This window comes from Medicago sativa, chromosome 2, assembly GCF_051527215.1.
Source record: "Medicago sativa cultivar Bolivia chromosome 2, Bolivia_mono, whole genome shotgun sequence".
Lineage (NCBI taxonomy): Eukaryota > Viridiplantae > Streptophyta > Magnoliopsida > Fabales > Fabaceae > Medicago > Medicago sativa.
This window is the reverse complement of record NC_140750.1, coordinates 78,547,269-78,609,062: the sequence shown is the minus strand read 5'-3', so window position 1 is coordinate 78,609,062 and position 61,794 is coordinate 78,547,269. Positions and strand designations below refer to the sequence as shown.

Sequence of the window (61,794 nt, the reverse complement as noted above, 5' to 3'; positions counted from 1 at the left end):
AACTGGTTGTTCAGGAACAGAATGTTCAGGAACGGTCTTTTGAGGAGTTGGTTGTTCAGGAACAGATGGTTCAGGAACAATTGGGGGTGATGAAGTTGTAGGGGGTGAGGAGGCTTTTTCTGGGGAAGGTGTTTGTTATGGGGGGTCTTCTGAAACAACTTTATCAGAAGCAGCTGCTTCTGGAGTTGTCTCATATGCTTTCTCTGAGGTTGTGGTAAAGCCAGATTGGGGTAGTTCACCTAGATAATGACTTTCTAGGTGATCTAAAAGGGATGTGTCTTCAGAAGGAATATAGGATGTGCTATAAGATGTGTGAGAAACTTGAGATACCTTAGATAACTTTGCAGAGTTATCTACTGCTTCTGACGTTCCAAGATTCTGAACTTGCTCCACATTTTCAGCAACAGCTTCATCCACTATTAGAGTCCTTTCTCCTTCCTGTTCTTTTTCAAGTTCTTTCATGGCTTTCCGTTCTTGCCTATTTGCCAAATAGTCATCAGAAAGTTCCTTAGCCATTGATGAATGTCATAAAAGTGTTAAATTCATGTTATATTTCATACACTTTTTGTTACTTGTTTTACAAGTTATTGAAGGAAAAGTCGAGAAATAAGCGTTAAATGCCTTATTACGCTTTACTTATCATTACTCTATCCATTTGTGCAGAAATAAGCCTCAAGACAGAGCTTAAAGACCAAAACCATGGAAAAACACTATTTGGGCAGAAGCTGATCCAGGAAGCAAGCAGCTCGCACCCAAACTCGCATCTGCGAGTGCCAATGCGAGCAACTCGCAACTGCGAGCTCCCTTACTCGCAACTGCGAGTTAGGGCGGTTTGATCCCCTCAGTTATGACGTGGCAGCGCATCATTGGTCCAGGCAAGCAACTCGCATCTGCGAGTGATGTAGCTCGCATCTGCGAGTTCAGGCAGGGCAGAAGTCTTTATATAGCCACTTGCTACTCTTTGGAGAGGATCTTATCATATCTTAGCTTGATATTTTCTTAGCTTCTCTTAGGTTTTAGTTTAGATATTTTCATAGAGAGAAGTAAGGTAGTTCTTCATTGAGTGAGATTGGTTTTGGAAGTTGGATCTTAATACTTTGTTGAGACATCACAAGTGTAATGAATCCTTCCTTTTCAATCCATCCTTGCATGGCTTCCATGATGATGAGTAGCTAAATACCCTTTGTTGGGATGAGAGGTACTTGATCTTTGCTAAACATGTAACCTTTTTATCTTGCAATATATGATTCTAGCAATTTATATTCAATATTGTTGTTATTCTTGTGTTAATGCTTTCAATAAGATTCAAGATGATTTGGACACAAACTCTTGAATCTAGAGCTAGGGTAGCAACATATCTTAGGTTAACTTCTTTGACAACTTTGTTAATCTTGTGATAATCACCTTAATCAAGAGTTTAATGCTTCCAGACGCTTAATCAGGCTGGACACGGTCGATTAAGTTATCCGATCGACTTTGTTATCGTTTAAGGGATTTGGACACGAATGTTTAAACAATAACTTAGAAATAATTATATCACTTTGGACACGAAGGATAGTTTAGAATTGATTGTGATAATGTTGTTTACAAAGCTAGAATTCGTATGGATCATTAGGTTACGTGTGACGCTTGGTTAAGGAACGCTACTCCTAACAAGTTTCAATCCTTATTTATCTCAACTTTTACTTTTTGCAATTAGTTTAGCTAGATACATTTCAATTCAAACAAACAAGTACTCTTAATACTTGGAATGATAGTCGATGTTAAACTGTCATTGATAACGCACTATTCCCTGTGGAGACGATACAAAAATACTTATCTTGTTTGATGCAAATATACAATCATCAAAATGGCGCCGTTGCCGGGGAATGGTGTTTAGTTATCATAGATAGAACGATTGATTTATCGTTTTAAGTATTTGTATATAATCCGTAAATAGTTTTCTTTATTTGATAGTTGTTTGTACTAACCCCTTGTTGATAAACAAAGAAAAGTTTCTTGTTCGATGTTTCCGTTTTAGGATCACCATCTAGCCAAAATCATGGCTGATCATGGTTACTTCAACTTCTATACTCCATCCGAGTATGAATCCTATCCTCAGTATCAGCAACATTCTTATGAAGATGAGAGATACAAGGTGATTGAAAATACTTTGAATATCTTCATGCAACAATCCGTGATAAACATGCAAGATACCAACCAAAGATTGAAGACTTTATCACTTCAAATTGGGTTGATTCAAGCACAAATCATGGATAGCCAAGCCAACAACCAATCCACTCTTAGAGAACAAGAAAATAATCCAAACATGTTTGAGAGAGTCGGAGAGATTGTTGAAGAAGTTGTTGTTCAAAATGAGGTAGTTACAATTGTTGATATTGAAGAAGCAACGGTGGTTGAGAAAAAGGAACAGTTACTAATCAAGGAAGTTTTTATGGTAACAAGAGGGAAGAAGATGAACAAGGTAGAAATCGATCGAGTCATTGATGAAATTAACGCCTTGTTCAAACCAAAGCTAGGGAGGTCATGGACTCCAAGTTTGTTGTTCCTAAAGTTCATGGAATTCCTACCAAAACGTAGGGTTTCAAAAGATGATGTGCTTTCCGTTTCATTTTGGCCGCCCTAACGAAAAAGGCGTCGAGCTAACGACGTTAAACAAGCGCTTGTTGGGAGGCAACCCAATTTTGTAAGTCCATTTAGTGTTTTAATGCATAATTAGATATTAGAGTCATGTGCATGCATTACACCATCCAAAAACAGAATCCAAACAGAGAGCAAAAGTTTGAACCATAGTACTCGCAACTGCGAGTAACACAGCTCGCAACTGCGAGCAGATGGGTTTTGACCATGTTGACCACCAAAACACTCGCATCTGCGAGTAAAGCTGCTCGCATCTGCGAGTAGCAGCAGTTCTGACAGTTACGAAATCCTATCCATTAACTTGCTTTTACCACCCATTATCACCAATTATCATTTTATTTTCGTTTTGCTTTTCTCTCTCATCATACAAATCAAAAAAAAAAAAAAAGTTTCTTCTCTCTCAACCTTGGTGTGCCTCACGTATAACAACAAACCCCAAGCTTCAAAAATTCATTCAAGTCAATCCAAGTCAGGATTCATTGCATTTCATTTTCATTTCTGCACTTAGATTGCTCATTAATCAGGTTTGTTTGCTATCATTCTCTGCATATTTCAAACCTTAGGGTAGTTGACTGTTCTGTTGATTTCTAATGCTGTAAAACAAAGCCCATTTGTTTGAGATGAGTCAAAATCATGCACATTTTTGTATTCCTTTCCAATTGAATCCACAAATTTGTTCTTTTTTTGGTTAACCCTTTTGTAAATAATTTTCAAATAAAATTAGGGTTTGTGGACCAATTCGAATTTCAAGTTTAAAACATGATTTTGCTCATCTCATTATTAATACAGGGGTCGCAAAGGCTTTGTTAATGGTTAGGACACAATGGTACTGAACAAATTTTGAAAAAAAATGCGTTGTGCCAATTTCTGGGCAACTCGCATCTGCGAGTAAATCAGCTCGCATCTGCGAGTTTCATCATTAGCTCGCAACTGCGAGTGCTTCTGCTCGCAACTGCGAGTTGCAGCAGAACTTGCTGCATGTTTCTGTGATTCAACCTGCAGTTGTGTTATTTTGTTCCATACTGATTTTAATTGTATATTCCATTGTGGTGTGGTATTTTTATGGTTGTTTTGCAGGAATGGCACCTAAAAGAGTTAACACCGGTAAGAGAAAGCAAGGCGAGTCATCCGTACCTCAACCTCCAACCCAAAACCAGTCCTATGATCAAGAGAGATTTAGGACTAGGTACCACCAAAATAGGTACAACGCCTTGCTGAAACAGACCTTGTGGACTGAGAGAGTTGTTCAAATCAAACCCGATGGACCTTATGGCAATTATCATAAACTTTTCCTTGACCAAGGGTGGGCTAGACTCCTTAACCCCATAACCAAAATCAACGAAGAGTTGGTGCGTGAGTTCTATGCCAATGCCCTTCCTCAAAACCCCCAAACCGATCCTTTCACCTTTGAAACTTTTGTGAGGGGTAGGACAATCAAGTTTGATCGGGATGCCATAAACACATACCTAGGAAACCCTTTCGACCTAGATGTTGAGGCTGAGGATGGGATTGATGACTTCCATAAAAAGCAAAACTTAGGTCACTTTCTCCTTGATGATGTCCACAATGAGATTAAAAGATACATAATGCTAGAGGGGGAAACTTATGACAAAAGTGATACGGGGAGAGAGCACATTGCCCAATATAAACTCATGAAACCACCGGCCAAACTAATCTTTCGGTTCATCCTACATAATGTGAAACCTAATAGTCATATGCTCGATTGCACCGTTGATGTTTGCCCATTAATTTTTTACATTCTTAAAGGCATCAAGGTAGATATTGCCCGGACCATTGCTTGACAATTAAGAAAGGTTGTGCTTCAAGGCCATGGTGAGCCAAAAACCCGTCTTTCCTTTCCTGGTTTAATCATGGGTTTAATCAAAGACACCCACATGAGGATGCCCGCTGATTATCATGAAATCATCAAAAACCCCATTGATGATGCCTTCATTACCCGTTACATCATGGGTCAATCTAAAAAAGGTAAGGGTAAGCAAGCTTCATCTTCTAGGGCACCTCCCTCACAATCCGAGCCCCAAGATGCACCTCTTCCATTCCCACCAGCAGCTGGTTTTGATTTTGCTAGCTATGTTCAATGGCAACATGAGAATAATGTGCTTAATTATAATATGATGTCAGCCATTCATCGGGAAAACATGTACTTTCAGCAATCTCAATACATTATGCAGCAGCAGCATGGATACCCTCCAGAGATTATGGCACAATTCATGGCACCTCCAGCTTTTCAAGAATATGCAAATTGGCCTGAGGACACGCCAAAGCCTTTTGGAGGGGGTGGAGACTTTAGAGGTCATGAGGATTTGAACATGGAGGAAGATATTGGTGGTTTAGGTGATGATGATGATCCGGCAAATGTGCCAAGTGCTACTTCAACCCCTCATGGGTCAGATGATGATGACATGCAGTCTTGAGGAAGAGGAAAAGAATTGAAAGCTAGTTCTTCAAAGAGTGATTTTATCAAAGCTTTCATTCATTTCTTGCTGTCTTCCTTAGCTGTTATTTCTTTTCTCTTTTGTTTCTTTGTGAACAATATTCTGTTGGTTTTTATTTTAGCACATGAACTCATATTTTATTTTATGTTATCAGCACTTTGTTAAGTATTTTGGATATTGATGTATGGTAACTGTTATTTCATTTTAATTAGTATTATTATGTTCGTATTTATATTAGTATGGTTTAATTTTATTTTGTAGCATAATAATGTGTTAAGCATTTTTCAAGTACTTTATTTGGTTTTAATTTAAAAATTGTGGAAGTTTCTTGCGTATCACTCTTGCTTAATTTCAAATCTCAGATGATTGATAACAATTCATAGTTGTGATTAAAGCGCAAAGCCAAGGTACAAGTTTCCAGTTTTTCTAGGTTTTTACTCGAATATGGAACGAGTACTTTGCGTAAATTTCATTTCATTTAGTTCTTTACAATAATTTATTTGTTTGTGAACCACGTAGTACTAGCCTAAAGTGAGGAAACCTCAAATGTTTGTACATATGCAAGGAGACCGGCTTTCATTGTTTAACTCGGTTGTTTTATGTTAAATCCAATAATTGTTTTAAATTGTGTGAAGGCATGGAAGTGATCAAGGCACATTTTTTGTTATTGAGTGAAACTTACTTGACCACAAATAGCCTACCTTGTGAGAAGAGCGAGTATTTGCTAACCCACTTGAGCCAAATGAATCGGAGTCATCAATTATGAACTGTCAATTCATAAGCACAATGCTTAATGAAGTTGCCTTTAAATTTTTCAAAATTCAGTTCATTCTTGACGCACTTTAGGACTCTGATATGTTTTTAATTGTTGAACCCTAAAATTTCAATGTTATTTGTCCCTTTTGCCTTAGAGTAGAGGAACATTTAATTAGGGTATTTGTTGATTCAAGTTGGGGAGAGAAGGTAGATGTAAATCTTATGTCAAGTACTATGGTGTAAATTTATCTTTGATCAAGACAACATGTTGTTGTAAATACAAAAGAAAATAAAAACAATGTGTACATGAAAAGAAAAAGAAAAAGAGAAAAAAGAAAGAAAAATCCAAAAAGAAAATAAGTTGTCAAGATCAAAGTGCTTCATGTTTAAGCACCAAGGGTTTGTAATGATTGGTAGGAAAGATTGTGAATTTTAATGGTTGATACAAGGAATGTTCCTCTTTGATAGGCTTTTTGATTTCAATTGCCCACATATATGACATTTCTTTTGTAGCCAAGCCAAGTTATAACCCTCAAAGGCCTTTTGATCCATGTTTTTATGCCTTTTGAAACGATATTTGGATGGACACATAACTTGATTGGAATGTTAACTTGATTGCCGGATGTGTATTCATAACCCTCATTCATTTGATTTCAATTGTTTATCTACTTTCATAGAAGTGTGTTAGGTGTGGTTCGTAAATAAATATATTATTGTTTTGAAATGTTTGACATGAACTTTGTACTTAGGACTCATCTCATGTTAGTAGTGGAATTTTAGATTAGTTGGAAACTTAGACTTGCCCGCGCATTCACTTTTAAATCATTCATCTGAAGATGTTTTCAAAGCCTTGTGTACTTGTGTCTTGTCATTTACTTGTTTGATTTTCAATCTTTTGTTTGAGGACAAACAAAGAGTTAAGTTGGGGAGAGTGATGAATGTCATAAAAGTGTTAAATTCATGTTATATTTCATACACTTTTTGTTACTTGTTTTACAAGTTATTGAAGGAAAAGCCGAGAAATAAGCGTTAAATGCCTTATTACGCTTTACTTATCATTACTCTATCCATTTGTGCAGAAATAAGCCTCAAGACAGAGCTTAAAGACCAAAACCATGGAAAAACACTATTTGGGCAGAAGCTGATCCAGGAAGCAAGCAGCTCGCACCCAAACTCGCATCTGCGAGTGCCAATGCGAGCAACTCGCAACTGCGAGCTCCCTTACTCGCAACTGCGAGTTAGGGCGGTTTGATCCCCTCAGTTATGACGTGGCAGCGCATCATTGGTCCAGGCAAGCAACTCGCATCTGCGAGTGATGTAGCTCGCATCTGCGAGTTCAGGCAGGGCAGAAGTCTTTATATAGCCACTTGCTACTCTTTGGAGAGGATCTTATCATATCTTAGCTTGATATTTTCTTAGCTTCTCTTAGGTTTTAGTTTAGATATTTTCATAGAGAGAAGTAAGGTAGTTCTTCATTGAGTGAGATTGGTTTTGGAAGTTGGATCTTAATACTTTGTTGAGACATCACAAGTGTAATGAATCCTTCCTTTTCAATCCATCCTTGCATGGCTTCCATGATGATGAGTAGCTAAATACCCTTTGTTGGGATGAGAGGTACTTGATCTTTGCTAAACATGTAACCTTTTTATCTTGCAATATATGATTCTAGCAATTTATATTCAATATTGTTGTTATTCTTGTGTTAATGCTTTCAATAAGATTCAAGATGATTTGGACACAAACTCTTGAATCTAGAGCTAGGGTAGCAACATATCTTAGGTTAACTTCTTTGACAACTTTGTTAATCTTGTGATAATCACCTTAATCAAGAGTTTAATGCTTCCGGACGCTTAATCAGGCTGGACACGGTCGATTAAGTTATCCGATCGACTTTGTTATCGTTTAAGGGATTTGGACACGAATGTTTAAACGATAACTTAGAAATAATTATATCACTTTGGACACGAAGGATAGTTTAGAATTGATTGTGATAATGTTGTTTACAAAGCTAGAATTCGTATGGATCATTAGGTTACGTGTGACGCTTGGTTAAGGAACGCTACTCCTAACAAGTTTCAATCCTTATTTATCTCAACTTTTACTTTTTGCAATTAGTTTAGCTAGATACATTTCAATTCAAACAAACAAGTACTCTTAATACTTGGAATGATAGTCGATGTTAAACTGTCATTGATAACGCACTATTCCCTGTGGAGACGATACAAAAATACTTATCTTGTTTGATGCAAATATACAATCATCAGCCATTCTCTTCATGGCTGGAGTCATTTCAACCATGGAACTTTTCTTGTCAACAGGAGCCTTCTTCATTTTCAGCTTTGGCTCAGCCTCTTCTTGTTCTATTTCTTCGAGAGCTTCCTCTAGCTGCTCTTCGGTGATTACCAAATCTGCCTTACCTTTTCTTCTTTTCTTAGGAATAGAAGCAGCACCAACCTTCTGTATCTTTCCTTTATCATTGGCAGAAACAGATTCACCTTCAGACTTAGCAACTTTTTGCTTTTTGGTTTTAGCAACAGCAGCTTCTGACTCAGTGCTAGTTCTGGCCCTCTTTCCTTTGGGTGCATCAGAAACAGCTTCTGACACAGCAACTGCCTTGGCCTTCTTGCCTTTCCCTTTAGCAACAGCTGCTTCCTCCTGAGAGCTCGCATTTTCTTCCAAGACGTACTCAGCTACTAATTTAGCTAAGTGTTCAGGATTACTTTCCTTAAAGATGGAAGAAAAGTCCCTGATAATCTCAGTTTCTTATGTGGTCATCTCCAACCACTTTTCATCTTTAGGGGCTGTCTTGAAAACATGCATAGAATGCAATGTCTTGCTACTGATAGTCTTCTCAGCAGTAGAAACTTCGAAGCATTTATCAGAAGCATCTCTTGTCTTTTTCAAGAAATCCAGCACTCTTCCTTGATAAAGGATTTCTGATAAGAATCTTCCACAGGGCACTTGTTTCCTTCCTTTGACAGTGCCTTCATTAATAGCCCAGCATAGATAATCCATGACATATCTGGGGAAATTAATCTTCTCAAGCATGGCCATGAAGTAGATTGCCAGTTTCTGTTAATGATTTGGTTGGTCAGACCCTCCTGCTCTTAGAAAGAAGCAATCAGTACAGAATTTCACCAACATCTTGTGATGAATCTCCATTTCAGAAGGCTTAGCATCTTTGTTACCACCCAGAAGAGTGTTGTAGTAGCTTTGCAGCAGGACATCATCCTTCTTAACTATTTCTTGAAACCTTCCTTCTGCATTCATTCTACAAGCTTTAGCTATTATCTCCTCTGTGATGGTTACGGGAATACCCATCACTTCAGACCTTATCTCAAGGCTACTGAAGGAAGTGGGATTCAACTCTATCTCCATCTTTCCTTTCTTCGACCCAGCTTGTTTACCTGCTACCTTCACAGGCTTTTCATTGTACACTTCAGCTTTTAACCAAAAGTCCTTGACCAAGTTCACATAAGTTGGCCCATTTAGCATCTTGAAATACTCAGACAGCTTCTGAGTTTCTATCAATCCTTCCATGTTTACTTTGTACTTCTTAAGTGAAGTGAAATCCACCGGTGATTCTATTTGAACTATTAAAGATTTCCATGGAATATCCATAGTCTTCTCTTTGTAGACTGGCCCAGATCCTGATGCGCCTTGCTTGCTTGATGTAGATTCTGAAACTTTTGAGCTTGAAGATGCCATTTGATGATGATTGAAGAAGATTTAGAGAATTTAGGGTTCTAAGGTTTTTGCGCTTACTTCGCAAGAGGTTTGAGAGCAAAATGTGTTTGTTGTGAGTGAGTAGTGTGTGAATTGACAAAGCGTTAAAAGTAAAACGATTGCAATTCAAAAGAGACAAACAAACATAACATTAATGACAAAATTGGGGGCGCGTGAAAAGTACTTTCAAAGCTATTAAATCATCATTGCCCTTTTAGTTATACACCAACACATACAGGCCACGTAAGAAGTTCACAGAGTAACTACCAAGTTAGTGGGCCAGAAGTTACTTTTAAAAAGTAACTCCCAACGTTTCCACTAATTCAACTATTCAGAAGCAATAAATCCAACTTCTGGACTTCAGATGCTGACGTCATCATCAGAAGCGAGTTTTCCTCAGAACCTCAATAAAGAGCTTCTGATGGACTACTGCTTCTGAACTAACTTCAGAACCTAAAATCCTATTCAGGAGAAAGCAAACATCTAATCAGACACGTAGTGCATGTTCAAATTTTTCTTTATAAAATCAAATCTTTCAACAGTTAAAGGCTTAGTAAATATATCAGCCCATTGATTTTCAGTATCAATGAATTGTATATCTAAAATTCCTTTTTGAACATAATCTCTGATAAAATGGTGTTTGATTTCAATGTGCTTAGCTCTTGAATGCAAAATTGGATTTTTAGACAAACAAATAGCAGCAGTATTATCACAATAAATGGGAATACTGTTAGCAGTTATCTGATAATCTTCCAACTGATGTTTCATCCAAAGTAGTTGTGTACAACAACTTGCAGCTGAAATGTATTCTGCTTCTGCTGTAGACATAGCAATAGTTGTTTGTCTTTTGCTAGCCCAGGATATCAGATTATCACCCAGAAATTGACAATTGCCACTGGTTGACTTTCTTTCAATCCTATCACCAGCATAATCAGCATCACAGAATCCAATTAGCTTATAATCTAAGGATTTCCTATAAAGGAGTCCAAGATTAGTTGTTCCTTTCAAATACCTGAAGATTCTCTTGACAGCAGTCATATGAGATTCTCTAGGATCTGATTGGAATCTTGCACACAAGCATACACTGAATAAAATATCTGGCCTAGATGCAGTGAGGTATAACAAAGAACCAATCATACCTCTATACAGCTTCTGATCTACTTTAGCTCCTTCATCTTCTTTGCTTAAGGTGCACGTAGGGTGCATTGGAGTGTTCATCACTTTACAATGTTCAAGTTTGAACTTCTTCAGAAGCTCCTTTGTGTACTTTGATTGATGAACATAGACTCCATCTTTGCATTGATTGATTTGAATGCCAAGGAAGAACTTCAGCTCTCCCATCATGCTCATTTCAAATTCATCCTGCATTAACTCAGAAAATTCCTTGCAAAGAGATGCATTAGTAGAACCAAATATTATATCATCAACATATATTTGCACAACAAGAATATCTTTCCCAAGGGTCCTTCTGAAGAGTGTAGTATCAACCTGTCCTCTTTTAAAATCATTCTTGATTAAGAAATTACTTAGTCTATCATACCAAGCTCTGGGAGCTTGTTTCAAGCCATATAGTGATTTCTTCAGTTTAAAAACATGGTCAGGATATTTAATATCCTCAAATCCAGGAGGTTGCTTGACATACACTTCTTCTTCTATGACACCATTTAGAAATGCACTCTTGACATCCATTTGATATAATATTATGCCATGATTAACTGCATAGGAAAGAAGTAACCTGATTGCTTCCAATCTTGCAACTGGAGCAAAAGTTTCAGTGTAATCAATGCCTTCTTGTTGACTATACCCTTGTGCAACAAGCCTGGCTTTGTTTCTTGTTACTTCACCTTGCTCATTCAGCTTGTTTCTGAATACCCATTTTGTTCCAATAATGTTCTTGTGCTGAGGTTTGGGTACCAGATCCCACACATCATTTCTTTGAAATTGATTCAACTCTTCTTGCATAGCTAGGATCCATCCATCATCTGAAAGTGCTTCATCAACTGTTGTAGGTTCAATCATTGAGATTAGTCCAATCATTGACTCTACTTGTCTGAAATGTGATCTTGTTCTTCTTGGACTATCTTTGTTTCCAATGATTAGCTCCTCAGGATGTGAAGACTTGTGCTTGAATGTGTTTCTGGGAGGATCTTCTTGATGTGAGACATCTTGTGCTTCATCAGAAGCAGTTTCATCCTGCGCTTCTAATGTGGGTTCAGCTTCTGGACTATCTTCAGACTCAGCTATCTGATCAGGTTCTGGAGTATCTTCAGGAACCTGTATCTCTGCAAAACTTTCATCTAGCTTTGAAGTTTTATCTTCAAGCTCCTTGTCATCAAATTTAACGTGCATAGATTCTTCAACACAGAGTGTTTCTGAATTATACACTCTGTATGCCTTTGACCTTTCAGAGTAACCTAAAAAGATTCCTCTTTGGGCCTTGGCATCAAATTTCTTTAGGTAGAGCTTGTTGTTCAGAATGTAACATGTACATCTAAATTGATGAAAGTAAGAGATATTGGGTTTTCTTCCTTTAAAGAGTTCATATGCTGTTTTCTCCAAAATAGGTCTGATATAGATCCTGTTTTGAACATAGCATGCTGTATTTACTGCTTCTGCCCAAAAATGTTTTGGTAAATTGTTTTCATGAATCATGGTTCTGGCCATTTCTTGTAAAGTTCTATTCTTTCTCTCAACAACCCCATTTTGTTGTGGTGTTCTAGGAGAAGAGAATTCATGGAAAATTCCATGTTTTTCACAAAAAGCTTCAAATGGCTCATTTTCAAATTCTCCACCATGATCACTTCTGACTTTCAAAATTTTTGATTCTTTTTCAGATTGAATTTGAGTGCAGAAGCTACTGAATACATCACACGCAACATCTTTACTCTTTATGAATTTCACCCAAGTCCATCTGCTGTAATCATCAACAATGACTAATCCATATTTACTTCCATATAAGGATGCAGTACTCACTGGTCCAAATAAATCAATATGGAGTAATTCTAAAGGTCTTGAGGTTGAAACAATGTCTTTGGTTTTAAAAGATGATTTCACAATTTTCCCTCTCTGACATGCACCACAGAGTGCATCTGAATGATAGTCAATGTCTGGTAGCCCTTTCACAAGTTGTAACTTACTAAGCTTAGAGATTAACCTCCAGTTAGCATGTCCCAACCTTCTGTGCCACATCCATTTCTTATTATTCACTGATAGCAGGCAAACCACCTTCTGATCAGCCAGTTCAGAAAAATTGATTTTATAGACATTGTCAACTCTCTTTCCTTTGAACACAATGGATTTGTCTTCCTTGTTGATTACTGTACAGTTGGGTTTTTCAAAAAGCACATCATAACCATTATCACAAAATTGACTAATGCTCAAAAGGTTATGTTCAAGACCATCTACCAACCATACATTATTAATTGAGGTAGAGGAATTACCAATAGTTCCTGTACCTATGATCTTGCCTGACTGGTTGCCTCCAAATTTCACATTCCCTCCCTCTTTCATTGTTAGGCTGAGGAACATGGACTTGTCTCCTGTCATGTGTCTTGAGCAACCGCTGTCTAGGTACCATGATCTTTGCTTTGGCACTGCTCTTAGACATACCTGCATCATTGACATTTTTAGATTTAGGTACCCATTGTTCTATGGGTCCTGGAAGGTTAGTACTTAAGGCTTTACTCTTCACTTCTTGTACCTTGTGTTGTGAGTTGGGTTGCTTCTGATTAACCATCACCTTAGGTTTTGGTACTTCAGAAGCAGTAACTGTCTTCTTCTGAAACTTAGGCTTCAGAACCCCAGATTTTGGTTTCACCAGACTCTGAGGAATAGGTTCTGATCTTTTCAGGATCCTAACCTTTGAAGTCTTGGAATCAGATTTGATCATAGCCTTTGACTTAGAGTTCTTTGGCTTTGAAGTAATCTTAGCCTTAGGACTAGAAGCTTCAGGCTCTGATTGAACAACAGTTTCCAACTCAGCCCCTTCTAGTACAAAGAATGTTTTCAGACCTTCCTTGATGCATTCACAACAAGATTTTAGATTGGTTTTCTGAAGTTTCACTTCTGGAAAACCAATTCCTCTGCCATTGTTCTTGTAAATGCTATAAATCATAGAAGCTACTCTGCTTCTGTCAATGCCAGATATAATAAAATCTTCAAGAGCAATTTCATGATTACTTAAAGATTTTTCATTACACTTTTCTTGTAGCTTCTGACATAAGAACCTGAGCTGATCTTCATATGTTTTACACATGAAGTCAAAGCCCCTAAGTCCTTGTTCAGAAGCTTTCAGATCCAATAGAGTTGATTTTTGCTGTTGTACCAAATCAGCATATTTTTCTTTTAAATCCTTCAACTCATTGGTTCTTACTTCAAAATGTGTAAGAAGTTCTTTAAGTGACTCAACAAGTTCATCTCTGGGAATTTTGGAATATACCTCGTTTTCATCTTCTGAGTCTGAATCTGATCCAGCTTCTGAAGTTGCTGTTGCTACCAACCCAACAGCTACTTTTGCATCTTCATCAGCTTCCTCTTTATCAGATCCAGATTCACTACCCAAATCATCCCAGGTTGCCATTAAACTCTGCTTAATCTGCTTCTTGAATTTGCTTGGTTTGAATGTAGACATCTTTGACTTGTCCTTTGACTTTTCTCTTTGAAGATCAGGGCATTCAGCAATGAAGTGTCCCGGCTTCTTACAGTTGAAGCATCCCTTCTGATCTTCTTTCTTTGAGCTTCTGGAGTTACCCCTTCTGGAGAGAAACTTTCTGTTCTTCTTGGCCAGATATTGAAGTCTGTTTGAGAGCATGGCCATTTTAGCAGCATCTGGTTCAGAATCTGAACTTGACTGTTCTTCCTCTTCAGATTCAACCACTTTGAGAGCTTTTGATGACTTGCCTTTGGATGGAAGAGCTATTGATTTACTCTTCTTAGTAGACTCATGTTCATTAAGACTTAACTCATGAACTTTGAGAGAACTAACAAGATCTTCGACACTTAAAGTGTTTAAATCTTTAGCTTCCTCAATGGCAGTCACTTTTGGTCTCCATCTGGCCGGTAAGCTTCTGAGTATCTTGCTTACATGATCAGAAGCAACATAGCTCTTCTTTAGAATTTGTAGCCCAGAAACTAAGGTTTGAAACCTTGAGTACATCTCCTCAATAGTTTCATCATCCTTCATCTTGAATAACTCGTACTGATGTACAAGCAGGAGAGCCTTTGCTTCTTTGACCTTTTTGCTCCCTTCATAATTTGAACAGAGAGAAGCAAACATAGCTTTAGCAGTGGATTTGTCACTCATCTTCATGTATTCTGCTTTGGGTATGGCAGTGACAAGGGCTCCTCTGATAATATGATGCTTCTTGTAAAGTTTCCTCAGTTCTGGAGTATGTTTCTTTCTATCCACAGCAGCTCCTTCTTCATCAAGGACTAAATCACCAACACCATCTTCCAGAATATCCCATAATTCTTCATCTAGGCTCATGATGTAACTGTAAAAGTTGGTCTTCCACCAAGAGAACTCTTCAGCATCTCCATTGAATTTTGGAATCTTTCCAACACTGGATTTCTTACTATCACTATAATCATGTGAGACATGTTTATAGCTAGTATCACCAGAACCAGTAGGAGGAGGAGTAGACATGTTTTTCTCAGATCTTTGACTGTTGCACGGTTAAGTGTTACACAACAGACCAAGGCTCTAGATACCAATTGAAGGTGAGAAAAACACAAGAAAGGGGGGTTGAATTGTGTTTTGAAAAATTCTTCGTTTCTCCTAAAAACTGAACACACTAATCAGAAGCTAAGTGAGACAGCTTCTGAAGTGATAATCAGAATCTAAATGCAGCGGAATAAAACAGAGAGAGAGAAGAAGAACGACACAAAGCAATTATACTGGTTCCTTCCACAATCCGGAAGTAGTCCAGTCCCCCTTGCACTTCCAAGGAGATTTCACTATGAGTAATATCTGATTACAAATGCTCAAGCACACAAGCAAGAGACTTCCTTTGCTCAAGCACACAAGCTAGAGACTTCCTTTGCTCAAGAACACAATCAAGAGACTTCCTGCTCAAGCACAATTGCAAGAGACTTCCTAACTAAACAAAATTACACAGAAAATTGTTTAAGGTTGAACACTTGATATACAATCAGAGGTGCTCACAATACAAATCAGATACAGACTCAATGGACTTAAGAATTTCTAAGATATGACTTTGAGACACAGAAATTCTAAGTGAATGCAGAACAATTTCAGCAGAGGTTTGACACTTGTAAAAATGTTATGAGTCTTTCGTTCAGCGTTCTTGCATTACCAAATCTCTAGGTCTTCACTCCTTTATATAGAGGTGTGAAAGAGACGTTGTGAAATTGCCAGCACACCAAAGAGTCGTTGTTGAAGCTTGATCTTTCACCAATGATCTTTTGCCTGATTTGGTTGTTGTCCTATGAAGAACCAATTTGAAATCCATTCCTTATCCAAAGGAACATATATGCAGGCGAGACCGTATTCTGGACCTGTTTTCTTGTCTTGTAGCGTGGACACAAAACAGAGTAGTGGAGAACGTGGTTGTACAATTCGTACAAAGTACAATGTCAACGCTTTCGTCTAAATTGCAAGCACATGCCTTTAAACACCTTTGAAATGACCGTTGCAATGTTCCACTAATTTTCTGCTGTGTTTTCGAAACCAATAGACAGCTTTTGCAATGTAGATTCTTCAATCTTTGAATGTTTTGCAAATCCAGTTGATCTTCAGCTTCTGGTGAAATGACTTCTGATGAGGCAGCTTCTGCAGCTTCTGATGGTGCAGCTTCTTCAGCTTCTGATGATGTGGCTTCTGGACCTCTTAACTTCAGAAGCACTATTCTTCAGGAGCAGCTTTACTTCAGGAGCGCTATTTCTTCAGAAGCAGCTTGACTTTAGGAGCGTTTTGCCTTCAGAATCATCTAAGCTTCATTTTCTTTTGCTCTTTATTTGCTCATTCAGAACCAATCAATGATGTAACTTTTTTTTTAACTGTGGTCCTGTACACTTGAACAAATATTAGCTAGTCCAATTTACAATTTTTAATACCTTGTTATCATCAAAACTTTTTAAGGTTCATTGTTAAACACATTTTGTTCCAACAAAATTAAATAAATTTAAATATAAAATTTGTATCTAATAAATTATAAATCTTCTACTCCTAACTCAATTGAAAAAATGTCAAAATTGTTAGAGCGGACAACGTGATCGAGATTTAAGTCTTGGCTCCTTCACTTATGAGTGTGGGTTTTTAATAATTATTGTCATTTCGTTTATTTAAAAAAAATCATAAACAAATAAGCTCTTAAGAAAATAACTTAATTTTAAAAATAAAAAAAATTGTAATTTTCAATATAAAGTTAAGAATCTCCATACAAAAAAAGTGAAGATTAACCCTTTTTTGTGAAAGAAGATATAAACACATAACCTAATTTCTTCAAAAAAAAAACATAACCTAATGAATTGCATTTTAAAATAGGACCCCACATATTTATTTCACTCTTTGTTCTTCTTTCTAAACAATGTGTTAAAGTTGAGATTAGGTTATCTTTTTGTTTTGCACATGTTGATTGCATTATATGACTTCATTTGGAAAAACAAACAATTTTATTCATACTTAGTATTTCCTTGTAAAAAAAAATTGTGTGACTTTTTATTTCCAAGAAAATCGTTGAATGCAAAGAGTCCTCTAATTGAACCACACTAATACCAAAAGTTTTTTGTCCAAGCTTAGTAGGTTCATTCACTTAATCTTTAAGATTAGGTAGCCCAAATTCTTGGCATGTCCTCAAGGACTTAGTTTACATATAAAATAATTCTTTTCTAATCATATGGAATAAGAATCTTATAAAAAAGCATTTGGAAATTCATATCAACAACAACATATCACAAATTAAAACCAAAACAAATTTCCATAATGGCTAAAAAAACAACTACAAAATTCTCATTCTTCCCACCTCTTTATTCCCTTATAACCATAACAATAACTCTATCTCTTATACCATCACAAACCCACTCATTAACACATGAAAATGACATTCACTGCCTTCAAGAAATAAAGCATGGCATTGATCCTAATTCAATTTCTCCATCTTCTTATATCAATAGTTGGGACTTCACAGTTGATCCATGTCATAGCACTGGCTCACAATTTCTTGGAATATTATGTGATTTACCATTAGACAACTCTTCTAGTAGAGTAACAGCAACTGATCTTGATGGCATTGGTTATGAAGGATTCTTAACACCAGCTATAGGAAACCTAACAGAACTAACAATACTCAATCTCAACAGTAACAAGTTTAGAGGACCAATACCAGAAACTATTGGCAATTTGAGAAAACTCACTAGACTCACCTTATCAGATAACTTTTTCACTGGTGGTATTCCACAAGAAATCAGTGAACTTAAGAAACTTGAATATCTTGATCTTTCCACGAACAGGCTTTCGGGCACAATACCTTCTAATGTGACAGGTTTGAGAAGCTTAACTTACTTGAGCTTATCAAACAATAATTTTTCAGGTAGAGTTCAAAATCTCACTGGACTATGGAATTTGAACACACTAGACATTAGTTACAACCAGTTTTTCGGCAATCTACCAAATCTTCCAGTGAGTTTAAAAAACATATATTTAAGCCATAATATTTTTTCAGGGGACATAACATCTCTTAAGGATCTTATACATGTAAGATGGTTGGATATAAGTGACAATAGACTTTCAGGTGTTATAAGAAGGGACATTCTCTCCTTAAGATTTGTTAGTCATTTTAATGTTTCTTATAACAGATTCACATCGATCGATGTTGTGAACGGACAAGGACAACGACTTCGTTTGCTTGAGGTTCAAGCTAACAATTTGAAGGGTCATTTGCCGGTGAATTTGGTGACTTTCACAAACTTGACTATAATAAATTTATCAAACAATCAATTACATGGTCCTATTCCAAAAGAGTATGGATCAAAACTAAGAACAACATGGAGAAGATTGTATTTGGATCACAACTTTCTTACAGGAAATCTTCCATTGGAGTTAACTCACAAATCCACAAATTTAAAAGGAAGCTTTGCAAATAACTGTCTCAATTGCCCAACAAATGTTGGTGTTTGTCGTGGAGGGCAAAGACCAGCAACAGAATATACGGGGCAACATAGCATATGAAGTTGGCCAAAATATTCTCTAAAGCAAACAATTTCTGAAAATCTATCAACTATACAATAAGAAAGTCGAGTGTTCATTTATTTCAATGTAATGTTGTGCTAAGTAGCAAGTGTGTTAGTTATATCCAAATAACAAAATAATTTTGTGAGAGATATATGTAATTTTATTCATTTGAAAGAGCTTTTGTATTAATTTTAATTTTTGCATGTTTTTAAAATTTATATTACATTGAGTATTTCGTTGAGTTATATTTGTCAACAAATATATGTTATATTACTGTCTCTTTGAAGAATATATAGACGATAAAAAAAAAAAAAAATATATGCTACATTGTGATAAGGGTAACATTTTGATGTTGTGATTCAATGCCTTCGCACTTCTGAATTATTTTTGCATTGATCGATATTATGTGAAAATAATTCAGAAACGAAAATTGACTACCATCACCAATATTATTATATTGATCGTGTATATTGTCATTAAAGAAGTCTCAGACCAATAAGCCAAACTAGCCAAGAAATCTACATACTCCAAACTTGTTTAATTTGTTACACAACCAAAAAAAAAACTACACATTTGTTAGTTTCATAAAAAACGTGATATGATTTTATGTCGGAATCATCTACTAACAACTTCTTGATCTAATAGACTTCTTCTACCACACCGTCCGAGTAATAAATGTTAAATAAGTCTGAGTCTCATCTCAAAAATTAACTCAAAGAATATGATTCTTCAAATATATTAATATATCTAACAATGTGAAACTCAAATATAACTTCAATACCCACTTTTAGGCATAATATGAGTCCCCAGTCCAATTTCGGTTGGAACTTAATAGTATAGTCAATAGACCATAAATGCAAATTATAACATATCTTCGATATCAAAGATAGATCATGAATGTCATACTATTTTATAAGATTCCTGAAACAATCAAAGAGAGTATGAGAGACGGACTACCTTCGTTGATGTCTATGTTTTAAATTAGGTTTTCACCACATGTTTAACCGTCTGATAAGGTGACATTTGAATAGACAAATGGTTGAGGGGAGAACCTTTCATTGGACTTAAGAAAATAGTTTAACTCATCACGGTTCAATAAATTATTCATTAATAATTAGTGTTTAATAACAATTGAACATATTATATAGCAATAATAATTCATCAATAATAGAATTTATAATTGGCTAATTAAATAATGGAAAATGCTAGATATCAAGAATGGATTTTCTTGATGAATTCAAGAATGACTTGGCAGAATAATCACCCTTAGATTTTAATCTTATTTATTAAAGTTTCATAAAAAATATATATATAACACCCACCACCCATGATTTCCGGCCAGGCTAAGATTTTATTGGCTAACATTAATTTCGGGACAATTTCTTGATAAAATCTTTCTTGATAAATAGCATTGCTCTTAAATAATTGATCCAACAATTTTTACATTACAATCATTAATTCCTCTCTGATATAACATATTAAATATATATGTTTTTTTAAAGGAATATATATGTGTATATCTTATCCCAAAATAAGTTTACAGTAATATATAAACTTTATGTGCAATGTAATATGTTAGATTTAATTTGTCATATATCATGGCCGACCAAAAGTTAAAAAGAAACTATTTTAAGTGATGCTTTACGATTTCAGAAAGCATTTGCCAAACTGTGACCAAATTTTGACCCATTCACATAGTTAAGAGAACAATGTTCATTAGATGTAGATGAAGATCGAAGCATTCTAATCTTAAGCTTGATATTTTTGTTTTAAAATAAATCAAAATGTATATTAAAATTTAGATCGTTCGATTTAGATAAATCAAAATGTATATTAAATTTTGGATCGTTCGATCTAGAAATCGATTATGCTTCTTCCAAATGAGGGAATGCGCCAAAACATCTGCCCTAGCTAGGGAATCCTACTTGCTAAGTTTGATAGTGATGCTGATTGATTTTTACCATCCAAACCGTTTGAAAAGCAGTGGACACAGCCAACATGTTGACATAATGACGGCAGCAAAGACAAATACAAAAACTGTAGTACACTCACTATTAACAACAACAACAACTGAGCTAGTTGTTGTTATAGATCGAATGGTATCCACAAACTAAGTACAATGTCAACATGCATGCTTTAATTATTTTGTGTCCATGACTCCACAGCCACACATAAACACTTGGTGAGAACACTCACTGTCCCCACTAACTCGTGTTCTTTTCATTACCGTAACCAAACTTCTAACCTCATCCACTCACTCCCTTCAGATCTTTTATTATTCCATATTTTATTTTTCTCTTGGTTCTCATTATTTCATCAACACTTATAATACAAGATACCATGAATATTATACAATACAAACAACATTGTCCATTTTTGGCTTAAAACACTTCTTGTCTGATAAAGAGTATCCATTACTTGAGTTGATATTTTGTTCTTAAAGTTTCATTAGGAATTAAGAAAGTTAAGAAAATATGAAAATTCAGTGTGATGTGTGTGAGAAAGCTCCTGCAACAATGATTTGCTGTGCTGATGAAGCAGCTTTGTGTGCTAAATGTGATATTGAAGTTCATGCTGCTAACAAGCTTGCAAGCAAGCATCAGAGGATTCATCTTCAATCTCTCTCTAACAAGCTCCCTAAATGTGACATATGCCAAGTAATTAATTAGCACCTTAATTTTCTCTTTGTTTTTTTTTTATCATGTCATAAAATTAATCATGTTTCAATTGAGTGAATTTTGTGATAGATATGATATTCAATATTCATACATGAGAAATTAATAGGTCATCCAAAGGTATGTTGTCTTAACTTTTAATCTACTTCACAATTAATTCTTCTTTTGGCCCTTGGACTTTGAGCTTGGTCAAGATTAGGATGTAATTTCAAGTAGCATGTATGAGTTAGTGGGAATTAGGAGCTTATTTTGAAAGTAGCTTATGTGAATGAGATGCTATAAGTTATTTTTATAACCTCTTTTAAACACTTTAGGATTTGCATGCACTTATCATACGAGTTTGTTTATGTAAAAGTTATTTCTATAATAAAAGATAAAATAGTCAAATTATTCTCATACAATTTATAAACTATTTACATAAGTCATTCTGGAGAGCTTATGAAAATAAGCTGAAGTTGAAGACTACTTATATACATATTATAATAAACTCAAATAAATCGGTCCAAAGATGCTCTTAGACAATTGTTTATCTGATGAATCTTGTATTAACTTTCCTATAACTGTTACTTATTATGTTCATTCTTCCTTTTGCTTCACCTGTATGTACAAACAGGACAAGACAGCTTTCATATTTTGTGTTGAAGACAGGGCACTCTTCTGTGAGGATTGTGACGAATCGATTCATTTACCTGGAAGCCTTTCTGCAAATCACCAGCGCTTCCTTGCGACAGGTATCCAAGTGGCCATGAAATCTAACTGCGCCAAAGACGACGAACAAACTCACTTGGAACCACCTAAGAGGAATACACATCAAGTTTCTCTTGAAACTCCTTCTCAGCAAGTGCCTGACTTTACACCCCCTTGGGGTGTTGATGACTTATTGGAGTTAGCAGACTTTAATTCTCATGACAAAGTAAGACTTGCAACTTTATTTCATAATTGGAAGTCAATATATGCCATGAACTAACAAAATTTGTAACATGTCCTTAGTTAAATATTCGATTTCAAATTTTGTTTTTAGTCCTTATAAAATGTTTTTTTGTCTCTTTTTAGAGCCTAAAAACATGTAGTTTTGTAATTTGTACGAACTAAAATGTGGTACATGTTAACAATATAGAGATTCAGAGAGAAGATAGAATAAAACAACAAAGACAGCTAGGGTTTCATTAGATTGACAAAAGTTCAAAATACAATAAGAATATATATAGTAAAATATAAAGAGACTAAACTACCCTTAGCTCAATTATAACAAAAGGTTCAATAACCTATTATCTAATGATACATGATTAAGGGAAGCACTTGGGTGACATAATGTCACCGTGACATTAAATCTGAGCCACACAACACACATTGCCACACAACATCTGGGCCACACAACACAACACCTTTGTGTGACCCAGATTTAATGTCACGGTGACATTATGTCACCCAAGTATTTTCCCATGATTAAATACAAGAAATGTAAATTTTTAGTAACTAGACATATTTAACTCTATTTTTAACTCCTTTTTTTCTTATTGTGCTTCAGAAGGATTCCATGCAGTTTGGAGAGATGGAATGGTTCACAGAGGAGGGTCTTTTTGGTGATGACTTCACTCAAGAAGCCATGGCTGCAGCTGAAGTTCCTCAGCTTCCAGTAACTCATGCTAGCAACCATTATTCATCACACAGAAACTCCAAGTCACACATGTCTAACAAAAAGCCTAGAATTGAACTCATACGTGATTATGATTATGATGATGAAGATGAGTACTTTACCGTGCCTGATCTTGGATGAAGCAAATGATCATGTGGGAATAATTTATTTGGAAATGTAATTATTTTTCTCAAATTCTTTTTGAAGAAATTGTAAAGAGAAAGTTATTGTTCCAAATTAAAATTTTGAAATTGTATATTCCTACTTCTCTCCGAATACAATACTTTGAGTTGAAGTATGTTTATAAGTTGTGTGGAGTTTACATCAATGTCATATATACTTTCATGTGTTTCATTGCTAGAATGATACAAATAGTAAGGCTCGTATCTTTATGGTGGGATAGTAATAATAGGTGATCAAACTTACTCTTAAGAGATTTGACACGGTTGCCATTTCATGTTTGGATTCGAGCTCATGATCTTTAGTTAATTTGAAAGAGAATTTTTATCCACATTCAAATGCTTTTGAGTATAGTAACTCGTATATATATAGTCCTCGTGAGCTTAACTCAGTTGGTATGGACAATGAATAAAATATGCAAGGTCCGGGGTTCGAACATCGGCCACCACAAAAAAAAAAGACTCGTATATAATATAGGGTCGTAAATCCACATTTTTTTAATGTTTTTTCTAAAAATGAAAAATTATTCAAAAAGCGACTTCTTTTTTCAGCACCTTATACATCAATACTTAAAATTTATCCAAATTATCAACGACAACTAATGTTGTTTTCCAACGGTAAAAAGTTCATGATCCTATTCATCTTCACATCTAAGACAATGACTTAATCAATATTAATTTGACAAAACAAGTTGAGTTTTGAAGCATGCTTATTTGTGTTCTCTTATTTTACGAAACTAACATCAATTAGGGTATTGTCTCAAACAATTACAACTAGGATGATCGTGAACTCTACTTCTGAGGGCCTACATGAGACACAATTGAAGTTTTAAGTATTATTTCATGGTGGTTCATCGTAAGAACTTATAAAAATATACTCCCTCCGTCCCGAATTAATTGAGCCTATGGCTCATTTCACATTTATTAAGAAAAATGTATAACTAAAAGGGAAAGTGGAATATATTGAATTGGGAATGATGAAAGTAGTATTAATTAAATTTATAAAGGGGAAAAAGTGGAATATATTGAATTGGGAATGATGAAAGTAGTATTGAAAATTGAAATGACTCAGTTATTTTGGGACACTTTTTTTTAGTAAATGGCTCAGTTAATCCGGGACGGAGGGAGTACTTTTTTTTATATCAAAAAATAATGTTAGAATGGTTGGTAGTATGACTCTCTTCAAGAAAAAGAACATGAGTGTGATTCTTATAATCGCTTATGAAATGAAAGGAAAAAAATTGCTACTGAATTGAGGATTAGTCTCATAGTAAATTCAAAAATATTAAAATGTAAGAATACTTTGGAGCGCCTCCTCGACATCATTAACCATAATTACTGTGAGTTTGTAAAAGAAAACAAAAGGGGAAAAAAGTTTTAACCATGAAATTTTGAAGTGGTTGGTGTGTTATAAAAAATGAGGGAGTAACACTACCAAAAAAAATATGAGAGTAAGAGTCATCATTAGACTTTCATCAATGGATTGGCTTATTTTAAGCTTATGAAAAACAGCTTATGTAAATTAATTGACTTTTATGTTAATTCATAAGTTTTCACTAACAAAAATTGTATCTTCGTAAGCTTTTTTTTTTTATAAACTACCTTGACAAACTGATGAATAACACATAAAAACTTATTTATTTGAATAAACTAAAAAATAAATCAATTCAAACAGTCCCCGAGTGTTTTGGTTCCACATCTAGAGGGGTCAAATTTTATTTTGAAGACTTATAATTGATTCTAATATGTTTGGTTCCTTTCAAGTAGAATTAGTTTTGCATTCGGAATTGATTCTGTTTGAAGTTAAAATTTGTAGTTTTTTATTGGCTAAAATACACCATGGGTCCTTTAAGTTTGAGGTTTGTAATAGATTAGTCATTTAAGTTATTTTGGTCACACCTAAGTCCTTTAAGTTATTTTGGTCACACATAAGTCCTATAAATTTGTAACGTTTTGTTTAAGTTATTTTGGTCACATCATCGTTTTTGTAACGTTTGGTTAATAGCATGACTAAATTGAAAACATTTACAAACTTAAAGAACTTGTGTGACCAAAATAACTTAAACGATCAATCTGTTACAAACCTCGATCTTAAAGGATTTATATGTGACGAAAATAACTTAAAATTAATCTGTTACAAACCTCAAACTTAAATAACGTTAGTGTAATTTAGCTTTTTTAATATCATAATTTGATTTTTACACACAATTTTACAACTCAGCTCACTTTTTCATGAATTTATCCAAAAATAAATGATTTTTACCTTTAATTTACTTTTAGTTAGAAATTAATTTTACTGAATCAATTTATTCAGAATCAATTATTTTCTCCCTTAAAAAGTTGAAGAAGAAGAATAACGCGCCCCTGACATTGAAGCAGAAGTAGAAGAAGAAAATGGAAGCGATAGAGTTGGATGAAGCAATGAAAACAATAGATTCATGTTTATCACAAATTAATTGGCGACTCAAATCTTCTTCAAAACGTCGATTACAATTAGGTACCTAACACTTCATCTCTTTCAATTTTCTTCAATCAATTCAATATTTTACATTCAATTCAATTTCACGCATCACATCACAGATATCATTGCCTTAATCACAAGAATGAGACCAGTAGTTATGATCGATTACAGTGGAATCATGCCTCAACTTCAACACCAACTCTCTTCACTTCTTCGACTTGCTCAAAATGAATCTCAAATTTTTCAACATCTTAGATTGATGGTTATACAAGAAATGATTTACTTCATTCATGTAACTGAAATAACTGATTTTGTTAATTCATCTTTCGATTCGAAATTGCTCTTTGTTGATCTTGAACAAGAATCCCCACAGGTAGTTTAACATATTTTAGTTTATTTATTGGCATAAATATTTGAAGACTTGTTTGGAATAGCTTATAGAAATTACTTATGACATGTTCATAAGCTGTTTTTAGCTTATTTCATGAGCTTTTCAGGATAGCTTATAGAAATAACTTTTTTAGATAAAAAATAGTCTGACTTTATTTTATCTATGTAATGGAAATAGAGGATTCTGGATACATAAGCACTTATATGATACAATAGCTTATAGCATGTTTGGCAAGCACAATAAACTAATTTATAGTTGATAGCTTATAGCTTATAAGCTCATACGACTAAAATGACCGGTTTGATAACCGTCATTTTTTTCACTAGCTTATAGCTTATTTTTATTAGCTTATGACATTTTTTGATAAGCTAATCCAAGTGGCTTAAAGCTTATTTTTATTAGCTTATGACGTTTTTTGATAAGCTAATCCAAGCAGCTTAAAGCTCATTTTTATTAGCTTAATGACGTTTTTTGATAAGCTAATCCAAATGGCTTAAAGCTTTTATAACCTACATTTTTCTCTCAATTTTACCCCTGTTAGCTTAAAGCTTATATCTTTTTTTTTGTCATTTGATATTAATAACCTAATTCAACCGCTACTTTCATCCGCAGTTTTTTACCAAACAGAATCTGAAGTTATTCATTCCTGACTTAATTTTTTTGTCTCTCAATTTCATGTGTTTATTCCTAATGGAATGTTTGGTTAATTCTGTGTTTAGTTGATAACAGAGATAGAGAAAAGCCAATTAGCTATGCAATTGGTATCAATTCAGAAGATTTTTTCGACTGTTTTTTCCTCAAACGAGGAGGCAAAATTAATGGATGATGCTCACTGCTCTCACTCTTCTTCTGTTGAGTGCATTGATCTTAGTAATTGTATGGAAAACACTGACATCTTAGTGCCAACATTGAATGGGTAATTCCTCTCCAGCAGTATATGTGTTTTTCTCCTTTTCTGTCTTTCACTTCTTTTGTCGTAGAATATGAAATGTATTAGTTTGTTAGATTTAGTGAGGATTCAGTTAGGTAGTTAGCTTTTATTTTTGACGGCAAGAAACTTTTATGAAGGGGCACAGCCCGCCCACGATGTGGAATCGTGTTGCCTAGCAATAGACACTAATCCATGCGCAGCAGCATTTTTACTTCTTCTAATAAAAACTTCACTTACATCAGGCAAACTAAAAAGAAACTAAAGACAGTCTAGGATCATATTAGCAATAGAGGCATTATGTAATTTTCAATGTAAACATACATTTGACAGTCACTCCTCAGTCAGACTCAATGGTTATGTGCTCATTTTGAGTTGTTGTTTGGATCCACTGTAGGCACCATCTCAATGCCATAGCCTCGGCCAAGTTTGAGGAAACTTTGATCTTTTCCAAGTGAGTTGCAGCATACTCAACAGTTGGGTTCTGACAATCATGCCCCATCCTGTAGTTCCATTTAGAAAGCACCCAACATCAATGTTCACTTTTGCAGTGCCATGTTCAGAAGGTTTCCATCTGTCAGGAGCAGCTCTAACTGTTTGGACCTGTCTTGAGCAGTTTGGAGAATTTATCTCTGCTACAAACTCAGAACCTGAAGCAGCAGTAGCAGATGGATAAAAATTATCATTTTAAGATCAAGTTGTTTCTCCCTTTCCATATCATCCACACGGTAACACTGAAAAGTTGAGTGGCTAATTTGTCAGATTTTGAAAACCAACTTTTCATCTGCGTATTCGGGCTAACATTTGCTGGGACATGGATTGCCAATGGAGATGTGAACCAGAAATGCTGTGTTAGTGGGCACAGTATAAAGAGATGTTCTTGCCATTCCTTAGCATTAAAACAGAGGAGACAGGTGGTATCAAATTTAATACCTTTCTTCTCTAGCCTGGTGACAGTTGGAAAAATAGATTTGGCTAATCTCCAAAGAAAATTCTTGACACAATTGGGAACATTTATTGTCCAGATTGCCTTCCGCAGTCCCTGATCTCTAGGTAGTTAGTTGCTATATATATATATATATATAGAGAGAGAGAGAGAGAGAGAGAGAGAGAGAGCTCATTCGATCAATTTCACCATCTTTGTTAATCTGATTCCTTATGAGAAATCTTTAATCTTAGCCTCTAAGGCTTAAACTTTCTCTCATTTCCCTAAACCTCAGTATATCCAAGATCCGTTGGGCTATCGACTATCGAGTCACCCGGGTCACGCTCCAGATTTTCTGTCCTGGTGTGAAGAGGGGGTGTTGAGAATCCTACATTAAACAAAATATGGTCTAAAAACGTGTTTATATAACTGGGAGACATCTCTCACTATACAAGTCAGTTTTGTAAGATTGAGTTTTAGGTCCAACCGAAATTTTATACCATTGATGATTTGTTATGGATGTTTGGGTAGTGCAAGACTGTGTTTTGGTCAACGACTAGGATTGTTTCCTATACTATATTAATTCAATTGTTCACTTTAGAGGAGCTAGCTACATATCACCTTACCTTTTACTTTACTATATTGATGATATTGGTTTCACTAAATGATATAGTTGCAGATTTATAGGGTGAATGAGTTTACCAGCTTTGGCCCATTTGCTGCGGAAGACACTAATACTCCATTTTCCGTGTCTTCATAAAGTGTTTCATATAAATCAGAGTTTGTTGAAATTAACAAGTAATGTTTACTTAGATCACATCTGATAGCATTTTAAAGCTTATACTTTTTTACCTGCTGGGTGAGTAGTTCATTTATACTCGATTCCTAAATCTTAGGGGACTCTGTGATTTCAGTCATGTTCATAGTTCGTATCAACCATGTCATACTTGGTTCTTTCCAGGAGTGGGATGTTTTGAATAGAAATGGCTTGCTACACTGTTATCTTAAACCCTGAAAGCCACTATAGGTAGTTAGTAATGTCCCCTGTTGTGGATATTATTATGTCACAGTCTAATCGTATAGACTTGTTAGTGCGAAGGAATTGACATTTTTGCCTATAACATTTAAATCTCGTACAGGGATCCATATCAACTTACGCCTCCTTTATGGTTGTTCCATAGAATAGCACATTGTTTTTGTTCCTTATTAAACATGTAATTTGTGGTCGCCTATCTCATTTTAGTGTATTTATTTGTTTCAGATGGCTTCTAGGCTATCCAGTGGTGTATCTGTTCGGCAAGGATCATATTTCTGATGCCATTTATAACCTTTCAACCAAATATCTTCATATTTTCCAAGTGTTTGTCTGCAGGTTTGTTTTTCTTAGTCTTTTGTCCACAGTTTGTTTTACGAAAATGTCGTTTGGTGTGATGTAGAAATTGTGTTCAATTCTCCAGCATGTAGTGTGTTCCAGTCCGGAAATAAAGGTATTCTCAAAAGTCTAGAGTAAGAAAAAGAATAAATAAAGCGAATTAAAAGGAGATAACAGGATACTGTGATTTCCGCTTTTAGTGTTTACGTGATTATGTTAACAATCAAAGAGGTGTGGTCATGCTTGATAACTATTCAACCGTATTCAGGAATTGAGATGATGTCATTTTTTGTCAACTATATTGTAATCACTAAATGTGGCAAAGGTGTTTCATTTTTTTTTCTTGCCAAGAACTTCAACACAAATTGACTATATTAAAATTTGAGCTCTTGCAGGAATAGTAATCTCAACAAAGGAAGTCAAACTGAAGAACTGTTAAGGTGAATACTACTTGTCGATTTTTGTGAAATCATTTAGTTCATCAGAATGTTTAACAATTGAATCACGAGATGTGGCTTAGTTGATATTTTGAGTTCCATATGGTTGGACTTTAGTTGTAGACTTAGTGTAGCCTTCTAGGGCTTCAATACCCCATCGGAACAACCCTATCACTTAGGCGAAGCTAACATCTGACCCTCATTGAAAAGGTGGGAAAAGGTAAGGGGTGACTTGGAGATTTCAACCCCCTCCTTCTCCCCCAAAAGAAAACTTTGGTGATTGTTTTAAGATTGCTATAATAAACTAATATTTTTTAAATATTGGTATAACTTATCCTTTGATATGACAAAGCTTGATACATAAAGTGGGATAAAAAAAAGACAAATTGTAACATTTAGAGATATACATGAGTAGTCCACATCCTGAATTCTTTATTCAGTCAATGAGCATATTGCTGATATTCTAATCATGTTTGAACAGCTTTTCAGTGCCTTATGATTTAAGCACAAGAGGGAGTAAAGAACAATGGGCAGAAGCTTTTGTAGCTCAGATGCAGGCAAAGTGGGAAAGATGTCCAAATGTTTGGAAGTCTTTAAAGATGGAGGTCAGTGAATGTCATCCTCAAGCTATCGTGTTATAGTTGTACCCGCATCTAGACAGAACAAAATTTGAGTCCCGCATCTAGGCAGAACGTACTTAAATAAACGGAAACATTTATCTGAAAATAACTTTTATTTGTTGAAAAGTATACTATATGTTGTTTCCTCAGTACTTCCCACATGGACTATTTATATAAAGTATAAGTTATATAGAATCTTGAACAAAATAATTTGTCTTGTATGGTATGTTGATTGAGAAAGCGCAATGGATAATTATATAGAGCAATTTGGTGAACTTTATAAAAAAAATAGCTCCTGATATAAAGCAATTTGGTGAACTTAATAAAATAGGTACTCCAAACAAGAACTTAATAAAATAGGTACTCCAAACAAGATTGGATAAAAGATAAATTGATCTCAATACACAAAAATCTTGATCAAACACTTCATGCCTTGATAATTGGCACCCAATAAGATCAGTCAAGTAACTGCATTCAAGATGATTCACATCAACTAATTCATGGCAAATGGTGTATCATGGTTTTGAGAGATCATTCCTTTCTTGTGCTAATGATTGTGAAATAGGTAAGATCTACTGGTTGGGAACCTAATTATTTTCTTTTGCACTAGGAGAAAAACAAATAATAAACCACTCAGTCAAACAATCGGACACAGGCAAAAATTAACATAGATATAATATGGATTAAGAAGCAGCAATACTCTTGAATCAAATATTCATTCAATAACTCATCAAAACTCCCTAAACATTATTTGGCCAAACTCGGCAGTGATTTTGATGTCTGATTCAGAAAATAAAGAAATAACAAAGAAAATTAGAGACAAATTCTCTCTTAAATTGATCAAGAGCAACTCCAATGAAAAGGTGGAAAAAAAATGGAAAGAAAAGTAAATATGCAGGAATCTATGCTTTGATCAGGTTCAGTACATCCTCCTCCTTGGGAAGAGCAGGAATTGCTCCCTTTTTAGTAGTTGTGATTGCTCCACATGCATTTGCAAACTTGAGTACTTCTCTTAACTTTGATTCATCCTGCAATTATGAAAATAAATCAATCATCAATTACAAAAACTCAAACGGGGCTTTATAGTGCGTTACTCAGAAATTTAGATAATATTAGAAAATTAAAAACAAAATCAGTTAAACTTGTGTATTTCCATTTGAGTAGCTAATGTGTATTAAGGGGTTAGCCCTAAGCACTTACTTCTAATATGGCCTGATCATCAACAATCTTGGCCAATAAAGCACCAACAAAGGAATCACCGGCACCAGTTGTATCAACTGTATTGACTTTGAATGCATCTACTTGTCCATGAAAATTCTGGCAAAAGGGGCAGGCAAAAAAAAACTCATTAGTGTTTCTAAACAAAGATATTCTTTGGTTTACAGTTTTTAGACAAAGTTTAACAACCAATAGTACAAAAAGTAGGGACATAGATTTTACCTTGGTGTAGTATCTTGCGCCATGTTCACCAAGAGTGACAAGGAGCAACTTCAAATTTGGGTGCCACAATGTCAAAGCAGTAGCATCATCAATTTTGTCACTTCCAGTCAGGAACTCCAGCTCATTATCACTAACCTTGATCAAATCAGCCTTTTCCCAGATACTCAGTATTTGCTTGCGAGCTTCTTCCGCTGAGGGCCACAGTGGTAGGCGGAGGTTAGGATCATAGGAGAGAAGGCAGCCAGCTTCTTTGGCAACTTCCATTGCCTTCAAGTGTGCTGATCTACATGGCTCCACAATCAAGCTTATGGATCCATAGTGGAAAACTTTTGCCTGTCAAATTAAAATTAAGTTTCAATTAGTCACCTACCCCATAACTCAAATGGTAAATCACACAATTCAACCAAGGCAGTAATTTTATCAATGATGAATTTTTTAACAAATTTTTAGTTCACTATACGAATTTGAATTTGATTATTACACATGGCATGAATAAGCTGCCAAATAATGTACTTAGTCAATGATGTAACACGGCGTGAAACACCATGCGAATTTATATATTACTAATTTTTATATATGTTTGAATAACCACAAGTTGCATTATTTAAATTCTAGAAAAATAAAAAGAATTGGACACCACGCCATGAAATATAATTGCTCCAGCGAAATCCCAACCCCCCACTGATAAAACCTACCAACGCTTTCGTCGTATGCTATTATTGTTGGATTCTGAGGAAACATTAAAGAAAATCAACTGGATCAAAAATAATGATTCATCATCATCCTAATTCTTTTTTTTTCCTACGTAATGGTAACTATCAAATGGCACGTGAATCACGTGTAGTGAGAATAAAGAAATTACTACATGGTAAGAGTAAATTATCAATTCGTCCATAAAATTATACGGACCAACATCTCTAAAATTCGCATATATGTAAAAGGGTCAATTCGGTGGTGCACCAACATGCACAAATCTGTTTCTATCATTGGACCAACCGATCTTACAATTGGATCAAAAGTTCAACCAATCTTACTAATAAATTTGAGCACGGTACAAGACTCAAAATCTGTGCGCCCATTAGACTAAACATACAAAAAGACCTCAAGTTTGAATAATGTTGGATAATCTTTTGACTTGCAAGGACCAAGTGATATGGACTAATTTGCTAATAAGCTGCATAATTTGAGGACCAATTTATTTACCATATAGTAACATGGTTTAAAGATTAATTTAGCATGACGACAAAATTGGTCAACCTCATTCAAAAGCCTCTTTTTATCTTCATCAACTTTAAGGTGACTCCTAAAAATTTAGAGGATGAATACTACATAGTAACAATAACACCAACCAACAACCCCCACCCACCAAAACAAAATCAAAACCATATCATATAGTATCGGTAGCTCTGGTGCGTAACGTAAGATTAGTCCTAGATCTAATAATGGACCCCACCACCACATGAACACACCAACGCTGACATGTCAATGTCGTTTACCTCAACACACAAATTTGAAGTCGTTACAAACAAGACACAGATACGAAAATAACATCGAAACAACAAAGTACTACAGAAAAACAAAACATAACAAAAAACAAAAGAGATAGATAAAGTTGTTATGTTACGTACAGATCTGATGAGTTCGAGGTTGAGTTCTTCAGGTTTAAGAAGCATGTCAGCACTTGGATTTCTATAAAACATAAACTCACGCTCTCCATCGGCGCGTAGAGTAACAAACGCCAAAGCAGTACGTGCACCTTGGTCAAAGGTTATACCTTCTGCGACCACACCGTTTTCCTTTAAGATCCCGACGAGCATGTGACCGAACTCGTCATCGCCTAGTTTCCCGACGAAGGCAGCTTTGCCTCCTAATCGGGAAACAGCGATGGCGACGTTCGCTGGTGCACCGCCGGGAGCTTTGAGAAAACCGGGGGCTTCTGCAAGGGAGACCCCGGAAACAGTTGGGACAAAGTCGATCAGCATCTCACCGAAGCTGACGATGAGACCAGTGCCTGTGGTTGGGATGCCATTGCTTGAAGCCATTGAAGTTTGAAAAAAAAGTGAGTGAATTTTTTGAGATAGAAAAAAAGTGTTTCGGGTTTTGGGAGAGAGAGGAGATACAAGAATGAGGTTCGTGGTAAATATTTATAGAAGGAGTTGGTAGAGAGAAGGATAAGAATAAAAATACAAATTCATGAAAATCATAAAAAAGGGATAAGAATAAAATTACTAAAATTAAGGGATTTTATCCATTAATTCGAAAAATATGTAAACAATATGATTTGGTTCTTGAAAAAGAAGTAAATGAATGTATATTTTGGATTTCGGATAATGAAGGAGTTTCTTATTTTGGTGACTTGATAAAGGAGTTAATATTCTTTTTTTGTGACTTGATAAAGGAGCTTTTTTTAAGGATAATAAAGGAGTTGTTATGATTTAAAATTGTGAAAAAAAAAACTATAAAAACAAAATTGATAAATATAATTCCAAAAAAAATGATAAAGATAATAAATATATATTAAAAAAATGGTACAAAAAATTATTAAATTTTAGTTGTTTCGTTTTATTGGTAGATCTTAGTTGTTGCTTGTAATTAAACAGATAATATTAATTGTAACAAAAACATAAACCTTTAAAAATTAAAAAAACTAAAATAAAAAATATTAATATATTTGAATTTTATTTATGATCGAAGAGTCAAATTGGAATATAATAAGAAGTTGAAATGTGAGAATTTTGTTATTTGCCGTCGGTTTTGTTGGGGGTATGGACAGTGGATTTGGACTGTTTTAATATTTTAAATTTACTTTTTATCCTATTTTTTAGGCCGAAAGGGATTGGTATCATTTGGATTTGAACTTAAAATATAAATAAATTGTCCACTAGCATGTTTGCTGACTAGGCTTGATTTAGAAAGAATGAAAAAATATATATGATATGATCATATAATAGTATGTGGGTATATCCCTTTTTTCCTTAAATTTAGCAGGTAAAACTCAAATTAAATCGGAGTTGGAGTCTAATTTTTCTGGATTTGATTTTGAAATAAATTTCAAAACTCAATCATAAGTTTCTTGTGTCAAAAGACAATGTTGGATAAGTTTGTTTTCTTTTTGGCAAAAGTTTGTTAAGTTTGTTTTCTTTTTGGCGATGGTTGGATAAGTTTGATGACTGAAATTAAAATATATTATAGTAAATTTGTTAATAGTTGGTGAATATTTGTTTTGGTAGAATTATTTTTTGGTACAAAATTAGTGATTATTTTTTTGTGGTGGACAAAATTAGTGATCTAAAATAACATAAAATAGCATTTTATCTATATTATGTATTTATATTTATACTATATATAAAGAAAACAATACCTTTCAACACTTTTGGTCAGTCCTTAAAAAAAAATTGAGCTGTATTTTTCTTTCCAAAAATGCCCTCAATTTTCAATACAAATAACACATGTAACAAATAGATAAGAATAAATTTAAATATTAAAAAAAATGTAACAAACACGATATAAATATATATATATATATATATATGTTTGTTTTTTTTTCCTTTATCATTTAAAAATTGTAACAAACTAGATGAATATATTTATAATTACTTTTTCATTATCTCAGATATACCCTTAAACAATTTTTTCTATAATAAAGATGGTTGTTGGTGTCATTGAAAACAAATTAGATTTTTTTTTTGTTATATTGTTAGTGTCATTGAAATAAATAATCATGATTAGTTTGAATTGTTATAACTTAAAAGAAACAAACATTTATATTTTTAGTTTTAATACAAATCAAAATTTCATAAAAAAAAACATCGTTAATAATTTTTAAACGTTAGCGCAATAAAAAGAGCGTCGTCTTTTCACTAGTATTTAAATAAAATATCTATCAAAGCATCGTTTATTTAAAAATAATAATTTGTTTCAACTTTTTGATTTTTTTAAGGAATCAAAATTTTGATTTGTGCAGCAGCAACAACAACAACAACCAAGTTTTATCCCACTAAGTGGGGTCTGCTACATGAATCAAATGACGTCATAGCGTTCTATCAAAAACCATATTTGGATCCAATTCATTGGTCTCTAAATCCTTTATAATGGTTTCTCTAATGGTTTTCTTAGGTCTTCCTCTACCTCTTTTAACCTGGCTCTCCTCCTTTTGATCTACTCTTCTAACAACGGCATCTACGGGTCTCTCTCTACATGTCAAAACCATCTAAGCATATTTTCTACCAGCTTTTCTACTATAGGTGCTACCTCCACTCTCTCTCTCTCTTATGGTGTCATTCCTAATCTTATCATGTCTAGTCTTACCACTCATCTAGCACAACATCCTCATCTCCGCTACACTTACTTTACTCTCGTGTTGGCTCTTAACCGCCCTGCACTCCGTACCATATAACATTGTCGGTCTGACTGCTGTCCGATATAACTTTCCTTTCAACTTAAGTGGTACTTTCTTATCGCACAAAACACCTGAGGCTATTCTCCATTTCAACCACCCAGCTTGAATACAATGATTTACATCTGCTTTTATCGTCATTTTGTACTATGGACCCAAGATATTTAAACCGTGTAACTTAGGGTATGATATGATCTCCAACTTTCACCTCCAAGGTAGACTCACTTCTCCTTTTGCTGAAGTTACATTCCATATACTCCGTTTTGCTTCTCCTAAGGCGAAAACCATACGCTTCTAAGGCTTGCCTCCAGGTCTCTAGTCTTCCATTTAACTCCTCCCTCGACTCACCAAGCAAGACTGCATCATCTGCAAAAAGCATACATCTCGGTGCTAACTCTTGGATGTGTTCCGTTTGTACATCCAAAGCTAAAGTAAAAAGATAAGGACTTAGGGTTGACCCTTGGTGCAATCCTATTGTTATGGGAAAATCTACGGTATCCCCATCTTGCGTCCTCACACTAGTTGAAGCTCCCTCATACATATCCTGGATAGCTCTAATATAGGCAATCCCCACCCCTTTCTTCTCCAGAGCTTTCCATTTTCAAAATCTCTCTAGGTACTCTCTCATACGCTCTAATTTTGATTTGTACATTCCATTTTAATTTACTCACCATAGTGAAATCATAATATTATAATTTGTTTATTTCATTCTTATTTTTACATATTACTCAATAAGCTAAAAATTTATTTCTAACTAAGTGATTGAGTTCAGGTAGTTAATGATCACCGTCAAAAGACGAATCAGTTGAAAAAACCCGGGTTCGACTACTGCATGAAACAATTTGGGTCAAATTATACTTATTTTAGAACTGAACTCCGATTACGTGGGCCATTTCCTCTGAAAACCATAAAGGTTAACAAAACAACAACAAAAACAAATGTCTTTCTGAACCAATGTTAAACTCAGGTAAATCATTGGAAAAATAAACACGATGCTAAACTTATTTTTATATTTTTTAGATGAAATTAGATAATAGAATCAATATGACATATTTGAGAATAAGAACTCAATGCATTTAATTCAAAATTATATAGCTAAATAACTGTATCGGCCTTTATTGGTTGTGCCTTAGATAAGATATATAACTAGCTAGCTTCTTTGTGCTATGCATTTTGTATCACACTTTTTAATTCATGAAAGTAGCTTTACATAATTACGTTATTTATGATCGTGCTAAGAAATTGGTTTTTATACGTGTATTATATTGTATTTTATGTAGAACCACACATAATGCCATAAAAGATATCAAGTTTGTGTGTTGAAAGTAGTGGCATAACAAATATCAAGTTTGTGGGTTGAAACTTGAAAGGTACGATCTGATTATGCAATGTGTTGGTCTATTGATTCATGGTCACAAAGTTGTTGTGGATACAGGGTGTTAAAATCAACAAATAAAATTACAATCTTGGGTCAAAGTCTTGTCTTATCCGGTGGTTCTCATAGGCTCATACAATTGGAAAATTGATGTTCGCACTTCTTAAAAGGCTGAAAAACACCAATAAAAGACGCAAATACCCCTGCGGCAGTTAACTACCGAAATAAAGAACCGATGACAGTTAACTACCGAAGTTTCTTCAACAGTTAACTGCCGATAAAAGAAAAAAAAAATAAAAAAACTTCCATCAGCACTTAAGTGTCGTGGAGCTCAAAACTACCAAATTGTTGGAATGTTGTCAATTTATCATGTTTTCTTGTCAATTTATTCAAGACTAGTTACGAAAAGAGTATATATATATATATATATATATATATATATATATATATATATATATATATATATATATATTTGATAAATTGGTATTTAGTTACGAAAAGAGTAATAACATTATCATGTTTTCTTATTTGATATATAGATATCAAGAAAAAGTATGATATCTATACATTGACCGCAAGGCATGCTTGCTCTGATGAGACCCTTGACCATACGTGCAATTGAGTAATAACATATGGGAAATGATAACGAGTGTCACCAATTTATTCATGCATATCAAGTAAAAAATTTGATAGTTTTGAGCTCCACGGCACTTAAGTGTCGATGGAGGTTTTTTTTTTGCTTTCATTTCATCGGCAGTTAACTGCCGAACCGGTTCTTTACTTCGGTAGTTAACTGTCGCGGGGGTATTTGCGTCTTTTACTGGTGTTTTTCAGCTTTTAAGAAGTGTGAAGAACAATTTTCATACAATCGAGGATGGTTCTTTTATTGAGCATAGGTATGATCAAGTTTTTTCTTTTCTTTTTAGTGTAACAATACATAGCTATTGGAATTAATATTGATAATGTGCTATGATCAAGAAAAAAATAGATTAATTTTTCATTTTTAAAAAAATTATGTATTGGGACCAACCCAATTTTATCTTGGTATTATCCCATCCTTATTGGACCCAACATTATTAGATTTAATCGAGTTTAGAGTCGGATTAGAATCTAAAAATTAATCTAAACTAATATTAGGATAATTTATATCACATTTAATCGAGTTTAGAGTCGGATTAGAATCTAAAAATTAATCTAAACTAATATTAGGATAATTTATATCACATGTAAGATTATAATATAGTCTTTTTTGGTGGTGGTCGGGGTTTGAACCCCGAACCTTGCATATGTTATACATTGTCCCTACCAATTGAGGTAAGCTCATGAGGACATTTATAATATAGTCTAATAACATGTCCTTCATACACCTTTGACTTACGAATAAATATATTATTGACATCTCTGCTAATTTTTTTTGGTTACATGACATCTCTGCTAATTGGCAACACTTCAAAACAAATGAATTTTTATCTAAATTAAAGTTGTAAGTATTTATCATATTGTTGTTCAATCAATTAAAATCGTCAAATTATATATACTTAGTAAATGTGTTTTTTAGGGGATTTAGTAAATGTTTTTCTTATGCTTAAAAAATAAAATAAATCTTTTTCATGATAACCAATTTTCTTTTATAATCTTACTCAATCTATAAAAACACATTAGTTTGTCAAAAAAAAAAAAACATTAGTTTTGTTTTGACGGCAACGTTTTTTAACGTCAACGTTAATTAGTAGGCTTAAAATTTGTTATCATGTTTCATGACGTTTATGTCACATCATATGCTTTTGTTCTCGTGATTGCGCAAGCATGCATGGTTTTTTATGTTTAAATATGTTCATTTTACAATGCATTTTTTTAAGGGTTAATTATGTTTCTAGTCCCTGCAAAATAGCGATCTTGTAAGTTTAGTCCCTACTTAATTTTAATAGCATTTTTAGTCCCTATAAAAAAAATTTACTTATAATTTTAGTCCCTGCTAAAATAAAGTTTGATTAATTATCCTTAAACTCTTAAATTTTTGAACGATTTTTTTGAGACAAGATTAGAACACTATGAAAGGTTCGTTTACTAAAATTTAGAATTTTCTGACATGAAATGAATTAAATATGAATTTTTTAAAACGACAAAAGTTAAAGATAAAAAGTAATAAAATCTGGATGTAGAAATCAAATTTTGCGATAATTTTTTGCGGACGAACTTTTAGTAATGTTGTAAACATGTCTGCAAAAAATTGTTCAAAAATTTAAGAGTTTAAGCATAAATTAAACAAATTTGAATTGAGTAGGGATTAATACTCAGTGCAGAAAAACAAAATTAGGGACTAAAAATGCTATTAAAATTAAGTAGGGACTAAACTTACAAGGTCGCTATTTTATAGGGACTAGAAACATAATTAACCCTTTTTTTAATTTAATAGAAATACATTATTGATGTAAAATATATACTGATATTTGTGATCGTAAATTGTAATTTAAAAATAACCACAAATGCTCATAATTTTTTTTTGCAAATTGCTTGATTCTTTTAAAGTAATGCATGTCCTACAGTTTCTCTTTTTTATTTATGTTTTTTTATGTTTCTGGTTGATTTATGGTCGTAAACTTGTTGTGTTTGTTTTTGTCGCAGTAAGTGGTGGATACGTGGAGTTGCTTATGAGTTGGTGGACAATTTAATTTACCAGGTTTGGTAAGCGGAACACTCATTTAACTGCTAAGGAGAGGAACATCCATACACACTTTTTTTTTGCAATTTAGTTTCGCACTTTGAGTTGTGCTCGCTAGATTGTAACTGTAGTGGTTGAGTTTGTTCACTTCATATTTCTTTTTTTGAAGACAAGTTCACTTCATATTTCGTTTCTTCATTTATGTTTATTTTGTTAATTACCCTTTAGTGTTGGTCCTAAAAAGTGTAGCTTGACACTGGCTGTATTACCCTTTAAGGGTTGTTTATTACATTTTTGTATGATCCCATTGGACCAGATAAATGCCCCATAGTCTTTTGTACTTCTATTTTTATTTAATATATTTTCTTTTTGCTTAAAAAAATGCAATTTTTTTTGTTATATAAACAAGTGCTTTTTAAGTCAAGATTCTAACATTAGTTTGTCACCTTGTGGTAGTCTATCATTTTCACTAAACCCAATTTTGTATTGGTAACATTTTTTTTTTCTAATATGAGAGAAGTTGCGAATAAATTCATATAAAAAATTATTTTAAGACATATTTTCTAAAGAATTTAGAATTAAAGTTTTATTTTTGAAAAATCAAATCCCGTAAATAATTTGTAAAGTGTTTGTTTTTTCTAATATGAATGAAAATATGGTTACAAGAAAGTGAATAATTTATAAAGTGAGAAAATAAACTATTTCACAAACTCATAATTTATTTTGTATGTGTATATACTATTAGTTATTGATTTAGTTATCTATGACTTGCATATTTTCTCTTTTCAAGTTATTTTTTGTCCCTTCGAAATAATTTGCCCTTTTCAAGTTGTCCCTTTGAAAAATTGTCCATTCCAAGTATTTTGCCCCTTTGGAAGTTCGAGTTTTCATAATATCATACTAGAGTGCACATAATGTCATATTAGAGCGGTAGTATTATATTTAAGAGTGTAAGTCTAGAATAAATCCTACAGTACAATAATCCCTTCGTTGGCTGAAAATATTTTCAAAAACAATTTTATTCAGCACACTAGTTGTGAAATAAAATAACTGGAAATTAAAAGATGATTATTTGTAAATGTTTGTTTTGTACCATTATTATCAAATTATATCGAAGTACCTCAACAAATTGAAGGTTTTAGTATAATTATTTTTTGACCAACGAGTGAATGACATTTCTCTAAAATTAGTTATCTATTTATAAACCCTTGCTCTTTTAAGAAGCACACCATGTAAGAAATGTACTAATTTTATATCTTTTTTAAGAAAAGAAAAATTAATTAGAATTCAATGTTATTTTTGAAGGTTTTTATTCGGTAATACTTTCTTGTAAAATTAAGAAGATATGATCTTCGATTAAAAAAAGAAGAAGATAGGATTTTGACTTTTGAAAATTTTCTTTACCAGCATAATTTTTTTTTTATTTTTTTTTGCATTTTGGCAATTGAAAATTTCTATGTATCCTTTATAGAAAAAGATATAACGTGCATGCACAAGTAACATAAATAATTTATTTTATTCTTATACATATTATTCTCATTATACATGGTGTAATAATTTATTTAGTTATTAGTTTTTTTAAAAGACGTTACGTTCCACGTGATGATAAAAAAGAAAGGAAGTTAGGCTCACCAAGTGCCAATAATGGCTCATTTAACGACAATGTGCTCAATTTCATTTTTCTAAGTACCTTGAAAATTCTCTTATGCTGAAAAGGTTAGAAAGAGTGGAAAGGGAAAAGCAAAGTATTGAACTCAATGTCACACAAATTTTCGAAAAATATTGAATGTCCCAAGATTTTTAAAGTGAAGGAAAGTGAAGTGACCAAAACTAAGAGGAAAAAATGATGAAATATTATGATGTTCTTTGTGTTTTTATTAATTTGTTAGTGTCCATACATAGCTTTAGGCACACAAAACATATCTCAACACAAAAGGATCGTCGATTGCATATCATTTTCGCACGTTGTTGAATTGGATGAGTTATAGTCTCTTTTTGGTTTGGTTAGGCTCTCAATTTGGTGATTGATAGAGACCAATAACCATTCATTTGCTAAGAAAATAGGTCAAATATCTCGTTGGATATGACTTAATTTTTCTTTTTAATTTGACAAGTTGGATGACTTAAACGTTAAAACACCTATTAAGATATACGAAATTCAGTTTAAAAAAAAAAATTGAAATTCACTTGGGGTGTGTGTTTGTGAGTTGGTTTTTAGAGGAATTTGGAGAGGCAGTTTAAAAAAAAAAAATTGAAATTCACTTGGGGTGTGTGTTTGTGAGTTGGTTTTTAGAGGAATTTGGAGAGGATGATTTTAGAGAGGTTAACATTTAAATACAAATTATTTGTATTTATTAATTAAAATAATTAAGTCTCTAAAAAAAATTAAAATAATTAACATATATAATATACCAATATTTTTTTTAAAGGATAATATGCCAATACTTAACAATTCTAATGATTTGTTCCACCAAAATGCGCATAAATGTACGGTACGCGTGTGAAAACTTAAAAATTTTGTATTCACACCGGTGACTCGTGAGAACTTAACTTTACGAATCATGATATCTCCAATTAAGCACAGACATAATTGTTTTTATTTTCGTCTTAGATGAAGTGGTAATCCACTGAAAATAAACTCATACACAACTGTGAGGTCCCATTCGAACCCGAATCACAGTATCTGCCCTTGCAATTTCGGCATTTGTCAATTGAGTTAAGATTTTTAGACACACAAACATAATTGTTAACACACCACATAATTGTTCATATTACATAGATTAAAACATACTCGTAAGTTCCACATCATAAAAAATAAAAAAAAAACATATAACCAAGACTTCCACTTCCACGTCAATTTCCAATTCCACCTCCATGTTATTATATTTAGCTCTTTCAGTTGTTATGTATGTTTATGACATCATCACTTCTACACCTTGAAAAAATCAACCTATCACCCGACTTGAAGTTTTGGTTTTTAGCAAATGAGTTTTTTGCATCGTGTGTAAATTTACATATGTTAAAAAGTTTAAAAAAGTAAATTTGCATTTGAACTTATGCATTTGACATTAAATATGTATTGTTTAATAAATAATTACTGTTTTTCAATAAAAAAATTTCACTTGTGGCTAATTTAACATGTGCAAATATTGTTTATATTAGACAAACTCTTTGCAAGTTGTTATGAGTCCCACATTGGAGATGGTTTGATAGTGTGTTTATAAGTGGTGACAATTCTCACCTCACAAAGTCGGTTTTGTAAGGATGAGTTAAGCCCTAAATTTCAACATGGTATTAGAGCCTCTTCAAGATCCATTGGGCCACTTGTTATCATGTTTCCGCTATCAGGCCACTCATCTTGTCCACGAGTCAAGCCCAATAATGCTGGTCGTGAGGGGGGTGTTATGAGTCCCACATCAGATAGGAGATGGTCTGACAATGTGTTTATAAGTTCTCACCTCACAAGCCGGTTTTGTAAGGATGAGTTAGGAGTTCGGGTATGCTCCATTTACCATCAGCTCCATTTACCCCATTTAGGATCTTGGATGAATGACATGTGGCAAAAAAGGATTCAATGATTCAGATTAAAAATAAACAAAACATCAGTTTTTTTAATTAAAAAAAAGAAGAGATGAAACACGCGCTTCTCTTCTCATCTTCTCGAACGTGAACATGTTCATCTTCCTCAACCCCCTCACCGCCATGCCTCCCTCCCACCATCGCCCTTTTAGAATGACTTGATTCAGATTTATTTTCTCTCTTTTCACATTAATGCCAGTCTTGTTTTGTGTATTTGTGTGAAGCAACGACAAAAACTTGATTCTCTAAAAGATTTTGTTAACTTACTTCCTAGACCGCATAGATTTGTCCCGTTGTAAATAGCTTGCTTTAATAATGGATTTTTCCATCACTCTGGTTTCTTGATTAAAGGGTGAACTTATTGGTTGAGTTTGATGTTGACGGTGAGGAGGACTGGAGAAGATGAACACATTCACGTATGAGAAGAAGAGAAGCGCGTGTTTCATCTCTCCTTTTATTTAATTAAAAAACTGATGTTTTGTTTATTTTTAATTTGAACCATTAAATCCTTTTTTGCTACATGTCATTCATCCACGACCCTAAATGGAGTTGATGGTAAATGGAGCATACCCGGACTCATGAGTTAGGCCCGAAATTTCAACACAAATTCATACCAACCTCCTCTAAGGTGACATTCATTTCTTACTACCTTTTCAAAACACATAGTATTGCGTGTAGTAGGTGAACAATAATAATGTGAAAATTGTTGTTCACACATGTGTTTAAGCTGAAACACAATAGTAAAATACCGAAATACCCCTTCGACAGTTAACTGCCGTGGAAGTTAACAAAATCAAATATGATTTTGTTATACTTAATTTGCATTTAATTTCATTGATTGATTATTTGTTATGGAGAAAATGAGAGGGAGAAAAAATTAATTTGCATTTAATTTCACTTTGAAAAAAAATGAGATTTGAAGTTCCGCGGCAGTTAACTGTCGAAGTTTCCGCGGGAGTTAACTGGCGCCGGCTAACTTCCGCGGCAGTTAACTGCCAAAGGAGTATTTCAGTATTTTACTAGTGTATTTCAACTTAAACACATGTGTGAGCAACAATTTTCTAATAATGCTGATGATATCAAGTAATGTATTGATAGCATGAGTATGGTGGGGTGGCTGGGCATAGGAAAAAAAAACTATAAATTTAAACTTACACTCACTAACTTCATCATCCTATCATTCACTCCGCAAAAGCATCAAAACAACAAAAAAAAAAAAGATTAAACAGGAGAGTTGTCTTCATTTTAATGATGCTAATGGCTTTAGCATATGGTTGTGCGTCAGGCGGTAAAAGGTAAAACTCTACATGCTTCCGCATATGTTGACTGATCTTTTACATATTACATATAAACCTTAACTTAAAAGTTAAAAGGACGATTGCTATAGTTAATGGAGTGACAATTTATACCGATAGCAACTGTCTCTAAGACTATCTCCCTTAAGTTGAGGTTTATATGTAACATAAAAGATCAGTCAAGATATATTATGATGATCCCATATGTTTTTTTTTTTACTTACAAAAGGGTGCTTTGTTTTGATTTTTAAAAATAAAATGATTTTGTTTTTAAATTTTTTTAGAGATTTTTGATAAACAATTTTTTTTGGATTGGACGATTGACGAAATTTGTTTCATGGTTAATTAAATACTTCCTTCGTCTTATAATAAGTGTCATCTTAACTATTTTCTCTATCTCAAATTATTTGTTCATTTTATAATGATAATACAACATTTATTATTCCTTTTCACTAACATAACCTTATTTATTTCATTTCAATTATCTAACTACCGCACTGACTTTAATTAATAAGGGTGCTATAATAAATTAAACATAATTTACCATTAAAATCAACACTATTAATCATTTTCTTAATAACTGTGTAAAACTCAAAAGGATACCTAATTTGAGATGGAGGGAGTACATAATATCAACATGAAAGGAGCGCAAATCCCAAACAATTTTTAAACATCGTTTTGCTAAGTTTATGTTCGATCTTGCCGAAGACTTTAATTTTTATTGATTGTCGAATAGTGATACACACATTTCATTCTACATGTACACCATTTAATTAACAATCAAGTGATTGAACTCAAATGACTAATGAACTTTCCATATGACGAATTGTACAAAAGAATCCAATTTTGACTAGGGGTTAACACATAGAAAAAAAATGCTTTAATCAATCAATTTATCAAACAAACTTTAAGGGGGCCTATTAAGCAATTTTCGAAAAAATAGACCCAGGCCCATTTTATACGGTACACAGAAAGCTACATACATCTTTCCATACCTGATCGAATCCTTCATCTATGTTCTGAGTGAATCTTCTCTGAACCAAACACAAAAAAAGAACCAAAAATAAATAAATTCAATTTATTTTTCAAATTCACCATTTCAATTCCTTCAATTTGCATCACACTAATTTCTCAGTAAGCTTCTCTTTTTTTCCCATTTCGTAACTCAATTCAATTTCGATTTTCAATTTTAGGGTTTTTTAGTTTCTTTTCAATTACTGCATTACGTGTCTTATATTGAATCTACTGAATCTCTTTTCTTTCAATTTGTCTATAGAATTTCAAATAGAATGAGCTAAGTAACTCAAAATTCGAGCTTTTTTTGTTTTTGTTTGTTAATTTTGTTAATCTGATTTTATCACAATACTTATGGAGGTTTTAACATAGGTTAATTAAACCCATTAATTCAATTTTGCTTGGATTATGTAGAGATATACTGCATTATGCACCTTTTGGGTGTACCCTATTGTTTGTGCTGTTTAATTTTGGGGGTAAAGGTTCATTATGATATGATGGGTTGTTTAACAGTGCTTATCAAATTGAAGATTTTTTTACAATTGGCTTGCTTGTTTACTATTGATGGGTTAGTTGGTTCATAACCATTCTAAAAAATGTGGTCTAATTTTTGCAAAATTCTAGCATTTTTTGTTTGCCTGTGTAGCATTATTTATATTTGATTTACAATAAGCTGCTGAAATGTGGAGAACAAACAGAGAATACAATTTGCTTGCTTCTTTTAGTAATAAATAGGTATTTTGAGTTGTAATGTTTTAGTTGTTGCGCTGTCTTTCTTCTATGTTTGAGCTGGGAGAAATCATGAAGAACATATTTTTGAGACCTTATAACTCAGTAATAACCATCTGGAATTCTGGATGCCGTTAAGTTTTATCAAATCCAAAATTTATTAATCTATTAAGATTAACTTTTTTTCAAAAATATGAAAATAACCATCTGGATGCCATTAAGCTTTACCTAAAGATTGTCAATTTTTTTCTTTTTCTTTTTTTCATTTATGTTTTTGGGCTTTGTTATATTTGTTTTAAGTTGACTGATCTTTATGGCATGTTTGTTGTTGTACTTCAGAAATATGTGAATTTTTCCTTCGCTTTGATTTTGTGCAAAGTCTTTTTGGATTCAGCATGCTAACTTAACTAGTAATCGGTTTTATTTGTTTTTTTTTTCTTATAAGAAATTAGGGCAGGGGAAATTATTATTAATAATCGGTTTTATTTGTTGAAGTGGAGGGTATTTGTCAAATATTTAGTGTCATTCATAGGGTTTCCTGTATTAGCAACTTTGACTTGTATGGTTTTCTCTCTTTGATTCATTGTACAGTAAAAACTCTATAAATTAATAACGTCGGGACTGGAGAAATTTATTAATTTAAAGGGTTATTAATTTATCGATAAATTAATAATTATTAATTTAAAGAGTTTTTAAGTAATTATACTGTACATACCAAATAAAAAGGCAAATTAGTCTATGTCTCTTAGAATTACGTTGCAGCGAACCTTGAGACTCAACGTAAATTAGTAACTACTGTGTTCACATGCATTGGAAAACAATAATGACTTTTGAAGTACAGTAAATGTAAACAAGAGGAACAAATGTGTTCAATGTATTCTTAATATATTTTTTTTCAGTTTCTATGAATTATTAATTTATGATTTACTTGGGGCCAAAAATTATAAAGGGATCTCCGAAAAAATTATTATCTTATTATTTTATCGAGTTTTTCAATTTTTTACATTGGCCCAAGTCAGGACCGGACAAATTTATTATTTTAGAGAGTTTATTAATTTACCGAGTATTAAATTAAAGAGTTTCTACTGTAGTATTTAGTTTAAACCATAGGGTTTCCAAAAAGGATAATTTTGGAATTAATACGATATGTTTCTTCTTCAGTTCTTTCATAATTTTTATCATCACTGAAGCAGCATTTCATCTATTTTATACACCGCTCTGTAGAGTATCACTCGGCAATGAAAGTCTTATATCAAATTTTTTGTTGGTGCAGTGGAGATTGAGATTGGTGACTCCAGTAATGGTGAGGCATTAGCAAATGCTACTATTGGAGAGGTCAATAGTAGCATAGCTGACAAAGAAATAATTGAATGCAGTTCTTTCGATCCAACTGATGAACAGGATCAAGATGATAATATGACTCAAGATTCTTCTGGAGTGGACCAAATCACCTCAATAGTTCCTGTAACATCGGTTATGAGAACAATTGATGAACCCTACATCGGCCAGGAGTTTGTATCCGAAGCTGAAGCACATGCATTTTATAATTCATATGCTACACGTGTTGGATTCGTCATACGTGTAAGTAAGCTCTCAAGATCAAGGCGTGATGGATCTGTTATTGGGCGGGCTCTAGTTTGTAACAAAGAAGGTTTCAGAATGCCTGACAAGCGGGAAAAGATTGTAAGGCAAAGGGCAGAAACAAGGGTTGGTTGCAGGGCAATGATTATGGTGAGGAAATTAAATTCTGGTCTATGGTCTATAACAAAGTTTGTAAAAGAGCACACACATCCTCTGACACCTGGAAGAGGCAGAAGGGACTTCGTTTATGAGCAATATCCGGTTAGTCATGTTCTACCAGTTATTTGCAGTTCTAGAAAAGTGTATGGTCTGTTTGGTTTATGTCCCCCTTTTTTTTTTTTTTTCACTCTTTCCTGTACAAATCTTTATTTAAAAACATGAAACATAGTAAAACAGTGTGGCATTTTTATTAAAAGTGAAAAGATTAAATGAAAGGAGAGATGGAAATAAAAAACCAAAAGGCCCTTAAATGGGCATAGTTTTTTATTTTTTACAATGAAAAATCATCGAGGTACTTCTGAAACCATTAGAATTTAAAGGATCTCATCACTGATTTTTATTAAGATGTTCATCAATCATATTTGTAGTACTGTTTATAACTTACACTTGTTTATGCAAGAAGAGAAACTAACCAAAGACTTCAATGTTTATATCTATGCTTATTGATTTCCATTTTAATTTATCTTCGAGGTTCTGTATCAATCCATACACATGAAAAATAGGTAAAATTACTCCCGGGGGTCTATGCACTTAACTTAGAGTGTTGGATTAGTTCTTTAACTCTCTTTTTTATCTTCCCAAATCGATACTTCGAGTTTCTGGAGTAATTTTGCCAGGTAAATATTTTGGCAACAGCAAATTGATACTTATGTACAAGTAACTTGAGCAATTCATGTTACATGTCTTTGGGACCCCTTTTCAGTCCCCCCCCCCCCCCCCCCCACGTCTTACATATTTGTTTTTATGCAATTTCCAGAGTGGACACGACAGAGTTCGAGAACTAACTCAACAGTTGGCTATAGAGAAAAAGCGAGCTGAAACCTATAAAAGGAACCTTGACTTGTTATATGAGTACATCGAGGAGCATAATGAAGCTGTTTCAAAGAAGATACAGCACATAGTAGAGAGTGTGAAGGAGATGGAAGCTAAAGAACAAGAGGGTCAGTTTCAATTGGCTGTTATCTAGACTCGTAATTCTTTATCAGTGAATGAATGATGGTAGATAAATTGTGCAATAATATAGTTGCTGACCATTGAACTTGTAACTCAGTCCAGCTTTAGGTGCAAGTGAGTTCTGTAGTTCAGTTTGTTAAGTTCAATGGAATTCAATATTCATTGGATTGCTTTATATGCTTGATACTTTAGTTGTTAGAAGAGACTAGTTCAGTCAATGTACAGGTCGTCCTCTGAGTCCATTCTTGTGAATTAATGCTATCAATATGACGACTCACAGCAAGCACAAGCATGTCATTCCCATGATAGAATTTTCTTATTCCATGGTTAATTTTGTAAATTTGATTCATGGCTGGTTTTTCTTTAAAGAGTCTAACGACATCACTTAGTGGGATAAAGCTTGGTTGTTGTTGTTGGTTGTTGTAGTATAACGACAACGCTCATAGTCATACCTGCGCCTCTAAACATGAAATGTTCCACAGGCTTTTTAAGGTTACTTAAAACATCTTCATTTAAATATTAGATAGATTCAATACGAAACAATGTGTTCAGTGTTCACATAATGTATGGGCATTCCCCCATCAACTTTGAATAAGACAACTAGCATTAAGCTTACAAGCAAGGTTTTGCAACTCGAGAGTTTACCTCAACTCGTTTTGTCTAGGTAAACTCGACACGAGAACTCGTACGAGTTTACCTAAAATTAAAGTTATATAAAATTTATTGTATGCATGATATATATATATATATATATATATATATATATATATATATATATATATATATATATATATATATATATATATATATATATATATATATATATAGGGATTTGCTAGAACACACCCACTAGTTTTTATGTGGGAGTGTTTTAGCAAGCTACACCTTAAGGTGTATTTAACTACTTTTTAGTTATAACTTGCTAAAACACACCTTCTAAAAAATAAGTGGGTGTATCCTAGCAAATGCCTATAGAAGTTGCTAACATACACCCACTTATTTTTTAGAAGGTGTGTTTTAGCAACATTCACCTTAAGGTGTATTTAACAACTTTTTAGTTATATCTTTGCTAAAACACACCTTAATAAAAACTAGTGGGTGTATCCTAGCAAACCCCATATATATATATATATATATATAATATTGTAAATAGGTCAATAGTACAAAATATGACTTAATTACAAAGGGAAAATATACCGAACTACCATAATAAAACGTTATGCTCAACTTAGCATCAAAATACAAAAATTAACGCACAAAATCATAAGTTTCTAAGCCATCCAAAAAGGAATTTTCCAAAGTTGTTAATAAAACTTTGCAAAAAATAAACAAGTTAATGAGAAGAAGGTTAGGGTTTCAGTTTAGAGAACGATGATGAAGGAGAAGAGAAGAGAAACGTTGTGTTGTACGTTTTTTAGAAGAAGAAAAGAAGCGTCGCGCGTTCATAACACTGTGATAATGGGCCGAGCTTCAAAAATGAATCGGATTTTAATTGAAAACCGACTTAAAAAAATTGTTTTTAAAAGGTAAACTCGCAAACTCGGACGATTTTACCCAATTTTACCGATTTTAAGCCGTGTTAACTCGGTCAAACTCAGTCAACTTCCCGATTTTACCAAAAACAAGTTTACCTCCGAGTTTACACGATTTTGCCACCTAAAAACGTAAACTCGGGCGAATTTACGTTTTAACACTCGATTTGCAAAACCTTGCTTATAAGTCATAGTTGAAATAATGCACAAATTGTGCATAATACAAAAGGAATGAACCAATTTTGAAATCCCAACAACCTTGTATCTCGTCATCAATGGTACAAGAGAGGCACGAATGTATAGTCTTCACTCTTCACTGTTGCTCAATTATTATGGATAATTTCTTTGACTTTTACAAGCACAACAATTTTGACTATAGTAGGTCTCATAAACCCATAATCCACAAGTCAATTGATGAGCAAAGAGGATACCGAAATTGGAATAAGGAAATAGCTTTACAATCAAAATTTAATGTTGTTTACTGTGATTTTGTCCTTTAGTCCATGTGTCTTTTTTATCAAACAATTTAAGAGGACTCTTGTATCTTGTCTTACATTCTTACCAGAGACAACACCTTCACGAAAGGATAACCAAAAGATAAAATTACACATCTACTCAAGGAAAGTACAAGTACTCAAATACAGAAATGTAAATTCATGTATTGTATTAGTCATTTATTACATTTTATATTACGTTATATAGATATGCGGATGAATCTTTTCAACAACAAGCCCTTATAGCTCAGTGGTAGAGCGCCAGTCTTGTAAACTGGAGGTCCGTAGTTCGATCCTGCGTGAGGGCAAATAATTTTTTTGCATAATTTCATTTTTCATAAGTTGTATCTTTTTTTTTTTTGCATAATTTTGGCTCTCAATTATTCCATAACAACATAAACCAAAATTATCATTTCTTCAGAGGTTATAAAATAACCATTTCATGATCTTTTTAGTTAAAAAAATGAAGCAAAAACAATGTTGTTATATATTTTGACACAGCTAATAAGCTTTACAGTCAATAAAATGAGATGAAAGTTACATTACAATACATTGCATCAAAGAATGAAAGCTCCACTAATATTCTAAACTATAGCTCTCAGAAGATACAATACAATTACAAAACTAAATAATGTCACATTTGCATTCATAATCAAACTCAATTACAGAAAAAGTTAAACAAAAAAATTACATTCAACACTAAATTAACGTAGCCACTAATAGCATATTCTTTGCAACATAATCATTGCTTCCTCCAAAATTAGAAGTTGTGTTGCAAGAAGAGTCTCTCTTGAGGAGAAGCAGGACCAATTTCTTCCTCAAGACTTCTCAAAACATCACCTCCACCACCAACAACATTACCATAGTTTCTTCCTTCAACAATCTTCACTTCAACTTCACCTTCTGACCCTGAAGACTTTCTTCTTTGAGAAGAAGTTACACTTGGAAAAGTTATCCAAGAAGGTGCTCTAAACTCAAACCTTTGATCTTCACCTTCGACTACATCGATTTCTGAAGCCGACCGATTTGAAGACCTTTGAGATGTTTTCTTATGCATTCTATTACTTCCTAAAACAACCTCAGTTGGCAAAATTGGTTGATCAATACAAGGACTTCCCATTAACATTGCTAAAGCTCTTTCCAAACTTGTTGTTACTTTGTCCATTGAAGGCCTATCTTTACCTCTCATTCTCACACATTTACAAGCAACATTTGCTATTCTTCTCAATGCTTCAATATCCGAAGGTGGTTTCAAACAAGGGTCTAAAATCGAAGCTATATCACCTGATTTTATTAATGGAACTGACCATTGAACAATGTTACCTTCTTCGTATTGCATATCAATAGCTTTTCTACCACTTAGAATTTCTAATAGTAGAACACCAAAGCTATAAACATCTGACTTTGTTGTGAGGTAGTGAAGTCTATAGTATTCAGGATCAAGATAACCAAGTGTTCCGGCCGGTAACTCGGCCAGTGGGGAGCTACTATCTGTTGGACCTAGTAATGACAAACCGAAATCCGAAACTCTTGCATTGTGTTCTTCATCAATGAGTATGTTTGAAGATTTGATGTCTCTATGAATCACCGGTGGGCATGCATAGCCGTGGAGATATTCGATTCCTCGAGCTGCTTGGACCGCAATTGTTACCCTTCTGATCCAATCTAATTGCTCTTTCAACTCTTTGTTTTTGCCATGAAGGTGTTGATGCAATGATCCATGTGCCATGTACTCATATACAAGTAGTCTTTCACCTCCTTCTTCACAATAGCCTAATAGGTTGAGCAAATGAGCATGGTTCAACCTAGATAACAAGTCAAGTTCTGTGTGAAACTCTTTGGAATTTTTCTGCATGTTTGGAGACATAATAGCCCTTTTAACAGCAACAACTGTTCCATCTTTGAGAACACCTTTGAACACACATGAAAAACTTCCTTTCCCAACAATTGATTCTTCTTTGAATCCACAGGTTGCATTTTCAAGTTCCTCATAGGAGAACTTCTGAGCCCTTCTTATCTTGATCTCCTCCGCGTCCGGTCGAACCTTACCGTTATCCTTTTGAACCGAAGAACTAACATTGAGTCTCTTCATCGAGTTTAACGGTCTTGTTGAACACTCACAATCTCTTAGCTTGTAGCGAACATACATAACCGCGGTAATAGAGACAGCACTGACTATAAAAACAGCAAATACTATCTCACCAACAATAACTATCAACTGCATAGACCAAAATCTTTCATTTTTCTTCCCACCGTTAGCAGCATTGGAAGAAGAGGAGGAACAGTTTGAGAAGCATTCAGGTGAAGAACAAACAGAACAATTATATTCGCATAGTATATCAGATTTCAAATTGCAACCACTTTTCTGATACATTTCATCAGGACAAACACCACTGCATGGAACACAAAGGTGAGAATTTGGATCTTGACAAATTAGACCATTTTGTTGATCCTTTTCAATTTCATAGTAACTTGGAGGACAAGGTGCAGACAAACACTTTCTTGTTCTCGGTGAAACAGCCAAAGGTAGAGAAGTTGGAAATCCAACACCCCAACAAATAGATTCAAGAGATTTTGCAACAAGAATTCCACAGGTAAAATAATCACCAGCTGCAATGTCAAACACTTTAATCCCTTTAGGAACTTTTGTGCTTGTTTTCAAATTTAACCCCCAACAAATCACTCCATGATCATAGCTCTTAATGCCACAAGCATGAAACTTTCCTCCAACAACAGAAAGCATAGGATCATTTGGAGCCAACTCAACATTACCACCTTGTCCTTGATTAGGTATCAATGAAATTTCTTCCTCCAAATCCAAACTTCTCCCCCAACAAACAGTTCTAGAATTCACACCTTCCAAGATTCCACATACATGATACCCTCCACAAGACACCTTCTGAAACCTCATTCCTTGTGGAATCAACCTAATAACTTGAGTACTAACCTCATCACCCCAACAAAATACCGTCCGATTCTGCGAAAAAAGTCCACAATTGAACTCAGAACCTGCCGAAATCGATTGAATCTGTCCATCAAACACATAGTTCTTTGTCATATTGTATCCCCAACAATCAACAAAAGAAAAGTTCCTGTGTCTTCCTGTCAAAGGTTTCCTCAATCCACAAACATGATAATCGCCGGCACTAATTTCTAAGTACTGAGCATCCTTAAACATAGGTTGTGGCACACCCATTTCTATATGGCTACTACTTCCCCAACAATATGGTTGATTTGAACTCATTAAAAGTCCACAAACAAAACCATCACCAGAAGTTAGACCAAGGAATGGAAACTGAGATGGTGTTCCATAAACTATGGCTGAGTTCCTTCCATAACATGTCACAGTGTGAGATCCATCTGATTTCAAGCCACAGAAAGCAGAACCTTTATCTCCATAAGAGACAGCAATTGATGACATGGAACCAAGACCAGTTACTTTTGACCATAACCATGAAAAAACAACAACCTCAAATAAAATAGTATTCAAAAGGTAGGTTGAGAATTGTTTTCTTGAGAACCCCATGATACCTAGAGACTCAAAAACTTTTATTTTATAACCAAAAAGGTTGAATTTTTACTAATAATGTTGGTTGGACTTGAGACATCACATACTCTTGTTGACTTCCACCTTTCATTTGATGAATAAAATATACCTATTGATTACTCAGCAAGAAACATGACAAATATTGTTGTTTAAGGAGTTCAGAAAAAGACTAAAAAACTTCATCTACAAAGATATGGTTTTTTTCCAAAAGTTTTCATGGAAAACTTGTAATGTAGAACAAAAGGACTAAAAAAAAGGTGGGGGTGTGTAAAATAGTTAGCAAAATCAGAATCTTCATAGTGGGTTTCTAGGGCTTATTTGCAGGCAAAAACAAAGGTTTTTTTAGTGGATCTTGTATACATTTTGGAAGGTGAAAAGAGAAAGGTCATTGAACTTACCAAGATGAAAAAGCTAGCTTCAAGTTCCAATTCTTTATCAAGTGAAGCTATTGTCCTTAAACTTGTAATGAAACACACATTTTGTAAAAGTTGGTAGAAACTCTTGTTGCACCATTTTCTTTTTTTGTAGGTAAAGACTATAAGAGATATATGAATTGTTAGAAGAAGAAAACAAACAGAAAATGGATTGTTGAAGGGTGGTTTAGAGGGTGGTGACCGGCAAGGACATAGAAAGAGGGTGCAATAAATGAGCTAAAACTGCTACTTATGAAAATGGGGTAAGTGTAGTTGGAAGCATTAAATGTCAAAGTTAATGCTTGTTCATGTTTTCATGCCTGGATTACTGTTACTTACTGCACAATTTTACTTTCATCAAAAAAGAAGAAAAGAGAGGTGAATGAATTTTGTATATTTACAACCAATACCAACTTTGATATATGAGAACAAATACAACCTTTACACACAAAAATATTTGAATCCTTTATTTTTCTGGTTGGTTTGTAGTTAATGGAGTTGGTTTTTTCACTATATATACTTTTCACTGATTTACATAAACTTTCACTCTTTACTCACAACTTTTACTAGAACTATAGTTAGTGCTGCTGGTTCAGTGGTACTTATGCAATATTTTTGGTCACTAGCTGCATGGATATTTGATATGCTAGCACGCATGTTTGAATTTAGAATTATTTACTTTTTAACATGTAATGTGTATGAGTTTTGCCGCTAAAATCTTTATAACAAGAAAGTTGTACTAGAACTGCTATGTTTTAAAAATATTTATGGCGAATTATTGAGTTGAATAATCATCATATTGTTTTTAATTTATTATATACTCAGACTATTCATGTTTGATTAAGTTGACAGCCACTCTTCATCTGTCATATGTCAATTTTACATTTAATTGTTTTTATTATACTTTGGACAAACATTTAATTATACTTGATCATAATCAATGCATGAAAATATATTATTTTTGTAACGGTAATGCTTGATTTATTTCTTAAAATTTATTTACTCTTTCTGTTCCCTTTTTTTTTAAGGTTTCTCTAACTCACTCAATAAAACATTTTCCACAAACTTGAACTTTGAAAACAAAAAAATAGTATAAAGAATCTTCTAATAAATACATAATTAAAAAGAAGACGGTTCTAAAAATATAGTAAAAGAATTTTTCTAACAAAATATCCAGGGTTTTTATTTCCTAGTATGATTTGAATTCTCACATTACTACAACTTTCTTGCAAGAAATGAAGTATGAAATAACAACACCTCTCCCAAATAATATTTTATAAAATATATGGAAAAAAAAAAATCAATGCACTCTTATTAAGCAAAAGCTCTTTGATGCATGATTGATAATGAGTTAGTTGAGATTCCAAAACTTAGAAAGTTTAATTAACTGAAGACACCTTAATTACTGAAAAGGGGAAGAAGAAATTAACAAGTAGCAATCATAATTAATTAAGGCTTTACATGCCGAAAAACATATTGGCAATTACTCTTGCATATATAAAGATAGTTTACTCTTTACATTTACAACATGGTTTTCATATTGTGTCTCTCTCTAGAAAGAGTGATACAAACACTCATGCCGAAAAACATATTGGCAATTACTCTTGCATATATAAAGATAGTTTACTCTTTACATTTACAACATGGTTTTCATATTGTGTCTCTCTCTAGAAAGAGTGATACAAACACTTTTGCCTCATTACTAGTGTAGGCTACATTTTCCTAACACATGTTGAAGCGCTAATTGTAGGAAAATTCACTCTTTAACACAACTCATGATGGAAATAACGAACATTGACGATGACTTTGAGTAGTGTGAATGGACCCTTATTTAATGAGAACTCAATCATGCAAATTGAGCTAACTAAACAAATCGTATCTGTGGTCATATGTAACTTGTGGAAGTTCCTAACCCTCCATATCCTAACACGTATACATCATTGTTTTTTTCATAAACTAAAATGGTTTATCCAAATTGACACAGAAAATAATCGAACTTGATACTTTAAGGAGGAGCACACTTCAAGATTTCAAGTCAACATCGCAAGACCAACCCAAATAGGTTGATGTACATCATTGTTAAAATGATTTTTAGTATCACTTTAGCTAATAACTTTTTTTGTGCGACGTTGTTAATGTTTTTGATCGTCTGATCTCAATTTGTATATGTGTGATTTGAACCGTACGTCTTTGATCATCAATCACATGTAACTACCTAATTCTCCTAAGGCAAGGGAATCTCAATCCTAATTGATGTAAGATAAATCCTCATTTGTACTGGCGCAAATCTTTTGTAGTCACAATTTCAAATCAAAAACATTTGAGCACACCAAATGAAAAAAATAAAAATAATTTAATCACGTCAATCAACATCATTTAATATTTTTATTTATTTTTTAATATTTTTTTTATTTGATGTGAGTGTGTCCAAATATTTTTCATTTAAGATTGTGCCCATAAAAGAGTCGCTCCATTTGTACTCCCTCCGGTCACATTTATAAACAACTTTTACTTTTTCAAAATCATTAAATAAGTGATGTATCTAAAATATAAATAATATAGTCTAGATATGTACTTATTTAATGAATCTAAAAAAACAAAAATTGTTCATAAATGTGACCGGAGGGAGTACATATGATCAAATGTTTGTAAAATAGAAGCTTACAAATGAAGTGTCAGCTAATAAAATGTTATCTATATTAGTCGATGAATTATGAAGCACAATTAATCTATCATTTTCCTTAGCTCCAACTTAAACAAGTGATCCTATTTAGGGGGGAAAAAAACTTAATCAAGCTATCGGCACAGTAGTTAGTAGTTAATCCACCTTATTTAAGATTGTGCTACCACAAAAACTGTCACTCTCATTAGCCATGAAGATTAGATTATGGCAATAAACAACTCATTTTAGTAGAGTTTTTTCTTCTGAATTATACAGCATAGTCGAATTAAGCATTGGCTATAAGTATAACTTATAACTAGATCTTCTTGCCAAAAAAAAAAAACATAAGTAGATCTTTGGTCTTTATCAAACATTTGACATTTCCTTTACTTTTCTTTACTCTATTTAGATTATGTAAAGTGATTGGTATATAAAGGTTCTCGTATACGTTTTTTTTTTTTTGGTACATAACCGTATACGTATTTATTTATTTATTAAAAAATGAATTCTAACGGGGAGTCAAAATTCAAATTCTAGGTGGAATAGATATCCACATTTATCATTGTTGATCTTTAAAAAAAAACATTATTGTTATGTTTTATGACTGAATTCAAACTCAAGACGTCATATTAAATTAAACAAAAATTGAAATAAGTACATTAAAATATTTTTAGAGTCTACTGAGCAACTTTAAAATAGTATTGAAATAAGTTCATTTAAACATTTTTAGAGTCTACTGAACAACTTTGAAATAGTGAAATAAAATAGTACAATATATTTAGTTAGTTGTTCAAATTTCTTTTAAAGTTATTGGTCCTTACCGAACCTAAGAAATACGACATAAGAGCTAAGTGAGTGCTAAAAATGGTGGTGATTGGCTGATAGCTCCACAACGGAGGTGGTGTACATGAAAACATTGTGACGATCTAGTAAGTAAGCACATGGGGTTGAAGATTAAGGGATAGTAATAATGTATAAGAGTACATATCATGTATAAATTGCTAATTTTAGCATTAGTATGTTGCATTACAGCAAAATAAGAAACATACCATGTTAAGTATTAGGTCAAATTGGGTCTTTTATGTTGAGGTTTGGTTTCATTGTTAAAATAAAAACCACAACTCAAACCAAACTTTAAATAGATAAATTACATAAATTCATCCAAACCAAACACACTCTTTTACGATTTTGGTTTAAATTGGTTCGGTCATGCAATTTTCTATTAGATTTGTTCAGTTTTAAACACCCTTAATATCTTCAAGAGCCCTTGGATGCAGACCCATCCCTGACCGTTTCCCGCTTCTTTCAGCCAGGAAATTGGCTGTTTTATTTTCCCCTTGTTGATGAAGGTCATGATGTGTTTACTCAATTTTATTAATTAAAAGAAAGACATAAATTTTATGATTTTATTTTTGGTCTCACCATTTCCGCTCGTTAGTTAACTATCTTACCCCTAGTCTTATGCAATGCAATTTAAATTTCACCATCAGGCTTTGAATTTTGATGTTACGGTGTGTCGTGGGGTCTAATGTTAAGATCTTGTTTACATTCGGCAAACACTTTCTACATTGCATGTGTTGTGCTACACTAATACAACTAAAGTTATATGCAATAAAGGAGATGTGGACATACTATTAGATTATACTGCGTGAATTTGTTTTGCCTTATTTGCCTGGTGACAGATTTGCATGAATTATAAGTCGTACTGTTTCTCAATTTCTTTTATAGAAAAAGTGTTATATCCCAACTTCCATGACCCTTTCTCTCAAACTTTTCACAAAAATGTTTCTATTTGGTGGAAAGACTTATGTGAACTTGGGAAGGTGAGATGGAAAGATCAAAATTGGTTCTCCGAGTTTGTGAAAAGAACATAGGCAATGGCGATCATACCTTCTTTTGGAATGATGTTTGGTTGTTGAACGCCTCGCGTAGAGAAGTCTTTCCAATATTATTTTCCTGTCCGTCCAAAAATCTTATAGCATTAGCGAGATGAGATCCGCGAGGGAAGGACCACGGAGTTGGGATTTCAAGTGGTAGAGGAATTTCTTTAAATGAGAAAAAAGATTTATTCCAAGAGTTATGAGGCTGGATTGAGGGGTTTTTCATTGGCCTTGAAGATGACTGTTGGATTTGGGTACTTGACTATTCTGAATTTTTTCTGGTTAATTCGGTATATGTCTCTTAACAAAAAATTCTTACCAGAGTGTATTTTAATTATGGAAACTCGAAGGGTTTTGAAAGCTAATTGAAAGAGTTTTGCTTCGCCTAAAGTTTAAACTATTGCATGGAAGACTTTCTACAAGAGGAAATATTTTAAAAAGGAGAATCCTTAATGATGGTTTGGTAGCGTCTTGTGTTTGGTGTCCGGGTACCTTGTAGGTGGAGGACCATTTATTTTGTATATGTAAGTTCTCGAGTTCGATTTGGTACCAAATTTTCAAATGGGTGGAATAGGTGTGGTGCTTTCCGGCTCCATCACCACCCTTTGTGATTATTTCTCTTCCTCTCCTCTCAACAAAAAGCATCGCCATGGTTTGATGTTGATATGGCACACTACAATATGAAAGATTTTGAAGGCTAGAAACGGTAGAATTTTTACAAATAAGAATGTTTTAATAGAAGATTTAGTAAATGATATTAAAGTCAATTTTTGGAGATGGTTCTCGAACTCTCATTTGTCTTCTTTATTAGGAGGTAATTTGTCTCTTGGTGGATCGAGTATCCCTTGTACTTTTCCCCATTTGGAGGGTCGAGTACTAATTGTACTTTTCTCATTCTTTTCTAATAATTTATTGTTGCTTTTCAACAAAGAAAAAATTACTTATTTATTTATGGGTAGTTTTGTTTCAGTCAACCATTTTCTTCATCAAATTTATGATTGTTGTCTATATCCTTGACAAACTCTAAATTTTGTGAGTAACGATATTATTACAAAAACCATAAGATTAAATTCAACTGCAAAGAAGAAAATCGAGTTTTGTGATTTCTGTATAAATAAACATGGATACATACAAGAAATAAAATCCAACTGTAAAGAGTCTGAACTCATTAATGCACTGGTATATATATGTATTCGCGGAGACAAATTAACAAATCGACGCTTTGGCCGAGTGGTTAAGGCGTGTGCCTGCTAAGTACATGGGGTTTCCCCGCGAGAGTTCGAATCTCTCAGGCGTCGAAATCTTTTTTATTATCAGGCGTCGAAATCTTTTTTATTTTCACATTTTTTATTTTTGTCTCTTGTGATTATAAAGTTTTTTTTTTTTTTTTTACGCACTGTGATAATAAAGCTAAGCCATAGAAACACAAGCCAGATAAGACACGCATATAGTTTGGACTTTGTGACGTGACGGTGCCATCAAATTTGCAGTTCCATATAAAAGTTCTTTTTTTGATATGCAAATTCATAAATACTCAAAGTAAATAAAATAAAACAAAGGGAAAATGTTTTGATACTTGTATTTTACCTCCTTTCTTTCTTTGCATTTTCGTTTATCCCCAGCAAGTTTT

The 61,794-nt window shown here is 33.6% G+C and overlaps 6 protein-coding genes, 1 long non-coding RNA gene and 2 other non-coding genes across 10 annotated transcripts; 7 read left to right on the top strand and 2 right to left on the bottom strand.

Annotated features, from left to right (window-relative positions):
* Window positions 1–17,464: 17,464 nt before the first annotated feature.
* On the top strand, window positions 17,465–19,009 carry LOC146951090 (Leucine-rich repeat (LRR) family protein). The gene has a single exon (XM_085741587.1). It carries the CDS (start codon window positions 17,521–17,523, stop codon window positions 18,763–18,765), a length of 1,245 nt encoding a protein of 414 aa, XP_085597713.1. The 5' UTR covers window positions 17,465–17,520; the 3' UTR covers window positions 18,766–19,009.
* A 2,112-nt stretch (window positions 19,010–21,121) lies between these two features.
* Window positions 21,122–23,433, top strand: LOC146951089 (B-box zinc finger protein 25-like). The gene is made up of 3 exons (XM_085747050.1): window positions 21,122–21,425; window positions 22,057–22,356; window positions 22,972–23,433. The coding sequence occupies exons 1-3, from the start codon at window positions 21,243–21,245 to the stop codon at window positions 23,218–23,220; spliced, it is 732 nt and encodes a 243-aa protein (XP_085603176.1). The 5' UTR covers window positions 21,122–21,242; the 3' UTR covers window positions 23,221–23,433.
* A 2,191-nt stretch (window positions 23,434–25,624) lies between these two features.
* LOC146951088 (uncharacterized) lies at window positions 25,625–30,658 on the top strand. 2 transcript variants are annotated; one of them, XM_085747049.1, is made up of 7 exons: window positions 25,625–25,755; window positions 25,839–26,092; window positions 26,830–27,026; window positions 27,436–27,492; window positions 29,225–29,335; window positions 29,731–29,775; window positions 30,254–30,658. In XM_085747049.1, exons 1-7 carry the CDS (start codon window positions 25,653–25,655, stop codon window positions 30,411–30,413), a joined length of 927 nt encoding a protein of 308 aa, XP_085603175.1. In that variant the 5' UTR covers window positions 25,625–25,652; the 3' UTR covers window positions 30,414–30,658. The 2 variants fall into 2 exon arrangements, with proteins under 2 accessions (XP_085603175.1, XP_085603174.1); XM_085747048.1 differs by lacking the exon at window positions 27,436–27,492.
* Window positions 30,659–31,054: 396 nt separating this feature from the next.
* LOC146951087 (pfkB-like carbohydrate kinase family protein) lies at window positions 31,055–33,950 on the bottom strand. Its single transcript, XM_085747047.1, has 4 exons — window positions 33,461–33,950; window positions 31,833–32,165; window positions 31,593–31,709; window positions 31,055–31,420 (listed from the first exon to the last, which is right to left on the bottom strand). Exons 1-4 carry the CDS (start codon window positions 33,872–33,874, stop codon window positions 31,295–31,297), a joined length of 990 nt encoding a protein of 329 aa, XP_085603173.1. The 5' UTR covers window positions 33,875–33,950; the 3' UTR covers window positions 31,055–31,294.
* On the top strand, window positions 32,639–34,023 carry LOC146951086 (uncharacterized). Its single transcript, XR_015027785.1, has 2 exons — window positions 32,639–32,901; window positions 32,940–34,023. It is a non-coding gene; the product is annotated as an uncharacterized LOC146951086 (long non-coding RNA).
* Window positions 34,024–46,149: 12,126 nt separating this feature from the next.
* On the top strand, window positions 46,150–49,976 carry LOC146951085 (uncharacterized). The gene is made up of 3 exons (XM_085747045.1): window positions 46,150–46,273; window positions 48,156–48,724; window positions 49,440–49,976. Coding segments are annotated over exons 1-3 (780 nt in total). The 5' UTR covers window positions 46,150–46,272; the 3' UTR covers window positions 49,650–49,976.
* A 1,922-nt stretch (window positions 49,977–51,898) lies between these two features.
* On the top strand, window positions 51,899–51,970 carry TRNAT-UGU (transfer RNA threonine (anticodon UGU)). Its single transcript has one exon. It is a non-coding gene; the product is annotated as a tRNA-Thr (tRNA).
* A 156-nt stretch (window positions 51,971–52,126) lies between these two features.
* On the bottom strand, window positions 52,127–56,104 carry LOC146951083 (serine/threonine-protein kinase-like protein ACR4). The gene has a single exon (XM_085747044.1). The coding sequence runs from the start codon at window positions 55,186–55,188 to the stop codon at window positions 52,423–52,425; it is 2,766 nt and encodes a 921-aa protein (XP_085603170.1). The 5' UTR covers window positions 55,189–56,104; the 3' UTR covers window positions 52,127–52,422.
* Window positions 56,105–61,380: 5,276 nt separating this feature from the next.
* On the top strand, window positions 61,381–61,462 carry TRNAS-GCU (transfer RNA serine (anticodon GCU)). The gene has a single exon. It is a non-coding gene; the product is annotated as a tRNA-Ser (tRNA).
* The last annotated feature ends 332 nt before the right edge of the window (window positions 61,463–61,794 follow it).

Bases quoted from the DNA above. Each gene is read 5' to 3' on its own strand.
- LOC146951090 (XM_085741587.1), top strand. From the start codon at position 17,521: ATGGCTAAAAAAACAACTACAAAATTCTCATTCTTCCCACCTCTTTAT.
- LOC146951089 (XM_085747050.1), top strand. From the start codon at position 21,243: ATGAAAATTCAGTGTGATGTGTGTGAGAAAGCTCCTGCAACAATGATT. The intron at 21,426-22,056 runs GTAATTAATTAG...ATGTACAAACAG, and splicing joins CTAAATGTGACATATGCCAA to GACAAGACAGCTTTCATATT. The intron at 22,357-22,971 runs GTAAGACTTGCA...ATTGTGCTTCAG, and splicing joins ACTTTAATTCTCATGACAAA to AAGGATTCCATGCAGTTTGG.
- LOC146951088 (XM_085747049.1), top strand. From the start codon at position 25,653: ATGGAAGCGATAGAGTTGGATGAAGCAATGAAAACAATAGATTCATGT. The intron at 26,093-26,829 runs GTAGTTTAACAT...TTCTGTGTTTAG, and splicing joins TTGAACAAGAATCCCCACAG to TTGATAACAGAGATAGAGAA. The intron at 27,027-27,435 runs GTAATTCCTCTC...GATCCACTGTAG, and splicing joins TTAGTGCCAACATTGAATGG to GCACCATCTCAATGCCATAG.
- LOC146951087 (XM_085747047.1), bottom strand. From the start codon at position 33,874: ATGGCTTCAAGCAATGGCATCCCAACCACAGGCACTGGTCTCATCGTC. The intron at 32,166-33,460 runs GTACGTAACATA...TTAATTTGACAG, and splicing joins ACCTCGAACTCATCAGATCT to GCAAAAGTTTTCCACTATGG. The intron at 31,421-31,592 runs GTAAGTGCTTAG...TCATAATTGCAG, and splicing joins ATGATCAGGCCATATTAGAA to GATGAATCAAAGTTAAGAGA.
- LOC146951085 (XM_085747045.1), top strand. The intron at 48,725-49,439 runs GTTAGTCATGTT...TGCAATTTCCAG, and splicing joins TCGTTTATGAGCAATATCCG to AGTGGACACGACAGAGTTCG.
- LOC146951083 (XM_085747044.1), bottom strand. From the start codon at position 55,188: ATGGGGTTCTCAAGAAAACAATTCTCAACCTACCTTTTGAATACTATT.